This window comes from Dasypus novemcinctus, chromosome 14, assembly GCF_030445035.2.
Source record: "Dasypus novemcinctus isolate mDasNov1 chromosome 14, mDasNov1.1.hap2, whole genome shotgun sequence".
NCBI classification, from domain to species: Eukaryota; Metazoa; Chordata; class Mammalia; order Cingulata; family Dasypodidae; genus Dasypus; species Dasypus novemcinctus.
In genome coordinates, this window is record NC_080686.1 from 6,014,762 (window position 1) to 6,086,850 (window position 72,089).

At 36.9% G+C, this 72,089-nt stretch overlaps 1 protein-coding gene, 1 long non-coding RNA gene and 1 pseudogene across 2 annotated transcripts; 2 read left to right on the top strand and 1 right to left on the bottom strand.

The window, feature by feature from the left end:
• Positions 1 to 4,034: 4,034 nt before the first annotated feature.
• Positions 4,035 to 57,277, bottom strand: LOC101440840 (zinc finger protein 781-like). The gene is made up of 6 exons (XM_058275477.2): positions 56,637 to 57,277; positions 12,040 to 12,113; positions 10,276 to 10,402; positions 9,380 to 9,475; positions 8,767 to 8,858; positions 4,035 to 8,311 (listed from the first exon to the last, which is right to left on the bottom strand). Exons 2-6 carry the CDS (start codon positions 12,049 to 12,051, stop codon positions 7,148 to 7,150), a joined length of 1,491 nt encoding a protein of 496 aa, XP_058131460.1. The 5' UTR covers positions 12,052 to 12,113; positions 56,637 to 57,277; the 3' UTR covers positions 4,035 to 7,147.
• On the top strand, positions 32,192 to 32,731 carry LOC101430629 (ubiquitin-like protein FUBI pseudogene; annotated as a pseudogene).
• On the top strand, positions 56,937 to 58,898 carry LOC131273233 (uncharacterized). The gene is made up of 2 exons (XR_009180372.1): positions 56,937 to 57,047; positions 58,443 to 58,898. It is a non-coding gene; the product is annotated as an uncharacterized lncRNA (long non-coding RNA).
• The last annotated feature ends 13,191 nt before the right edge of the window (positions 58,899 to 72,089 follow it).

Sequence of the window (72,089 nt, forward strand, 5' to 3'; positions counted from 1 at the left end):
TTGTAAATATATGAATACTTAAAAATTACAGCAATTATAAATATATGAATACTTAATGCCTTGTACTCAAAATACCTAGTACCTCAAAACACCTGAAGCAAAACTCCAGCACTTACTCAGAGATAGCGTTGTAAAGAAGGAGGGGCCAAGTTTACTGTCTCTTGATCTCCACCAACTCATCTCCCACTTTATGCTGAGAAGTTCACAGCATTTAGCCTCATTGTTTTAATCACATATTTACTAATTTGGCTTACATAGAACATGTTCTTCCTCCGAATGTCCAACATACACTAGATTTTAGTATATGTAATTGATGTACACTGAGTTTTTAAAGGAACCCCAGGTAGAGATGGAGAAGCAAGGGAGCATAGCATATTCTAGGAACTATTATAAATTGCTCCAAATACCACAACAGCATTTTTTTTTCAAACTGAATTCCTAAAGATGTTAATGGGTCTTCAGTGAAAAACAGGAATTTAGTTCTCAAACTTTACATTCTCTGTTCCTTTCTTGGATATTCTCAATATCTTTTACTGTTTTTTAATCCATTTCCCCACTCTCACAAAATTAAACTTATTTGACAGGAATTTTATTATCTTATTTTTTTTCCCCTCAGGACACTTCTTAGAAGAGTGTAAGATAGCTCTAAGGGGTTGGTGGGAGATAAGCCTGCAGAGGTGTATCATGACCTGGTCACAATATTTCTAGTGTAAAATGCTGAGGAATTTGAACTTTATTGTACAGGCTACATAAACAATCGACAGATTTTAGATAAGGGAGTGATATTGTCCAATTTGTATTTTATAAATATTCTTGCAGAAGTATAAAGAATGAATTGGAGGGAGGCTAAAAAAGAGGTAGAGGAACTAGTGAGAAATTTGTGACAATGATACAGGCTATAAGTGATGAAGACTCAGACTGCCTATGACATGGAGAATGGGCATGAGGGGTGAAATTAAGAAAACATATTTAGGAAACAGAGTTATAACACCTTTTTTTTTTTAAGGTTTATTTTTTTTTAATTTCCCTCCCCTTCCCCGCCCCCAGTTGTTTGCTCTCTGTGTCCATTTGCTGTGTGTTCTTCTGATGTGGGCTATGAGTGGCAGGCTCTTTGTCTCTTCAGAGATAACCTAAACTATCTGTAACTTGTGGGTGTAGAATGATGAAAGGTTGCAGTCCTGCCCTTGGTAAGCAGGAAACAGTTTAACAATGCAAGGTCTATAAACTTTAAGTATTCAGGGGAAATGCAAAGCAAATATGTTAAAAGCTTATCGAATGCCTGAGGTCCATGCTAAAAGCTTACTAAAATGTGGAAATATATGCTAATTCAAGCCTATTGAAAACTGAAACAAAAGAACCATTTGGCCTTTCCTCTCTGTATAAAAGGGACTAAAAAATCTTGTTCGGAGCTCGGGATTCAAACAGAAAGTTCCCGAGTCCGGCCGTCTGTCAATAAACCATTTTTCCTTCTCAAAATCATTCCTGAATCCTAGTCTCTCTACACTCAAGTAATTAAACTTCTCTCAAATTCTACAACACTTCTGTGACCACGTCTATCCTTATCAGTGGCACCGTGAATCTGTGTTTCTTTTTGTTGCGTGATCTTATTGTGTCAGCTCTCCATGTGTGCGGCACCATTCTTGGGCTGGCTGCACTTTTTTTTCACAGGGAGTGGCTCTCCTTATAGGGTGCACTCCTTGCGTGTGGGGCTCTCCTACATGGGGGACACCCCTGCATGGCAGGACACTCCTTGCACAACCCCTCCATGTGGTACAGCAGTGCTCCAAAATGTATTCACCAAATGCAATGACTGTCCCATGATGATGTGGAAGGAGTGAGGTGAGGTGGGGGGTATATGGGAACCTCGTATTTTTTTAATGTAACATTTTAAAAAGAGAGAGAAAAAAAATTAAGGTAAAAAAGCAGCCTACCCAATAGAAAAATTTCCAAAACCACATATATGATAAAAGTTTGACTTCCATGTTATATAAAGAGATCATACAACTCAGTGATAAAAAGACAAGAAATCCAATTTTAAAATGAGCAAAAGATTTGAAGAGACATTTTTCCAAAGAGGAAATACAAATGGCCAAAAAGCACATGAAAAGACGCTGAAAATTAGCTATTATGGAAATGCAGGTCAAAACTACAATGAGATATAATTTTATGCTTTACAGAATGGCCATTGTTTAAAAAACAGAAAACTACAAGTAATGGAGAGGATGTGGAGAAATAGGAACATTCATTAATTGCTGGTGGAGATGTAGAATGGTGAGCCTCTCTAGAAGACAGTCTCGTGATTCCTCAGAAGGTAAATATAAAACTGCCTAATGATCCAGCAATCACACTATTAAAAACATCTTCAGAAAAACTGAAAGATAGCATGCCAACATACATTTGCACACTCATGTTCATAGCAGCATTATTCACAATTTTAAAAGATGGAAATAACCCAAATGCCTAATAACCAATGAATGAATAAACAAAATGTGTTGTAGAGATATGATGGAATACTATTCAGCTCTAAGAATTGAAGTTGGGATGCATATGACATCAAGGATGAACCCTGAGGACCTTATGTTGAATGAAATAAGCCAGACACAAAAGGGCAAGTATTGTATTGTCTCACAGACAATATGACTAAATATGATGAGTAAACTCTTGGAGTTAAACTACATATATTTGTTATAAGGAGACAGAATGAGGGTTGAAAAGGTAGAGCTGATGATGAATGTATGTAGAATGTTTAATAAGGTTGTAAAAGTGTGAAAATGGATGGTTAATGATTATAATGAATATAACTAACACTGCTGATTTATAAATGTAAATGAGCTGAAAGGGGTAGTCTAGGGAGATTGTCAATTGATAGACAGCTGGAGGATAACTTAGAGACTGTATAACATAGTGATTTCAGGGGTGGATGGGGATTGTGGTTAATACAAATATGTTCCTCTATTACAAGGTGTTAAGAATATTGTGATGCATGGGAAGACTATTATTTTAACATATTGACTATAGTTAACAATAATATTCTAATATTTTTGCAACCAAAGCAAAGAGGGTTCTATATCAATGCTAAAGGTTAACTAAATGGGGATATAAAGGGGTATGAGACTCTTCCTTTTGAAGTAATGACAACATTCTAGAATGGACTGAGCTAATAGCACAACTCTGTGATGGAATTGAGCACCACTGACTGTACACTTTGGAAGGATTGTGCAAAGCAAGAGACTCTATAGCACAGTGGATCCCATGTTGTATGATGGACTGTGGCTAACAGTACAGATATAAGAATACTTTCTCAAGATCTATAACAAATATACAATATTAATACATAATGTTAATAATAGGATGGTTTGTGGGAAACATACACCAAATATAAGCCATATACAATAAACTACAGTAATATTATAATGTTCTTTCATCATTTGTAATAAATGTGTCACAACAATGTCAAGTATTGGTGGTGAGGTGATGCACTGGAATCCTGTGTGGTATGCATGATTGTTTTATAAACTCAAATTTTCCTAATTAAATATTACAGCAAGGGAGCTGGCGTAGCTCAATGGTTGAGAACTGGCTTCCCACATATGAGATCCTAGGTTCAATCCCCAGCCCAGTACCTCCAAATATATATATATATATATACACACACACACACACACACACACACACACACACACGTGTGTGTGGTGTGTGTGTGTGTAAACATAAATCGCAGTGTGCAACAGTACAAACAGGAATGGCTGGTAAGAATGGATACTAAAAAATGAAAAATAAGTTTTGGATAGGAAATTGAAAAAAAGGAATATTCATTGCTAGTGGCAATGTAAAATGCTGCAGTTGTTGAAGACAGTTTGGTGGTTCCTCAGAAAGCTAAATATAGAAACACCATATGACACAGCTATCCCACAACTGAATATATACTCCAAAGAATTAAAAGGAGAGGCTCGAATTGATATTTTCACACTGTTCATAGTGGCATTATTCACAGTTGACAAAAGATGAAAGCAACCCATGACCATCAACCAATGAATGGATCAACCAATGAATTTATCAACCAATGAATAAATAAAATGTTATATACATACAGTTTTTCAGCTTTAAAAAGGAATGAAATTCTGATCCATGTGACAACATGGATGAAACCAAGATAACAAATAGAATGAAATAAGCAGGACTTAAAAGTGAAAAAGTGTGTGAACTCACTGATATGAAATTAATTATAATCAACACACTCAGAGTCAAAACCTATAAGATAAGTTAACAAGATATGGGGTGGTGATAAGAAATAGGGAACTAATGCCTAAAATGTACAGTGTTTCTATGTATATATATCCTGCACCACTACATATTCCACTAGTGACTAAAAGTGTATGCTCCCCCATCCCAGCAAATTCTGGCTATCATATTGGGGGGAATGACAGATTGTACCCAAGTAGTCCCAACTTCTTGCACTGTCCACCAGCAGCAGTATTGCCTTTCTGATGGAAAAAAGGACATCCTCATAAAAGACCTTCTATCTGTGGCTGACCTCCACTGCACCATCTCTGCCTATAAGAGCCTGGTGTGGTAAGTGGAAAAGGCATGTGGAGCATGGTGGCTAATTATAAGCCACTGGTGCTTGAATTCACAGTGCCCCCTCTGGCACATGTGGCCCCAGATTTTGTCAGTCTCCTGGAACCTATTATGGTGTCCATTAGTGTTTGATATACAGTTGTTAACCTGGTCAATTCCTTTTCTGCCATCCCACTCTGAGAAGAAGATCAGGATGAAGTTACATTCCAATGTCCAGGTCTACATTATGCCTTCACTGTACTGCCATACAAGTATTTAAAACTCCCCCTAATCTGTCCCCAATGGGTGGCAAAGTATTTGAATATGCTACCCTTGAACAAATGACTCCAAGTGTTCCATTATATTGATGACAGCATGTTGGTGGTCTAGTTTGAGGAACAAACTGTTCAGGGATTGCATGCTTTCCTAACTGGGTTTCAACACTCTTGTTAGGCCATAAATTCTAACAAGATACAAAGCCTGTCTACCAGGTCACTTTCTTAGGTAGTATATTGGCCAGAGTCCAGCACTTGACCCTTGAAAAAACATAGGACAAATCACTGTCCCTAAAGTCACCCATATCCATAAAGGAAGCCCAGCAGGTCATGAGGCCATTTTCATATTGGTGGCAGTATATTCCACACCTAGCACATCTATATTGGATCACATGGAAAACAGCCATGGGTTTTAGACCACAAAGCTCCCAGACACAGCCCAGAACTATTCTTTTGAGAGGTAACTTCTGGTGTGCTAGAAGGCCTTGGTGGAAATAGAATTACCAAGAACTCTGCCTTCCTGAGCCTGGAAAACCCCATCATAACCTAGATCCTTGGTAACAGAACAGTTACCGAGGCAGTGCCTAACTATGAGTAAATTCAAGACCATGCTTGCCAAGGCCCTCAGGAAGTGACAGACTTGAATGAGTGGGTGATGGAGATGCCCATCAACAATGATCCTGGTTCAATACCAGATGAAGGCCCTTTTACTTCCCTGCATTAGCATCCTAAGGACCTTGGATGCACAGTGCTCATCAGTGCCAGTCAGCCTTAAGCCATCTGACATTATATCCGTATGTAATGGAAGTGATGAGAGAAGATATCTACTTATTGTTCTCTATTTAGGGTAATGCATTCAGTATCCCAGTATTACAAAAAATATGGATGTTTAGTGGTAAGAACAGAAATACTTCTCTAGTGGCCCCAATTTTAGTAGGAAAGCATTCAATAGTCTTTTAAAGGTATAAAATTAGCTGTAAGGTTCTGATATATTCATGTTCTGTATCTCAATTTTCAATAGTTAATGTCAAGGACAGGATTTCCAAACCTGGACTATCATAATAGCATTGCCTATGTGACTTGGAGATTTTAGAGTCTATTATCTGTTTGACTATTAACAAGATGATTCTGCAGTGGGTTCTGATGGATGTTCCCTACTGGGCCATTAGCATGGGGCAATGAAAACTATCTGGGCCTCTGACTGGCATAGTGAACTACTGTATGCAGGACTCTTTCACCCAGTGATAAGGATTCTAGACACTGAGATGAAGTATTGATCAGAAACAAAACAAACTTACCAGTTCCTACCCTTCAGATATTTGTTCACTGACCCAAAGAAATGTCTATCACAGACCCTTTAGAGGCAACCAGAGAAATACCATTTACCCTCAAAAACTCCCAAATCACAGACTATACACATTACCCTCTCTAAACTTACATTTCCACCACTGAGATCTATAACTTGGCCCTTAGATACTCAATCATTTTCCCTTAAATAGCACCCTTCACAGAAATACAATGAATTATTCACAGAAGCTCTCCAATCTCTGAATAATTTTCCATGATATTCTATTGAATACATTCACCACCATGAATTTCCTGGACAACCCAAAGTGTTTCATCCTCCAAGTAAAGATTTTTCCCTCTTGTTTCATGTATTTGTGGTTATTCTAAAATTGAGTTTTCTGTAGCACACCAAGTCTTGGCTTTGACTGGATGATATTCACAGTGACTGAAGACTCAGTGTTTCATTCCTATAGAGTTCACTCATTTTATTTAAAGGCTAAATTATAAATTAAGGCAATCTCACATTGAGTACAGATATAGAATTCCTTACATATTTCTCTGGTTTCTTTATAATTTAGAATGATAGATGAGGATTCTTCCATTTCATTTATATTATGAGTTCTCTCATGTGGTATATTATCAAACCATTTAAGGGCTTTGCTTCATAGATGGCATTCAAATGGATTCTTTCCATTATGAATTTCCTTAGATTAACTGAAGTAGTATGGATGACTACAGTAACTTCCATTTTGATTACAGTCTTTCTTCACTATGTGAATTCTTGCATGTTTAAAGATGAAATCTATGACCGAAATGTTTTCCATATCAAAAATCTTTTAAATGTGAGTTCTCTCATTTCTTCTAATGTCAGAATATTAACTGATGGCTTTCTCACATTGATGACATTCATAGGGACTCTCCAGTTTAATACAATATCATGTTGTCTACAGTTAGGGGGGAAAAAAAGGTTTTACTACATAGATGATATTCTTATGGTTTCTGTTCAATGTGCGTTCTCTCATGTTGCCTCAGGGCAGAATTATGAGTGAAAGCTTTCCCACATACATGGCATTCATGGGGTTTCTCTCCAGTATGAGTTCTCTCATGAAGTCGAAGATGAGAACTTTGACTGAAAGCTTTCCCACATAGATGACATTCATAGGGTTTCTCTCCAGTGTGAGTTCTCTCATGTTTTCTAAGATGAGAATACTGACTGAATGTTTTTCCACATAGATGACATTCATGGGGTTTCTCTCCAGTGTGAGTTCTCTCATGACGTCTAAGATGAGAATAATGACTGAAAGTGTTCCCACATAGATGACATTCGTGGGGTTTCTCTCCAGTATGAGTTCTCTCATGTTGTTTAAGGGAAGAGCAATGAGTAAAGGCTTTTCCACATACATGACATTTATGGGGTTTCTCTCCAGTGTGAGTTCTCTCATGTCGTTTAAGGGAAAAGCAGTGAAAGAAGGCTTTCCCACAAAGGTGGCATTCATAGGATTTCTCTCCAGTATGAGTTCTCTCATGTTTTCGAAGATTAGAATTTTGAATGAACGCTTTCCCACATAGATGACATTCATAGTGTTTCTCTCCACTGTGAGTTCTTTCATGTTCTCTAAGATGAGAATATCTACTGAAGGCTTTCCCACACAAATGACATTCATGGGGTTTCTCTTCATTGTGAGTTCCCTCATGTCGTTTAAGATGAGAAAATTGACTGAAGGCTTTTCCACATACATGACATTCATGGGGTTTCTCTCCAGTGTGAGTTCTCTCATGTCGTTTAAGGGAAAAAAATGAAAGAAAGCTTTCCCGCAAAGATGACATTCATGGAGTTTCTCTCCAGTGTGAGTTCTCTCATGTCGTCTAAGATGAGAATACTGACTGAAGGCTTTCCCACATAGATGGCACTCATGAAGTTTCTCTTCAATTTGAGTTTCATTGTATTGTCTAAGGCCAAAGCATTTCACAAACCCTTTACCACTTTGGTGACATTCATATGTTTTACTTCTTTTATGAACTTGCTCATGTTTGAAAGGTGTATGGTCACTGAGGACTTTTGCAAGTGGTTTGCTGAAATATGGTTTCTTTCTCATGTGAATTAATGAAGGTTGAGTTACTGTGGATCTGTGAGTGGAATCTTCTTGCAAATAATTACATTTAAAGAAGTTTTTTTGAGTGTAGGATCTCTGCTATGGGATATTAGATGAGAGACTGTAAGACATTTGTCCATATACAAATATTTCTTCATTTCCTTACATATGTATTCTAGCCTAATCTTCCAGTGATAGTCTCTAATTAAAATCTTTCCCATGTTAGTTTCAAATACAAATTATTCTCATCCATGCAAAGAGAATTTTTTTCTATTAGAGCAAACTAATTACAGAGATATACTATCAAATTTTAACTTCATGATGTTTTAAGGATTATGTATGTGAACCAATTACGCAATCATAGTTTTATATGAGCTCAGATTATAGTTTTGTGTTCAGGTTAATTTCTCCCTAAATTCAAACTATCATTGATTTGTGCTGTATTAGCATTTAACCCCAACATTAATTACAGTTAGATGATTATACTTAATTCCTAATTTATTTCATCCTCAGGTATCTTTTTGGAGAACTAGAGTTGACACAATGAAGCTTACCCATGACATGATGTTAGAAGTGTCTTTTCTGCAGATAGGTTGGATGAATACCATTTCTATCATTTCTTGATTTTTTAAGGTACTTATGATGCCTGTAACAATTGGAAAAAACACAACAAATTGTTAGAGTATAATTAGAGGAATGAAAATCCTGGAAAGTTCCAAATATCCTAAAATATCAATAAGCTTTAAATATTCATCCTAGCTAAGAAAGAATATCAGATTAGTGAATATTTTAGGCAGAAGAAAATATTATAGAAATTAAAATTAGGATATATTTTCAGATTGAAATATGAGAAAAATAAGAGAAGTTGGGATGTCAGGGAGGAAAAAAGAGGGAAAACCTTCCAAGAGTAAGACCAGAACAAGGATCATTATGTGGAAGTTTAATTCCAATAGCAAATGGATATTTTTTCCCCAAAGTCAAAGACACTTGAATAGAAATTAAGAAGTGTATAGAATGATGATCACATACAATAAAAATTTCCTGAGTATCTTCACCTACATTCAGGAATCAAAACTCAAATAAGGAAACCTGAAATTCATATTTGCAAGCACCTACTCACAATCTGATGAGGCCCCTCTTTTACTGTTGCAAAGGTATTGAGTGCACCTGGACACTGGCATTGAGGAAATCCTATTCCTTCTCTCCACATTTCTTCTCCTTGTTCCAACTGGGAAGGTACATCTGATTTGTAGACCTGATATCCTGTTTGTAGGGAAAAAAGATACCTGGGTTTTGAGTTGTGTTAGTAACAGTGAACTATCATCAAGTCTAGGGTCCCAAAGGATAAGATAAAAATTGAAGGTCAGCAATGCAACAGTACCTTGAACACAACACTGACACTATTTCAATGGGAAAGATGTAACTCGACCTTGGGCCCATTTCAGTGGGGAACCCTGGTTGTTGCTGCCCATGCACAAGTTCAAAGAGAGGTGGCAGAATCCTCCAAATTCTAAATTCAGAAAATTCTATATTTCCACAGTGTTTGGCTTTTATGTTAAAAAAATAATCCAGTAAGCATAAACTACAGTGGAACAATCTAAATTCTATGTGGAAAAGAATATATGTGATAGTTTTACTACTATGTTCTGAAGCTACCATATAGTCCTTGGAGCAGAACACTTATTTTAAAATAGTCAATTTATCTTATTAAAAATTATTTATTGAGTTAGCAAAACTGCCTCGTGTTGTAAATTGAGATTTAATAAAGACATTAATTTGTGGTCAAGATGATTAAATTCTATTGGGTTGTAATAGATGCAAGTAGAAAGCAAGGAAACAAATTTCATTTAGGCAGTTGCATGTGTAATAAAATAATATAAAATAATATAAATATATTAAATGCAAATTATAAAAATATAAAAGAATATAGATTATACAACCATATGGAAAAGTTAATCTAGATACTTGAATTAATAAATAGAAGATGATTTAGATATATAGAGAGTAGATAATAGGTTAGATAGATGGTAGAGATAGACATAGATAAATTTTGAGAGACTCACCCACTGAGAGCAGAAGATTTACATTTTCCATCATCACTTCTCTGAAAATCTTTCTCTGGGATGTGTCTAGCAAAGCCCACTCTTCCTGGTTGAAGTCTATAGCCACATCTTTGAAGGTTACTAACTCCTAAAACATCACAGAAATTTGGGTTCACACAGGGCCATCCTTACCAATGTCTGTAAGGCTCAAAGTAACAGCACTGAGGAAGCAGAAATGTGTTTATTAAGCTCAAACTGTGTTTGGAAATCAAGTTAGATCACTCTCAATGCAGAACTGTCATCTGCATTTCAGATACATTCAGACACATACTGCATACATAAAATTGCACTATAAAGGAATATCTCATGACATGTGGTATGACACACAACTGGAAATTTCCCAATACATTTGTAATCATGACTTTCTGATGCTAATTATACAACTTATACTAGAGCACTCATAACTAAAACATTTTTTTCCATCACTTTCAGTAAATCTACAGACACATCATAAGGCAAACAATATCCCTATATGTAACTTTAAACAATGAGTATGGTTAGATTATTCCCTTATATAAATTATTTCATTTTCCTCTCATTTCTAAAATTATTTAACAATGTTATGCATTTTGACAAATCAAATCAGCCAATGTATGAAATGCTTTTTATCTAAATTCATTTCACAGGTCTATTATTCATTTAAATCGCAGGGGACCTTAAAGAAATATCCAGAACTCTAAAGAACTGAAGAGGTTTCATACATAACTCAGGATTAGTAAGTACTGCCTTCCTCATGTATAGGTACAGATGGTTCAGGAATCACAAGTCAGAACTCTGTGAGATTGTTGTGCTGAAAGATGGTCCTAGCCTGATCATTTCTGTGGCAGGAGACCTCTCATTCTCAACTTTATCTGGGCCAACAAACACCAGTTTTCATTGTCTCTGGTATCTTCATCTAATATGTCCGTTCAAGATTAAAAGAAGCCACTTTATTGCTGCTGCTCTTTACAAATCTTCAAAATTTTTCACAGCAACATAAATTTTATTCTATGTATTATACAACTCCTGAATGCACAGCCACAATTAAGAGAAAAAAATATTTCCTATGCATTGCATCCATTCATAAAATTTGAATAAAATTTATTTACATTGAGGTTAGGTAATTTGGAACAAGAGTTGTAAGGATAATTTTAGTTTTCTTTTTGTGAATATTTCAAAATACGCAAATCTAGTCATCAAAACTTTAAGAAATTTAAAATTGGGGAAAATAAATAAATGATTCATTTTCTTTTATTTCCTAACCTTCCCTTGTGCTCCCGTCATCAACGCACAGCTCTACACCTCAGTCCCTGTAACAGTGGATTGACTGAATGCACCTCCTGAAACCTGAGCCTACCTAATGGCTGTTAACTTCTGCTCCTACTAATCACTTTCACCTTTGTTCACTGCATGTCTTAGCCAATTTCAGGCAATAATATGATCTATAAGTGTGTTACTTCTCCAATGAGACCATGGTTTACATGAGGAAAAAAAACAACATCTCTCATGTTTTCAAGGAATACACAGCCTTTATGGAAGCTGGAACAAACTACTGTAATGGTTAGAAGGAGATAACATTGATGAGTCCCTAAATTATCAAACTATTCTATAGTCCTGTATAAACTTAACTGAAGTTCAGATCCTTGAATAGCTCCTGAATGCACTTGGAATATCTATGCAAACAAGAGAAACCTTACCATCTGCTGGCAACAGAGATGCAATTTCAGTTAAAAATTCTCTACTTACTTGTGGTTGCATTGTTGATAGCTCAGATAAAATTTGCTTCTTCTGGATTTTCACGTACAAGCAGCTGAGCAAAGCTAAGAATGGAGAAAGATGGCTTCAGATTCAAGGCTTCACCATAATTTCCAGATCCACCTGTCATGAATCCCAGACACTTCACTTGGGAGTAATCCCAGCCTAATCAATAGGAACATAGAGTGTGCTCCAAGAGAAAAAGAGGGAGGACTCTCCAATCTCAGGGTCAAGAGATCAGAAGACTTGACTTCCTGTGCTATTAAGGATGATATGAATAACTTCATTGTACAGATAAGAATATGAAAATGACTGAATTGTATTTATTAACTAGCTCATGGTGTTTAGAGACTTTCAATTCCATTCCTGATTTCAAAATATCAGAATCCCTGACCCATGTCAAATCTGGAATTAGGTCTCTACCACAAGAGAAGCAGTCTGGAATTTCTTAGATATAATTATTCCTGATTTTTACACTAGCATTGCTTCCCAACATCAATCCCTGTCTTCTGAACTCTGACTCCCTTCCTGCTCCACCTTGAAACTGACCTTCTTGTTGCAGTGTGGGCTCGCCCGGAGGGCCGCTGCAGGGGCGGTGTGGGCTCGGGCGGAGGGCTGCAACACACGGAGGGGCCTTCCGAGAAGGTGCTCCGGGGCCGGCAAGGTGCGGAGGACGCGCAGTAGGAAGAAGACTACCGAGGAGACTAGGATCTGTGCGCAAGTCTGATTTATTCAGGAAGTACAGCGGTTAATACAGGGCGAAGATGGGGGAGGGGCAGGGGGCGTGGCCGGGGGGGCGGCAGGCGGCTGATAGGTTCGTGCAGGGGTGCATCACTGGTTGTGGGCAGGAGACAGGGTAGCCAGGGTTCTCGGCGGCAGCCAGGCAGGGCTGTCATGGCGCGGTGGTGGCCCTCGGGGGAGAGGCGGGGTTAGGCCACCGAGGGGGAAGCGGGTGCAGCTGGGCAGAGGGGCGGGCAGTACACCCGAACCCCAAGCGGAGGGCCTTAACGCCCGTTCCCGCCACCCGGGTCCGACTCGCACCGGCGCCTGGAGACGAGCCGACCCTTGCTGTCACCGCGCTCCCACACGGTGCCACCCTACACTTCTGAATACACTTGTCCTAAATCATCTTGGTTTTCCCACACGTAATATCAAACAATGTAATGCATTGAACACTAAGTTCTAGCTCTCAACCCAATGAATGTGGATATCAATAAATAAACTTAAGAATATATTTTATTATGGAATTCAAGGTCTTGATAAATTGGGAGGGATCAATGGAAACCATCATGCCACAAAAATCTCCTGCATAAAAAAATATCAGAAGTGTATAGGAAATTTTTTTTTAAAATGTGTGTATAGGTCATAAGTCATTGCCATGCCCCACAATCCTCATAGGATTAGGAGGCTAAGAAGATATAGAATGAAGGGATTTTGGAGAAAACCTATTTGAACAGTCTTATATTTTAGTGATGCAGTAGCTGAAATCTTGTCGTGTATTAATCATCATCAGCTCTCACATCCCTACTTTTCACTATTTATGTATATGAAAGGATGTATACTCTAAAATCTCCTCTAAAATATTATTAATAATTTCATGAATTTCATAGGCAAATAATAAGGTGTTAAAAACAGCTAGGGCTAACAGTTATTTGTTCTTGAAGTCTAGGATAAAATGTTTCTAGTCAATGTGCTTGGAGAATTACATTTTTAAAAAATTTAATCCTCATACTAACCATGCTGATAAAGGCTAATTTACCCATTTAACAATTGACATAGAGAAATTCAGAAAACTTTAGTAATATGAGAAAATTGCATGTCTAGAAAGACACAATTTGAGTTTGAATTTTTTCTGTCTCCCAATCTTAAATTCCTTAAGGATTGCATGTCATACCTAAGTTTCACCTGGAACGTCACCTCTCATTTTAATAATCTGAGTCCTCAACCTGTTGTCAAAACTTTCTCTTCATTTTGTTTGTTCACTCAATTACAACCCATGCCCAGATTCTCCTGTCACAAGGTAAGTTTCACTGCACTGAACCAACTTCCCAAACATCAGCTTCCACCTCACCTAATGTTTACTGACTGCTGCAATCCATGCATATTAATTGCAGCATGTACTTCCTGAGAACATTTCTGATGTTGCCTTGAATATTTACTCCATCTGTCAATTAATATCTATTTACTTTATCTGTCCTCATAGGAAGTGGCTTTAATTACCTGGCTTGATTACTAGACCTAACACAGCACATTACTAAACTGTTACTTAAGTCTTAATGCAGTTAAAAACCCCTAGTTTTTATAGGGCAAACAATATGATATACTTTAAACACTTCTATTCATTTCCAAACATTTACAAGCAACTTTTTTTTTTTTTTTTACCAATTCTGCACATATTAAATTAACCCTTAGCTTTTCATTATCTACTCTCCTATTTTCTGGTGACCTATATTCTAATTACTAAGTCCATGAGTTTACACAATACATTTAGTTCATAATAGTGCATTCAGTATTTGCCCTTTTCTGTCTCACTTTACTGAATATAACGTCATCCAGGATCATCATGTTGTCACAAGATTCATACCTAAATTTCTTACTGCTCCATAATATTCCATCTTATGTATATACCACAATTTGTTTATCCACTCATTAGTTGATGGACACCTGGGTTGTTCCAAATTTCAGCAATCATGAATGCCACTATGAACACCAATGTGCAGATGTCTGCTTATGTCTCTGCTCAGTTCTTCTGGGTATATACCTAGTAAAGGTATTGCTGGGTCACATGGCAAGTCTATATTCAATTTCCTGAGGAACTGCCAAAGTCCTCCACAGTAGATATACATTCTACATTTCCACCAATAGTGAATAAGAATCCCTATCTCTCCACATCCTCTCCAACACTGACAGTTTTGGGACTTTTAAATACAGTCAGACTAATATGTGTGAAGTGATATTTCACTGTAGTTTTGACTTGCATTTCCCTAATCATTAATGGTGAACATTTTTTTCATGTATTTATTCACGATTTGTATTTCTTTTTTGAACAATTGTCTTTTCAAGTATTTTGCCAATTATTTAATCAGGTAGTTGGTCTTTTCACTGTTGAGTTGTATGATCTCTTTGTATATCAAGAATATTAAACTCTTATTGGGTATGTGATTGCCAAATATTTTCTCCCATTGAATCAGCGATCTTTTCACCCTTTAGACAAAGTCCTGTGAGAATCAAAAGTGTTTAATTTTGAGGAGGTCCAATTTATCTATTTTTTTCCTTAGTTGCTGATGCTTTGGGTGTTAGGTTTAAGAAACTACCACCTACCACAAGATCTTGATGTTTTCCAACATTTCCTTCTAGGATTTTTATGGTTTATATTTAAGTCCTTGATTCATTTTGAGTTAATTTTTGAATAAGGTGTGAGATACAGATTGTCTTTCTTTCTTTTGGATATGGATATCCAATTCTCCCAGCATCATATGTTGAATAGACTGTTCTGGGCCAGCTGGGAGGGTTTGACAGCCTTGTCAAAAATCACTTGGCTGTAGACGTGCGGGTCTATTTCTAAGTTCTCAATTCAGTTCCATTAGTCAACATGTTTGTTGTTATGCCAGTATCATGCTGTTTTTACCATGGTAGCTAAGTAATATTCTTTGAAGTCTAGAAGTGAGAGTCCTCCAACTTCATTCTTTTTAAGATCTTTTTGGCTCTTTGGGGGCCCTTAGCCCTCCAAATAAAATTGAAAATTGTTTTTTCCACTTCTTAAAAAAAGGCAGCTGGATTTTTATTGGGATTGTATTGAATCTCTAAATCAGTTTGGGTAGAATTGAATCTAAACAATGTTTTCTCTTCCAATGCATGAGCACTCATGCACTTCTATTTATTTGTCTTCTTGAATTTCTTTAAGCAATGTTTTGTAGTTTTCTGAATACAGGTCCTTTGTGTACTTGGATAAGTTTATTTCTAAATAATTATTTTAATTACTATTATAAATGGAATTATATTTTCTGATTTCTCCCTCAGATTGCTCATTATTGGTGTACAGATATGCTGCTGATTTTTGCATATCAATCTTGTATCTCACCACATTGTTGAACTTGTCTATTATTAAAAATTCCAGTATCTTTGTTGTGGGTTTTTCAGGAGATTCTAGATATAGCATCATATCATTAGTAAAGAAAGTTTTACTTCTTCCTTTCTTATTTGGGTGCCTTTTATTTCTTTATCAAGCCTAAATGCTCTAGCTAGAACCTCTAGCACATATTGAATAACAATGGGGACAGTGGACACCCTTATCATGTTTCTGATCTCAGTGGAAAAGTTTTTAGTCTTCCACCATTGAGTACAATGCAAGCTGTAAGTTTTTCATATATACAACACTTTACCATATTGAGAAAGCTTCCTTCTATTCCTATCTTTTGGAGTGTTTTTATCAAGAAAGGGTGCTGTATTTTGTTAAATATCTTTTCCGAATCAATTGAGATGATTATGTGATTTTTCATCTTCAATTTTTCAAAATATGGTTTATTACACTAATTGATTTTGTGTTGAATCGCCCTTGCATACCTGGGATAAAACCTAATTGATCGTGGTGTATAATTCTTTTAATGTGATTTTAGATTCTATTTGCAAGTATTTTGTTCAGGGTTTTTGCATCTATATTCATGAGAGATATTAATCTGCAATTTTTTTGAAGTATCTTTATCTGGCTTTGGTATAGGGGGATGTTAGCTTCATAGAATGAGTTTAATAGCAGTTTTTCCTGTTCAATTTTTTGGAAGAATTTGAAAAAGATTGTTATTAGATGGTATTTGAATGATGGGTAGAATTCACCTGTGAAGCCATCTGGGCTTTACATCTTTGGGAGGTTTTTGATGATTGTTTTGATCTCTTCATTCCTGATTGGTTTGTGGAGGTCTTCTTTTTCTTCTAGGGTCAGTGTAAATGATTATGTATTTCTAGGAATTTGTCCATCTTCTCTACATTGTCTAGTTTTTTGGCAAACAGGTGTTTATAGTATCTTATCTCTCTCATTTCTGCAGGGTCAGTAGTAATGATCCCCTCATTTCTGATTTTATTTATTTGCATCCACTCTTTATCTTTGACAGTCTAGTTAAGGGTTTATCGATTTTGTTGATCTTTGCAAAGAACCAACTTTAGGTTTTGTTGATTCTATTTTTTTGTTGTTATTCTCAATTTCATTTATTTCTGCTCTGATATTTATAATTTCTTTCCTTTGGCTTGGTGTAGGATTAGTTTGCTGTACTTTTTCTAGTTCCTCCAGGTATGCAGTTAGATCTTCAATTTTAGCTCTTTCTTCTTTTTTAATGTAAGCAGTGTGAGCTATAAATTTCCCTCAGCACTGTCTTTACAGCGTTCCATAGGTTTTGATATATTCTGTTCTCATTTTCATTCATCTCAAAATATTTGTGGAATTGTCTTCCAATTTTTTCTTTGACACAATAATTGTTTGCACACCCTGCCCACCATCACTCCCACTCCCACCACCATTTTGGAGTTACCATATCAAGGGGATAGCTACCATGCCAGGTTCTTGGTTTGGGAGGGAAAAGATGAATCAGACATGTTTACCCCCTAAGAATCCATGAACTCAGAAATGCACTTCCAAAAAGTTAAGAGAATTCTGTCATTTCCTGGCTTGCTATTCGGTTTAAACACTTTCTAAGGTTAAGTCCTATATTGACATGAACAGGGGCCGCCATCAGAATGGAAATAACCAAAACTACATGCTAAAACACTTGCCTTTCCTGTTAGGATTTGGATGATCCAGAAAAATCTAATCTTGCTGCCTGAGGTGGTCTCTCCACCCAGAAGATAGGGGTGGTTGGTAGGCTTCCCACATTGCAATCCTGGAAAATCCTCAGAGATAGTGGGGGTATTGGAAAATACAAAAGCCTTGGCATTGCCAGTTTGAATAATGACACAGCAACTTAACAGGCATCCCACCATGGGCAAGCTATTTGGCCTTTCTGAGTCTGTTTCCTCACCTGCAGAAAGGAGATAATGATATTCTGAAGGGTTGTATGAATTTGAATATCATAAAGCTCCAAGAAGATGCCTGGCAAAAATTAGATTTTTAAAAAAAAGAATGATGTTATCATTGTCACCTAAATATTCCTTGTAGTCTCTTGCAGATGCCCTCTTTTCCATTTTCACTCCCACCTTTCCTGTGATTTTAGTGAGGCAAAGCATCTGAGCTTTAGTGTCTGCACTTTTATTAAATACTCCCCCTCAGTGTCTGTGGCCACCAGTTATGATATTCACCACTTGCTATCTTTGTTGTTTGCCACTGCCCTCTCTTGTTTTCTTCTCCATTCCATCTTGTTTCCTCTTATGGGTTGACTTGTGACCCTTGAAAAGGCATGTTCAAGTCCTAATCCCCGTCCTGTTAATGTGACCTTATTTGGAAAAAGAATCATTTCTGATGGAATTAAAGGTCGAACTGGAGTATGGTGGGCCCTACTCCAATATTACTGGTGGCCTTATAAAAAGCAGAGAATTGGACACATAGAGAAGGTCAGTGATGACTGAGGCAGAGATGGAAGCCCAAAGAATGCCAGCAAACCATGAGCAGCCAAGAGAGAGGCACAGAACAGATTCTTCCCAGAGAACTCAAGAGAGCATGGCCTGCCAAAGCCTTGATTTCAGACTTCTGGTATCCCGAACAGTGAGACAATAAATGTGTTATTTTAAGCCATGCAGTTCATTGTACTTTGTTTTGGCAGCCCTAGGAAATGGAGCTACTTCCTCTATGCTTCTTGCCTTGCCTGCTAAAGTTGTTTGCCTTTTATGACTATTGTAAGACATTGACATGGCTCTGTTCCTTCTGGATATAAAACCAAGAGACCACTAAGTGCAAAGTGTCATCTTGGGCAGATCCACATCAGTGTTTTGGTTTCATAACTTTCATACTGGATGCTTTAGATCTGTTTCTCCTCTGTTAGATACACTTTCAAGTTTTTTTTACCCCATTTTAAGCTTCTGGGTTCTGTGTCATTCCAGGTGCATTACGTTACTGGAATTTTAGCCTTTGGGGTAACAGAGGTGTTGCTTCAAAACTTAAAGATCAGGAAACGGACTTGGCCCAGTGGTTAGGGCATCCGTCTACCACATGGGAGGTCCGTGGTTCAAACCCCGGGCCTCCTTGATCTGTGTGGAGCTGGCCCATGCGCAGTGCTGATGCACGCAAGGAGTGCCGCCCCACGCAGGGGTGTCCCCCACGTAGGGGAGCCCCACGTGCAAGCAATGTGCCCCGTAAGGAGAGCCACCCAGCACGAAAGAAAGTGCAGCCTGCCCAGGAATGGTGCCGCCCACACTTCCCGTGCCGCTGATGACAACAGAAGCGGACAAAGAAACAAGATGCAGCAAATGGACACAGAGAACAGACAACCAGGAGAGGGGGGGAATTAAATAAATCTTTTAAAAACAAAAACAAAAAAACTTAAAGATCTACTCTTTAGCAGAAAGAAATGCACTGAAATAACAATAGAATTCCCTTTACTTGTAAATAAAGAAAAATATTTTTAAAAAGTGTTGTTTAATCTCTCTATATTTAGGAATTTTCACCTTTTCCATCCATTGTTTTCCAGTTTCATTCTGTTATGATCAGAGAAAGTGTTTTGTATAATTTGTCTTTTTAAATTTACTGAGACTTGTGTTGTGATGCAACATATATCATCTATCTTTGAGAAGGATCCAGAGGCACTTGAAAAGAAAATATATTCTCCTGTTTTGGGGTGCAATGCTCCACAGATACCTGTTAGATCTAGTTCATATATCATATTATTCATGTTCTATTTATCCTCTGTCCAGATGTTCTATCCAATATTGAGAGTGGTGTATTGAAGTTTCCAAATATTATTGCAGTGACAGTTTTGCCAGTGTGTGCCTCATGTATCTTGGGGCACTCAGGTTACGTACATAAATATTTAGCATAATTATTTCTTCTTGGTGAACTGCCCTTTTTATCACTATTTAATCACCTTCCTCATCCCTTATAACAGTTTTGCTTTTGAAATCTATATTGTCCAATATTAGTATTTCTATTCCAGCTCTTTTTTGGTTACTATTTGCATGGAATACCTTTTTATAACATTTCACTCTTAACCTGGTTGTGTCTTTATGTCTGAGATTGTTCTCTTGTAGATAACATATAGACAGCTCATACTTTTTTATCCATTCAGTCTGTGTCCTTTGAATGGGGAGCTCAATCTATTAACATTCAATGTTATTACTGTGAAGGCACTACTTACATCATCATTTTGTTCTTTGGCTCTCTCTTGTCATATCATCTGTCTGTCTGCTTTCCTTTTAGTTTACCCCTGCTAATATTCATTTCTGAACTCTTCTCCAAGTCTCTTGACCTTGTTTTTTCCTTTCAGGCTGCAGCACTCCTTTTAGTATCTAATTCTGGTCATTCTATCAGTTTTTATTAGCCTGTGAAGACTCTAAATGCACCCTCATTTTTGAAGGACAGTTTTGCCAGATACAGAATTCTTGGCTCACAATTTATCTCTTTCAGTACCTTAAATACACCACACCACACTGTCTTTTTGCCTCCATGGTAAGTACTTAATTTTATTGATTTTACCTTGTATGTGATGATTTCCTTTTCTCTTGCTGCTTTCAGAATCCTCTCTTTATCTCTGATACTTGCCATTCTGAATAATAGGTGATATGGGGTAGATCTATTTGGATTTGTTCTGTTTGGGGTGTGTTGTCCTTCTTGGATATTGATATTTATGTCTTTCATAATGGTTGGGAAGGTTTCATTATTTCCTCAAACATTATTTCTGCCACTTTTCCATTTTCTTCTCCTTCTGGGGCACCAATAACACAAAAGTGTGCCTTTTGCATTGTCATTCAATTCCCTCAGACTCTGTTCCATTTTACCATTCTCTTCTTTCTGTTCTCCTGTCTTTTCCAATTCAGACATTGTCTTTGAAAACACTAATTCTGTCTTCCAACAATTCAAATCTGCTCCTTCGTGCCTCTAATGTATATTTTTAACCTCGTCTATCACATCCTTCATTCCCATAATGTGTTGCTTTTCTTCACAGGCTTTCAAACTGTTCTTTATGCTCACCCAGCGTCTTCTTAATATCCTTTATTTCTTAGGCACATTCTCTTTAAATTCTTTGAAGTGATTTCAGAGAGTTGCAGGATTATCACTGATAGTCTTAATACCCATATCTCTTCAGGATATTTGGTTAATTCCTTTGGCTGGGCCATCTCTTCCTGTTTCCTAGTATGGAATGAAACTTTTTGATGTCTAAGAATCTGAATTGGTTGAATTTACTCTGAAGGCCAATTTCTCTCTTTACTATTTTTTTTTTTTCATAGCTCTTCTTTGATATGTGGTCCAATTTATTTTAAGTCTTTAAAATTGTCCAGCTTAAGTTATCAAAATTGGGTCAGGAACTCATTAATGCGGTGCAGGTTTTTCTACCAGCACTAGGATACAGGGAGTACCAACAATTTTTTCCCATGCAATTTTCAGACCAGTGAGCAGATGGAGCCCATCAGCAGACCTTTCCAGGGCAATTTGGGATTTCCTGTGTTCCTGTGTTGAATTCCCAGAACAGAGATTTAAGGCAGGCTCTGCTGGCCAAATTCACTTAAGAAAAGCCCCTTGACTCCTCCTCTTTTCTCTTAAAAACAGCTGACAGGAAGTTGTCTCTTCCTCTATCAGTCAGCTGCAGTGAGCCAGGGGTTTTATCAAAGCTTAATCTTGGGGTGGGGTACAGGAGTCCTTCCCAGACTCCACGGGGACTTGGTAACTCATATTTGGCCTTTTGCCTTCTTTGTCTCTCTGTCTCTTACCCTCCTGTGAGTTGTGTAGCCCTGCCCTGGTCCGCTGACACCCAATGCATTTCCCTCAGGCAGCTTTTGGCTCTTTCTCCATTGTTTTTGCAAAAGTATTGAGCTTGGCCTGTTATTCTGTCACCATCTCCCCACAACCCTATGGTTTTAGTTTTTTTTTTTTTTATTCTAGCAACATACATAAAACCTATGATTTCTCCTTTTAACTACAAAGATATAAACCAGCACTGTTAACTACTTTCACAATGTTGTAATACCATCACCACCATCCATTACCAAAGTTTTTCAATTAACCCAAATTCAAATCTGTACAATTTGGGCCTCAATTCCCCATTCCTTACCCAGACACTATCCCATGATACATTATATTCTAGATTGATTTTATGCATTTCAAAATTTTATTTCACATCAGTGAAATCATGCAATATTTTCCTTTTGTGTCTGACATTTCATTCAGCTTGATGTCTTCTATGTTCATTCATGTTGTTACATGTATAACTTCATTCCTTTTAATGGCTAAATATTCCACTGCATGCAGTTACCACATTTTATTTATCCATTCATCAGTTGATGGACACTTGGATTGCTTCCATCTTTTGACACTTGAGAATAATCCTGCTTAGGTAATTGATGTGCAAATATTTGAGTTATGACTTTCAATTTTCGTTTTGTATATATTAAAACCAGTCATGAGATTTCTGGGTCATATGGTGTATTAGCCAATCAAAGGGGTACTGATGCAAAATATCAGAAATTGGTTGGTTTTCATAAATGGTATTTATTTGGGATAGGAGCTTACAGATACCAGGTTAAAGCATAAGTTACTTCCCTCACCAGTCTATTTTCACACATTGGAGCAAGATGGCTGCCTACATCTGCCAGGGTTCAGGCTTCCTGGGTTCTTCTCTTCCCAGAGCTTTGCTTCTCTCTGGGTTCATGGTTCCTGTCTTCCCAGGGTTTGCTTCTTCCTGGGCTTAGGGTTCCTCTCTTCTTGGAGCTTGCTTCTCTTTCCTCTGTGAGCTTACTTTCCAGAGCTCCAGCTTAAGGCTTCAGCATCAAATTCCAACATCAAAACTCCAACATCAAAAAAACCCTCAACTCTGTCCTTTGCCATGCTTTTTATATGTGAGTCCCCACCCACCAGGGGGTGGGAACTCAATGCCCAGTACAGACCAGATTACAAACATAATCCAATATCTATTCTTGGAATTCATAACCATATCAAACTGCTACATATGGTAATTCTGTATTTAATATTTTGAGGAACTGCCAATCTCTTTTCCACAGCAGCAGCACCATTTCACATTCCCAAAAATGAATTAATGTTCTATTTCCATATCCTTTCTAACACTTGTAGTTATCAAATTTTTAATAGTAGCCATTATAGTGTGAAATGGTATCTGTGTGATTTAAAAAAAATTTTTTTTGAAGATTTTATTTCTCTCCCCTTCTCCCACCCCTTCCCCCGTTGTCTGCTCTCTGTGTCCATTTGCTGTGTGTTCTGTGTCTACTTGCATTATCCAGTGGCTCTAGTAATCTGTGTCTCTGTTGAGTCATCTTGCAGCATCAACTCTCCATGTGTGCGGTGCCACTCCTGGGTGGACTGTGCTTTTTTCACATGGGGCAGCTCTCCTTGTGGGGTGCATTCACTGCATTCACTGCATGGCATGGCACTCCTTGAGCATAGCAGCACTGTGTGTGGGCCTGCTTACCACATGGGTCAGGAGGCCCTGGGGATTGAACCCTCGACCTCCTCTATGGTAGGTGGACACTCTATCGGATGAGCCACATCTACTTCCCTCACTGTGATTCTGATTTGCATTACCCTAATTGTTAATAATGATAAGCATCTCCATGTTCTTTTTTAGCTACTGTACATCTTCTTTGAAGAAATGTTCAAATCTTTTATCCATATATAAATGGGTTGTGTTTTTATAAAGTTGAAGGACTTTAAAATATATTCTGGATATTAAACCTTTGTTGGATATTTTTTTCCCATTGGGTTGGCTGTCTTTCTACTTTAATGAAAAAGTCCTTTGATGCATGATAGTTTTTAATTTTGATGAAGTCCCTTCTATTTTTCTTTGGTTGGTTTTGAATTGGGTGTAAAATCTAAGAAACCATTACCTAATACAATACCCATAGCAGTGTGATATAGTTATGAATTCCAAAAATAGATATTGGATTATGTTTGCAAACTAGTCTGTACCTGGGTGTGATTAAATTATGATTAGGGCTTGGATTGGACTATGTCAGTAGGGTGTTGAGCCCCCACCCCTGGGTGGTTCGGAATTCACAGATAAAAGGCATGGCAAAGGACAGGGTTGGAGTTTTTGTTTTTTAATGCTGGAGTCATGAGTTGGAGCCCCAGGAAGCACAGAGAAGCTTGGTTGTGAGGAAAGAGAAGCAAACTCCAGGAAGAGAGGAACTCAGGAAGCCTGAGCCCTAGCAGATGTCAGCAGCTATCTTGCACCAACACAATGTAAAAGACTTTGGTGAGGGAAGTAACTTATGCTTCATGGCCTGGTAACTGTAAGCTTCTACTACAAATAAATACCCTTTATAAAAACCAACCAATTTCTGGTATTTTGCACCAGCACCCCTTTGGGTGACTAATACAATGCCTTAAAGATGCTTCCTCACATTTTATTTCAATAGTTTCATAGTTCTCTTTTATTTAAGACTTTGTTCCATTTTTAGTTAGTTTTTATATAAGGTATGAGGCAGTCATCTTCATTCTTTTAAAAATGGAGATCCAGTTTCCCCAGCACCATTTTTGGTAAAGACTATTCTTGCCCCAAGACTGGACTTGGCCTTCTTATCAAAAATAAATTGAGAGAATAATAACTGGAAGATGGGCAAAAACAGCCTGGAAGAATATCTTGTAAGGTTTGGGACCCCAGGATAAGGCTGGACACCAACCAGAAGATAGAAGAACAAAGAAAAAGAATTGGTTGGCAAAACTGAATTAAAAGTCACAGCTCCAACTGCTGGCAATCTCCCCCACCCTACAGACATTTTTGAATTGTCAGGCTTCAGGGCCAGCAGCTACAGACAAAGAGGCCCCAAGGACCCGCTTCCCAAGGAAAGGGGAGAGAGAAAAAAGTCTAAAGCTAACTTATCTTTTGACCCATAAATTTGATCTGCTCTGTCCCATGAGCTCTTCCAGGTTGGGTTGGGCCATGCCATTGTTTGCGTTGGGAGCCAGCAAGGGACTAAAGAGATCTGGTCCTCTCATTCTTCCCCTCTACTGACACTGGCTGTTGAGGAAGCAGAGATAGTAGAATTATTTCCTACCTTGGAAAAGAGTGGGCTTCCAGCAAAGGTTGGAGAATTGCCTTTGATAAAGTTTGAGTTACCAGGCTCTTAGCCTCCAGATGGAATCTTCTATCGCACTGATCTGATCACTGTTGCAGCACACATTCTGACCAGGCATTGAACTGAGAGGTCTACCAAAGAGCACCATCTACTGGTAGATGAAGGAAGTGCACATAAGGAAACTAAAAGTAAATGAGAGGCTTTTTCTGGCCTTTAAAGCCTCACTCTAAAAGGCCCTTGGAAGCAGTCCTGCAACTGATTACTGGGTCCAGGGCCCAGATGTGAGCAACTAACAGGGACAATCCTAAAGACCGAGAACAGGGTGAACCAAGAATCAACGAACAGCAATATCACACAGCCTCCCACCACTAAACTCTATGAAACAGAGAGAAATTGAACATTTGAACAAATTCACCGTCTTAATCAGATTTTTAGACATCAGCAAAAAAATTACAAGCCACACTAAGAAAATGGAAGGAATGGCTCCCAAAAAAATAATATATCAAACTCCCAGAAGAGACACAGGATTTGAGACAAACAAAAAGATGGACACAAATTTCCTAAGTCAAATTAATGAGTTGAAAGGCAATATTGCTACAAAGGACATCAAGAAGTCAATGAGCAAGCATCAGAATGGAAACATAACAGAGCTCATGGGAATGAAAGACATGATAGGTGAGATCAAAATCATCTTAGAGGAGGCGGGGCAAGATGGCATCTGAGTGAGTGCACCTTATAATCTCTCCTGCAAAGAAGCCACTGCGTAGGGTTGGAATTTTGCTGGACCAGGCTGTTTCAGGTGTTTGGAGGGCAGGAGGTGTCTGGACATTGATTTAGTGGGACAGTGACAGAGGAGATTCATGTAAAAGGTAGAATTTTGGGTCTCTTTCACGGAGATCAGGTCTGCCGTGGGACGCTTTCCACTGGGGAGGGCGGCATGGCGGCGGTGATTCCTGGAGGCTTTGCTGCGCTGGGGAATTCCCAAGCCCTGAGCAGGCTATTCGGGGGCTTGCAGGTTGGGAGGTGTTTGGAAGTTGATTTGGTGAGACAGAGACAGAGGCATTCTTGTGAGACGTGGAAATTTTGGGTTTCTGACATGGAGATCAGAGCTTCCAGCTAGAACCCCTCCCCCTAGGGCAGACGGCCCATCTGTGGCATCCCCAAACTGCTTGTAGTACAGTGGTGCCCCCAGCAGGCTGTTTCAGGGGCTTGCAGGGCGGGAGGTGTCTGGAAGTCGAATAGGTGAGACAGAGACAGAAGCATTCTTGCCAGACATGGAATTTTAGGTTTCTGACACGGAGATAAGAGCTTCCGGCTAGAGCCCCTCCCCCTAGGGCTGGTGGCTGATCTGCAGCAGTTTTTGAATTATTTGTAGTACAGAGACACCCCCAGCAGGCTGTTTCGGGGGCTTGCAGGATGGGAGGTGTCTGGAAGCCGATTTGGTGAAATACACACGGAGGAGATTTTTGCGAGATGTGGAATTTTGGGTTTCTGACACGGAGATCAGAACTTCCAGCTAGAGTCACTCCCTGTAGGGCTGGTGGCACATCTGCGGCAGTCCCTGAATTGTCTGTAGTACAGCAGTGCCCCCAGCAGGCTGTTTCAGGGGCTTGCAGGGCAGGAGGTGTCCTGAAGTCGACTTGGTGAGACAGTGACAGAAGACTCTTGTGAGGGGGGTAATTTTGGGTTTCTGACACAGAGGTCAGAGTTTGTGGGCATGACTACTCCCCATAGGGCTGGCACTCAGCTGCAGGGATCCCTGAAGGCTGTGTTGTGCTGCAGTGCTCCCAGGGTCCCTGTTAACAGGATTAGTGGTTCCCAGGTCTGTGTCTCCAAAACCCTGGTGGCCCAGACCCCAGGGACTCACACATCTTGAGTCTGCAATATCACAGACTTCCCATCCCTGAATCCACCACACCCTAAGGGCCATCTGAGGTCCTTGATTGTCCTAGCCCTTGTTTGTCTTTTTCTTTTCCTTTTTTCTTTTTTTTTTTTTTTTTTTGGTCTTGGTTGCTAATATTGCATTATCTCCTGGTCTTTTCTCCCATTGTATCCCCCAAGGTGCTTTTTCATTTATTTAGGGTTTTTTCTCTTCTTTCCTTTTTCTTCCTTGTTTCCCTCCCTCACATTTGCTGTGTTTCTTCATCCTCCATTTCCTCATTTCTGTGTGAATTGATTTTGGCCAACTACACACATCCCCTTTCCCCCACATCATGCTATCCTCCATCATCTACTGTCTCTCTTACATTCCATCTCCCTTTCTTTGGTCCCCAAATTGTCTAACTTTTAATTTCTAATACCTTTGTTGTGTTTTCGGTCTTTTATCCACTCTTGATACTATTGTCTTTCTTTTCTCTTTCCCTCTCTCATGAAAACACTGGCTTTTTAATTCATACTATATTCCTCCCCATATTCAGTTGACTATCTCATTATAGGTACTCTACTTACTGCTATAACTCTACACAACTTACATGAATCTAATATCCATCCTCCCAGATCTCATATTGCTGCTCTGTTAACATTTATTACCAATATTACTTTACACATTTTCTTTTCTTAAACAATTCCAATTCCCTGGCCCTAATAATTTCCTTCAAAGTGAACTCAGACAGCAACAAGAAATTAGAATAAGAAGAACAAAGTGACAAAGAGAAGATATAACACTTACACAAGAACAACAACTAATTAATCCCCAAGACTAGACAAAGAAGCTAAGGAAATGATTAAACCCAACAAGGTAAAATGATGACCAGACAGCAACAAAAATCTAGAAACCAAATCAGTAATCAGGAAAATATGGCTAAATCCAATGAACAAACTAAGAACCAGGAAGGGGAGCAGAACATCGGACAAGTAATTAAAGATCTCAGAACATATATCAGAGACCAAATTAATGAAGAAAAGGAAGAGTTTAACAATATAAAGAAAACACTTGGAGAGGAAATTGCAGACATACACAAAAAGATAACAGATATGATGGGAAAGAACACCACAGTTCAAGAAATCAAAAATAAACTCACAGCAAATAGCTGCTGATTATAAGAGGCAGAGGAGAGAATTAGCGATGTGGAAGACAGTACATCGGAAATCAAACAGATAGTAGAACTGATGGATAAAAAGATAGAAAAAATCCAGCTAGGACTTAGGAACCCGAATGACAATGCAAAATGCAAAAACATGTATTATAGGCATCCCAGAAGGAGAATAAAAGGGAAAGGGGACAGAAGGGGTGTTGCAGGAAATAATGGCTGAAAACTTCCCAAATCTACCGAGAGAGATGCATGTACATATCCAGGAAGCACAACGCACCCCAAACATCATAAACCCCAACAGGCCCACCCCAAGAAATAGACTTGTCAAATTATCCAAGGCTCAAAACAAAAGAGAAAATTCTAAAAGCAGCAAGAGAAAAGAAAACCATCACATACAAGGGAGACTCCAGAAGATTAAGTGCTGATTTGTCATCTGAAACCATGGAGGCAAGAAGGCACTGGTATGATATAGTCAAGGTACTAAAACAAAAAAATTTCCAACCAAGAAAACTCTACCAGCTAAACTGGCATTCAAAAATAATGGAGAGTTCGAAACATTCACTGATTAACAGAAATTGAAAGAGTATGCCAACAAGAAACCTCCCCTTAAAGAAATACTAAAGGGAGTTCTACAGGAAGAAAAGAAAAAACAGGAGAAGCAGAGTTGGAGGAGAGTGTAAGAGCAACAAAAAAGACAAAAAGAGAAGGAAAAAAACAAACAAAATATGACAAACACAAGTCCAATCAAAATATGGTTAACATAAATAATTCCTTGAAAGTAATAACACTGTCAGTGGATTAAACTCACCTATCGAAAGATTCAGACTGGGACATTGGATAAGGAAATATGACCCATCTATATGCTGTCTACAAGAAAAACATCTTAGACCCAGGGATTCATGGAAGCTGAAAGTAAATGGGTGGAAAACAATCTTACAAGCAAACAGTAACCAAAAAAGGAAGGAGTAGCTATGTTAATATCAGACAAAATAGACTTTAAATGCAAAACAATTGTGAGACAAAGGATACTACATTTTAGTGAAAAGGACAATCTCTCAAGAAGAACAATTATAAATATTTATGCTCCTAGAGGGCACCTCCAAATACGTGAGGCAAACACTGGAAAAACTAAGTGAAAGAATAGATGCCTCTACAATTATAGTGGGAAATTTTAATACACCACTATCAACTTTGGACAGAAAATCTCAAAAGAGAATCACTAGGGGAAACAAAATATTCAAACAGTATATTAAGGAGCTGGATCTAATATACAGATCATTACATTCGAATACAGCAGGATATACATTTTTCTCAAGTACACATGGATCATTCTCTAAGATAGACCATATGCTAGGCCACAAAGAAAGGCTTAATGAATTCAGAAAGATCAAAATCATACAAAATAATATCTCTGACCACAGTGGAGTGAAGCTGGAAATCTGCAAGGGCCAGAGGCCCAGATTTCACACCATGATTTGGAAATTAAACAGCACACTCTTAGAAAAAAAACAGTGGGTCAAAGAGGAAATCTCAAAAGAAATTAATAACTACCTTGAAACTAATGATAATGATAACACAACATCCCAAAACTTATGGGATGCAGCAAAAGCAGTACTGACAGGGAAATTTATAGCCATAAATTCATACATCAAAAAACAAGAAAGAGCAAAAATTGAAGAACTGCACATTTGGAGGAATTAGTAAAAAAACAACAAAGTAACCCCAGAGGAAGAAGAAAGAAATAACAAAGATAAGAGCAGAACTAAATGAAATAGAAAATAAGAAAGCACTTGAAAAGATAAACAAGACCAAGAGCTGGTTCTTTGAGAAGATCAATTAAATTGACAAACCCTTAGCGAGACTAACAAAGAAAAAAAGAGAGAAGATGCAAATACACAAAATAAGAAAAGAGAAAGGAGATATCACCACTGACCCTACAGAAATAAAGACTATCATAAGAGGATACTTTGAAAAACTATATTCCAACAAAAATGACAATTCAGAGGAAATGGACAAATTCCTAGAAACACATAAGTAGCCCATATTGACGAAAGAAGAAATTGATGATCTCAACAAACCAATCACAAGTAAAGAGATAGAATCAGTCATTAAAAACCACCCAACTAAGAAGAGCCCAGGGCCAGACAGATTCACAGGTGAATTCTACAAAACATTCCAGAAAGAACTAACACGAATCCTGCTAAAACTCTTCCAAAAAATCAAAACAGAAGGAACATTTCTGAACTCATTCTCTGATGCCAACATTACCCTAGTACCAAAGTCAAACAAAGACACAAGAGAGGAAAATTACATACCAATTTCTCTAAGGAACCTAGATGCAAAAATACTCAACAAAATACTTGCTATCCGTATTCAACAACACATTAAACGAATTATACACAATGACCAAGTGGGATTCATTTCAGGTATGCAAGGATGGTTCAACATAAGAAAATCAATCAATGTAATACACCATATAAACAGACTGAAGGAAAAAAATCACATGATTATATCTATAGATGCATAAAAAGCATTTGACAAAATACAGCACACTTTCTTAATAAAAACACTCCAAAAGATTGGGATACAAGGAAATTTTTTGAACATGATAAAGAGTATATGAAAAACTCACAGGCAACATCGTTTACAATGGTAAAATCCTAAAATCCTTCCCTCTAAGATCAAGAACAAGACAAGGATGCCCACTCTCTCCCTTTCTACTTAACATTGTCTTAAAAGTACTTGCTTGAGCACTGAGGCAAGAACCAGATATAAAAGGCATTCAAACTGGAAAGGAAGAAGTCAAAATTTCATTATTTGCAGATGACATGATCCTATACATAGATAACCCTGAGAGGTCTACAACAAAGCCCCTAGAACTCATGAGTTCAGTAAAGTTGCAGGTTATAAGATCAATGTGCAAAAAATCAGTAGCATTTCTGTACACCAATAATGAGCAAGATCAGGAGGAAATCAAGAAACAAATACCTTTTACAATAGTAAATAAAAAAATCAAATACCTAGGAATAAATTTAAAGAGTTAAAGAACTTATTATACACAGAGAACTACACAAGACTGTTCAAGGAAATCAAAGAAGACCTAAATAAATGGAAGAATATTCCCTGTTCATGGATAGGAAGACTAAATATTATTAAGATGTCTATCCTACCAAAACTGATCTACACATTCAATGCAATCCCAATAAAAATCAACACAGCCTTCTTTAAGGAACTAGAAAAACTATAAAATTTATTTGGAATGGAAAGAGGCCCCGAATAGCCAAAGATATATTGAAAAAGCAAAATGAAAATTGGAGGAATCACACTACCTGACTTCAAAACATACTACAAAGCTACAGTAGTGAAAATAGCATGGTATTGGCATAAGGAGAGACAAACAGATCAATGGAATCGAATTGAAAGTGCTGATATAGAACCTCATATATATAGCCATATAATATTCGATAAAGCCACCAAACCCTCTCAACTGGGAGAGAATGGCCTATTCAACAAATGGTGCCTGGAGAACTAGATAGCCATATGTAAAAGAATGAAAGAGGATTACCATCTCACCTCACACCTTATAGAAAAATGAACTCAAGATGGATCAAAGACCTAAATATAAGAGCCAAGACAACAAAGACTTTGGAAAGCAGTGTAGGGAAGCATATACAAGAGCTTGTAATAGGAAATGGCTTCATGAACTTCACACCAAAAGCATGAGCAGCAAAAGAATAAATAGATAAATGGGACTTCCTCAAAATTAAAGCCTCTGCACCTTAAAGGAGTTTGTCAAGAAAGTGAAAAGAGAGCCTGCACAATGGGAGAAAATATTTGGTAACCATATATCTGATAAGAGACTTATAACTTGCATATATAAAGAACTCCTTTATCTGGAAAATAAAAAGATAAACAACCCATTTTAAAAATGGGAAAACACGTAGTAACGTTAGACTCCTCAGGCGGCAAGGAAGTACGAACTCTTGTTACTTCCTCTTTCTCGACTCCATCTTCGGCGTAGCGGCAGCAGCGGCCTTAGCTCAGTCGCCAACATGCAGCTTTTTGTCTGCGCCCAGGAACTACACACCCTCGAGGTGACGGGCCAGGAAACGGTCGCCCAGATCAAGGCCTATGTAGCGTCCCGGGAGGGCATTGCCCCAGAAGATCAAGTCATGCTCCTGGCAGGCACGCCCCTGAAGGATGAGGCTACCCTGGGCCAGTGTGGGGTGGAGGCCCTCACTACTCTGGAAGTAGCCAGCCGCATGCTTGGAGGTAAAGTTCATGGTTCCCTGGCTCATGCTGGCAAAGTGAGATGTCAAACTCCCAAGGTGGCCAAACAGGAGAAGAAGAAGAAGACGGGCCGGGCCAAGTGGCAGATGCAGTACAACCGACGTTTTGTCAATGTTGTGCCCACCTTTGGCAAGAAGAAGGGTCCTAATGCCAACTCTTAAGTTCTTTGTAACCCTGGCTTTCTCTAATAAAGCCATTTAGCCACCCCCCCCCCAAAAAAAAGGGAAACGATTGAAACAGACACTTCTCCAAAGAAATACAAATTGCTAAAAAGCACATGAAAAAATGCTCCAAATCTCTAGTTATCAGGGAAATGCAAATCAAAACTACAATGAGATACCATCTTACACCCATAAGATTGGCAGCTATGAAAAAAAACAGAATACAAATGCTGGAGAGGATGTTGAGGAGTGGGAACACTCATCCACTGCTGGTGGGAATGCTGAAGGATCCAACCATTCTGGAGGACAGTTTGGTGGTTTCTCAAAAAACTAACCATAGATTTGCCATATGACCCAGCAATGGAATTGCTGGGTATATACCCAGCAGAACTGAAAACAAGGACACAAACCGATATATGCACACCAAAGTTCCTAGCAGCATTGTTCACTATTGCCAAAAGCTGGAATCAACCCAAATGCCCATCAATGGATGAATGGATAAATAAAATGTGGTATATACATACAATGGGATATTACTTAGTTTTAAGAACAAATGCACTACAAACACACTTGATAACATGGATGAATCTAGAGAACCTTATGTTGAGTGAAGCAATCCAGGCATTGAAGGACAAATACTACATGACCGCAATGATATGAAATAAGTAAACCAAACTGCCTCGGAGAGCTAGAGACTGAATGATAGGCTTACAGGAAATTGGGGGGTAGTGGAAGGATGTAAGCTGACATCTACATGACTGAAATCTAAGATAAGCTGGAGGTAAGTATGTGTACAAGGAAGGGATAAAATGGGGGCATAGGGTTACCTTTGGGTGGGGCTTTGCAGGCTTGAGCGGGGCTAGTGATGGGCGGATGGGTAATATTGCCCAAGAAATTGGGGAAAGGGTGGGGCAACATACGAACATAGAAGATTGTCAAATGTTTGTTGAGAGTACAATGGTGAGAAAACCTTTTCAAAAATATAGTAAGGAAAAGTTACCTCTTTTAAGATACTTAAAGGGGATAATCTGATGTAGGACAGACTCCTAGGGAATATGTGAATGCTCACTGTGCCAGAGTGGGTTATATCCTTGGGTAGAGACCCATATAATGAGATTGAAGGTATACCCACATCCTGGGAAGGACTGATGCCATCAAATAGAGGGGAACTGTATCTCTCAACAGAAACGGTGGCTCCCAGGGCATTAGGGCAGTTGAGCATGTCAAGCCCTCAACACTGTTGCCAAGTATCTCTGAACATGGCTCTTAAAGAAATGAAGATTGACTATCACTGTGGGCCCTAAGGGGAGGGGGAAAGAGGTATTGAATAGATGGAACCAACGTAACTGTGAGGGCAATAGAAGTATTTCATATGAGTACGCAAGGATGGATATAAAACATGTAAAATTACACCAAAAACACATAAGGGCTGATAGGCTAAAATGTAAATCATAATGTAAAACACAGGATAACTAAAAATTTAGAAAATTGTATAGCCTAAAGTATAAACTACAATGTAAACACAAATGTTACCTTGTTTGAAAGCTATTGTCTCAATATCAGTACATCAGTTTCAGTAAATATGGTATGAATATGTTAAAAGATTATTGCTGTGGAAGGGAAAGGGTTTATGTTGGATATGTGGGAGTACTGTATATTGTATTATATGATTTACTGTGATCTAAAACTCTTGTGAAGATAAGCTTAATAATTAGAAATAAAAAAAGAAAAAGATAGGATGTAGAATTTTTCCAAATTATGTATTCTATATCTAACCTTTAAACTCATTGCTATATTCCATTTTACTATTAAGGGAACCTGGCAATATATTGGGCTTCACTTTTCAGGAAGTTTTGGATCACAGAGAGGTTCAACAATGGCAGGGGAGGAATACTGGTGTGGGATGTTATTGACAGGGGGTATATGGTTGCCAGGGAGTTCTACAGGGCATATATCCAGGGTACATAAAAATGTTTGGATATTTTCATAGTGGAAACAATTAAAAACAACAACTGAGGGGGTGCTGAGTTCCTAGCCAGGGGAGCTCTATCACAGTCCTTAAAGGAACAGCAACAATCCCCAAGTGCAACGGCAAAGACCAAAAATAAATGAAGGTCCAACAATGAGTCCCTAATACTAATGACTATGCTTGTGAGCCTGTGCACCTGAAATAAGAACAAGGCCTAGAGTAGCAGTGTGCCTAAGAGTTCCCTCCTGAGAGCCTCCGTGTTGCTGAAATGTGGCCAATCTCAAAGCCAAACTCTGCATGTAAATGCATTGCCTTCCCCCCAGTGTGGGACATGACTCCAGGGGATGAGCTCCCTGGTGCCGAGGGATCACTATCAAGTACCAGCTGATGACCTAACTAGAAAGTGACCTTGAATAAAATGTTCAACTCGGACCAGCAGACTATCCCTGTCTATATATAATAACAGGAGTTAAAAATGCTTTTTGACCTAAATCAAGGGGGAAATGGAAAGGACAAATGAGTTTATATGGCTATGAGTCTCTAAAAAGAGCCAGGAGGTTATCAGAGGGGTTGCCCTTATGCACACCTCAGCAGAGTCTCAGAAACAGATAAAGTAGATACAACCCCAGATATTGGTTCTTCTGAGGGCTACAGAGACCCACAGGTTTTATGGTCTTGGCAGATGGAGTTCACTGCCATGTCAGTTGGCCCTTCTTTGGAGTTTGTGTTTCTGTGTGATGGAGCTGGACTCAGATGTGATCTCTTTTCACAAGGCTCTCCTGTTTATTTACCAGAATTGTAGTTGGTGCTGGGGTTTAAGATATATCTAGGGGATCGGAATCTCTGGACTGACCATGATGGCCAGGCCCTGAGCTTCAACAGACTTCAGCTCCTACACTCTGGTTTATTGGACTTATCCCACTCAGCTAACATGGAGTTGAAGAAGGTTAACCACCACACCATGGAGCCAAGAGTGCCACAACTGAAAGCAGGAGGATTGCATCCAGCATCCATGTGGAATCTAAGCCCCCTCTTGACATAGATGTGGAATGGACACAACCAATCCAAGGTCCACAGGATGGAGGAATAGAATATGGATTAGAGTGGACTTACTGATATTCTGTTCATGAACTATTGTGGTTAGTAATCAAAGAAAATATGGCATTGGTGTGGAAAAAGTGGCCATGGTGGCTGCTGGGTGTGGGGAATGGGAGGAAGAGATGAGATGTGGAGGTATTTTCGGGACTTGGAGTTGTCCTGGGTGGTGCTGCAGGGACAATTACCAGACATTGTAGATCCTCCCATGGCCCACTGGATGGAACATGGGAGAGTGTGGGCTATGATGTGGACCACTGACCATGAGGTGCAGCGATACTCAGAGATGTATTCACCAAATGCAATGAATGTGTCATGATGATGGAGGAGAATGTTGCTATGGGGGGAGTAGTGGGGTGAGGGGGCTGGGGGGTACATGGGGACCTCACATTTTTTAAATGTAATATTAAAAAATGAATTAAAATAAATTTTTTTAAAAAGCATATTAGAGGCATGACTGGAAATGATGGAAGAAAGAATAATACAGAAGACAGAATAGATGTGATTGAAGAGAGAAAAGAACAGAGAGAAAGGAATGGAGAAAATTGAGCAGGTGCTTAGGCAGATGAATGATAACATAAAACAGAACAACAAATGTATGATGGGAGTTCGAGAAGGAGAAGAGAAGGGAAAAGGTACAGAAAGAGTGTCTGAGGAAATGATAGCTGAAAATTTCTAAACTCTCATGAATAAGATGAACTTGTATTTCCAAGAAGCACAGTGTATCCCAATCAGAACAAATGTGAATAAAACTATTCCAAGAAACATACTGCGCAGAATGTCAAAGGTCAAAGATAAAGAGAAGTTTCTGAGAGCAGCAAGGTAGAAGCAAACCATCATATACAAGGGAAACCCAGTAAGACTTACTATTTCTCCTAAGAAACTGTGGGGGTGAGGATACAATGATATGATACAATTAAGGAAACTGAAAAAGAAAAACTGCTAGCCAAGAATTCTTTATTCAGCAAAATTGTCCTTCACATATGAAGGTGAGTATAAAATATTCACAACAAACAGAAACTAAGCGTTCATAAAGAAGAATTCAACTTTGTAGGAAATGTTAATGGAAACCTTAAGCCTGAAATAAAAAGACAGGAGAAAGAGAGACTGTGGAGGAGAATATGGAGAAAAGAATAGCAGACAGGATAGCCAAAAGAGTAAAAAGCCAGATGAAAATTAATGATATACATGAAAACCAAAGAATAAAATGATAGAAATAAATAATGCATTTACAGTAATATCGTTGAATGTCAATGGGTTAAACTCCCCAATCAAAAGATATAGGATGGAAGAATGGATAAAAAACTATTCATATGCTGGCTACATAGACTCACCTTAGACCCAAAGATACAAACTGGCTGAAAGTGAAAGACTGGAAAAAGGTACTCCACGTAAACAGCAACCAAAAAGAAGCAAGGGATAGCTATAATAATATCAGACAAAATAGACTATAAATGCAAAGAAGTTATGAGATACAGAAGGCCATTACATATTAATAAAAGGGACAATCCACCAGGAAGAAATAGCAGTCATAAATATCTATGTACCTAACAAGGGTGACTCAAAATAAATGATGCAAACTCTGTCAAAACTGAAGGGAGAAATAGATATCTCTACAATAATAGTTGGATACTTCAACACACCACTCACATTAGATAGAACTAGACAGAAGATTAACAAGGAAATAGAGAACATGAATAATATGAGAAAAGAGCTAGATCTAACAGAAATACATGGAACACTGCACCCAAACTCTAAGGGCTACACATTCTTCTCAAGTGCTCATGGATCATTCTCCAGCACAGAACACATTAGGTTATGATGCAGGTCCTAGTAAATATGAAAAGATTGAAATTATACAAAACGCTTTCTAAAATCTTAATGGGATTAAACTGGGAATCAATAATAGACTGTAAGGAGGTAAATTTGTAAATGTGTGGAGGCTGAACAACACACTCCTAAATAATCAGAGGGTCAAACAAGAAATTGCAAGTGAAATAAGTAAATATATTGAGAAGAATGAAAATGAGAACACAACTTACCAAAACTTATAGGATACAGCAAAGATAGTCCTGAGAGTGAAATTTATAGCCCTAAACATCTATATTAAAAAAGAAAAGGTAAAATCAAAGATCAATTGAACTAGAAAAAGAACAACAAACCATTCCCAAAGCAGGCAGAAGGAAAGAAATAATAAAGATTACAGCAGAAATAACTGAAATTGAGAACTAAAAACCAACAGAGAAAATCAACAAAACTAGTTGAGCTGTTTCTTAGAGAAGATCAAAAAAAACTGATAAAACCCTAGCTAGTCTTACTAAGAAAAAGAGAAGATGCAAATAAATAAAATCAGGAAAAAGGGGGCTGTTGAAACTGACCCCACAGAAATAAAAAGGCTCATAAGAGAAACAAATTAGACAACCTAGATAGAATGGACAAATTCATAGAAATTCACAACCTACATTGTCTCTACAAGAAATACAGGAACTCAACAAACCAATCATAAGTAAAGAGTCTGAATCATCATCAGAAAACTCTCAACAAAAAAAAAATCCAGGACAAGATGGCTGCATGGGTGAATTTCTACCAAGCATTTTGAGAAGAATTAACACCAATACTGTTTAAACTCTTCCAAAAATTGAAGAGGGAAACTTACCCAACACATTCTATAAAGCCAACATCACCCTAATACCAAAGCCAGATAAAGACACTACAAGAAAAGAAAATTACAACAATGTCTCTAATGAACATAGGTGCAAAAATTCTCAATGAAATACTGCAAATAGAATCCACCATATCAAAAGACTTACACATCACAACCAAGTGGGATCTATTCCTGATATGAAAGGGTGGTTCCACATAAGAATTTATCAATTAACAAATTAACAAATTGAAGAAGAAATCCCACATGGTCATTTCGACTGATGCAGAAAAGGCATTCAACAAATTCCAGCATCCTTCCTTGATAAAAACACTAAAAATATAGGAATAGAAGGAAAATTCCTCAATATGATAAAAGGCATAAATGAAAAACCTACAGCCAACTTTTCTCAGTGGGGAAGGTTGAAAGCTTTCCCTATAAGATCAGGAACAAGAAATGGATGCCAACTATCACCACTGTTATTCAACATTGTGCAAGAAGTTCTAGCTAGAGCAACTAGACAAGAAAAAAAAAAATCATCCAAATAGGAAAAGAGAAAGTAAAACTCTATTTGCATATGGCATAGTCCTATATTTAGAAAACCCTGGAATGTCTAGACAAAGCAACTTGTAATAAGTTTTGCAAAGTGATAGGATAGAAGATCAACATGCAAAAATCAGTAATGTTTCTCTACACTAGTACTGAACAATTTGAGGAGGAAATCGGGGAAAATTCCACTTACAATAGCAACAAAAGACTCAAATACCTAGAAATCAATTTAACCAAAGAACTACAGGACATATATGTACAAATTTTTTTTTTAAATGCTAAAAGAAATAAATAAAAACCTAAACAAATGGAAAGATATTCCATGTTTATGGATTGAATAATTACATAACATGAAGCTGTCAATCCTATCCAAACTGATTTATACATTCAATACAATACCTATCAAAATTCCAACAGCTTACTTTACAGAAATAGAAAAATTACCAAATTCATTTGGAAGGGTAAGTGCCCCAAATAGTCAAAAGCATTCTAAAAAAGAAGAGTGATATGGGAAGACTTTTACTGTAATATAAGAAATATTACAAAGCACAGTAATCAAAAAAGCATGGTATTGGCATAAAGATAGGCATATCGATCAGTGAAATAGAATTAAGGTTCTAGAAATAAATCCTCAACTCTGCAGCCAACTGGTTAACAAATCTACCAAAGCCATGTTAAAGGGACAAAACAGTCTCTTCAACAAATGGTGCTGGAAGAACTGGAAATCCATATGAAAGAGGACCCCTATCTCACCCCCTATACAAGAATAAACTCAAAATGGATCAAAGACTAAATATAAAAGGCAAGACTACAAAAGTACTAGAAGAAAATGGAGGGAACCATCTAAAAGACCTTGTGGTAGGTAGTGGTTTCTTGGACTTTATACTCAAAGCATGAGTAACATAATAAAAAATAGACAAATGGGACCTTCTCAAAATTAAACACTTTTGCACCTCACAGGACTTTGTCAAAAGGGTGAAAAGGCAGCTAACTCAATTGGAGAAAATATTTGGAAGTCACATATCTGATAAGGGTTTAATATCTATTATATAGAGAGATGCTACAACTCAACCATAAAAAGACAAATCATCTCATTTAAAAATGGGCAAAAGACTTGAAGAGACATTCGTCCAAAGATGAAATACAAATGGCAAAAAAAAAAAAAAAAACACATGAAATGTTCAGTATCACTAGTGATTAGGGAAATGCAAATCAATGCTACAAGATATTATTTCACACCTATTAGATTGGCCACTTTTTGTGGGAAACAAAGACATGTTGTTTCCATAATAGCAAGTTACCTCCTTAACCATTGAGTCATGCTGTCCTTGGAGATATAGTTGCAGGTCATAAATCTATCAGGGAAATATAACATTCTGGTGGAACAAGGACTTGCTAGAACAGAACAACCTGAGCAACAAGATTAATGAGTATATTTGTTTCAATAATATAAAAGACCATTATGAGCTTTGGTAACTATCTAATTCACTGTGTTAGTAAGAATGAGGTAATGGTAATAGTTATCTAGAATGGTTCCTGCTTCTCACGGCCTGTTGGGGTATATAAGCAAGCCCCTGAGATTAATAAATTTGTCTGATGAGCTTAAGGCTTCAGTGCTTGCATATCCCCTGATCCCAATCTCTCTTTGTCTTTCATTCCCAACACCCTTCGGGTCCGTGACTCCGACAACTTTTAAAAAGAGAACTACAACTGTTCAGGAGGATGTATAGAGATAGAAACACTTATTCAATGTTGGTGGGAATGCAGAATGGTATAGTCACTATGGAGGACAGTTTGGCATGTCCTAAAGAAATTGAATATGGATTTGCCACATAATCCAGTAATACCTCTACTGGGTATATACCCAGCAGTACTGGGTGGAATGAAACGAATAGACATCTGAACACTGATATTCACAGTGCTGTTACAGTTGCCAAAAGTCAGAAACAACCCAGGTGCCCATTAACCGATGAATGGTTATACAGACTGTGATGTATTCACATGATGGAATATTATGCAACTGTAAGAAGAAATGAAGTTGTAAAGCGTATGACAATATGGATGAACGTGGAGGACTTTGTTAAGTGAAGCAAGTTAGAAAGGAAAGGACAAATACCGTATGATTGCACTACTATTAGCTAAATATATTGTGTGATCTCGTGGAGTTAACTTGAAAGTAGAATGAGGTTAGAGAATGGGAAGCTAAATGTTAGCTTGTGCAGAATCGGTAAAAAGGATGTGTGTTAATCTTTGGAAAGAAATAGAAAAGGTGAAAGCCCAAAATAATGTTTGTAACTAGCAATACTATTATGTGAGTATGAAAGTGGTTTAAAGGGAAAGTCTAAAGTCATGTCGATTACTAAAAGGAAAGTGAAAAAATGTAACATGGCATTGTACAGCTTAGTAAAACTGCATGTGAACTATGAACATGGGTAAAATTGCATAAAACTGTGGTTCTTTTAAACTGAACAAACATTAATACTACAAGCTGTTAGTATTAGACAAAAAAACCCAAATACATATTGTATGATTCCATTTATATAAAATGTAAATATAAATCAATTTATAAAGTCAAAATTATGTTAGCGGAGGAGTAGATGTAGTTTAAGTGGTTGAATGCTTGCTTCCCATGTACAAGGTCCCAAGTGTGATCCCCTGGCACCTCCTAAAAACAACGAACCAACCAAAAATAACCAACTCTCATTGGGGAGCAGATGCAGCTCAGTGTCTGAGCACCTACTTCCCATGTATATGTTCCTGGGTTCAATCCCCAGTACTTCCTAAAAAAATAGATTAGTGGCTACGTAGGTCTGAAGAAGGACTGCTAAGAAGTGTGGAGTTTTTATGTTTCGAATAATGAATTTGTTCTAGAATTTGTTGTGGTGATGAATGCACAACATTGGGATTACACTAAAAGTCATTGATTACACACTTTGGATAGACTGTATGGTATTTCAATGTATCGCAATAAAACTGCTCAATTAATAAATAATTGTGCAAGAATATCCAGAAATAGACATTGTACCTTAACAATAAGCAGTCTTCCATTCCATATAAATGGAATGTCTTTTCATTTATTTAGGTTTTCTTTGATTTCTTGTACCAATGTTTTGTAGATTTCTATATACATGTCCTTTATATCCTTGGTTAGATTTATCCCTAGATATTTGATTCATTTAGCTGCTATTGCAAATGGAATTTTTTTCTTGATTTCTACTTCTGATTGTTCATTGCTTGTGTATAGATAACAGTACTAATTGTGGGGTGTTGATCTTGTACCCTGCCCCATTGCTGAATTCATTTATTAGCTCTAGGATCTTTGTGATGGACTTTTCAGAATTTTCTATATATAGGATCATGTTTTCTGAAAATAAGGAAGGTTTTACTTCTTCCTTTCCAATATAGATACTTTATTTCCTCTTCATTTTCTAGCCTAATTCCTTTAGTAAGAACTTCCAGTAGAATGTTGAATAGTAGGGGTGACAATGAGTACCCTTTTCTTGCTCTTTTTTGTAGAGGAAAAACTTTCAAGTTTTCACCATCAAGTAGATATTAGTTGTGGGTTTCTCATATACATCCCTTGTTGTGTTGAGGTTTCCTTGTAATCCTAGTTTTCTAAGCATTTTTATCAAAAAGGGGTGCTGGGTTTTGTCAAATGCCTTTTCTGCATTGAGATGATCATGTAGTTTTTATTTCCTTTGCTCTGTTAATATGGTGAATTACATTAATTGATTTTCTTACATTGAACCACTTTGCATACTTGGGATAAATCCTAATTGGTCATGTTGTATAATCATCTTAATCTACTATTGGATTTGGCTTGCTAATATTTTTGTTGAGAATTCTTACAACTATCTTGAGAAGAGATATTGGTATATAATTTTCTTTTAATGTGTTGTCTGCCTTTGGTATGAGGGTGATGTTGGCCTCACTCTTATGTATTGGAGAGTTTTGTCTCCTCTTCATGCTTCTGAAAGTGTTTGAGCAGGGTTCGCAATAATTCTTCTTTGAATGTATGTTAAAATTTTCCTGTGAGGTCAAGTGTTCCTGGGCTTTTAATTTGTTGGGAGGTTTATGATAATTGATTCAATCATCCTACTTTTATTGGTTTGAGATCTCCTGTTTCATTTTGATTCAGTATAGGAAATGTGTATTTCTATGAATAATTTGTTCATTTCATCTAGGTTCTCTGATATTTTGGCATACACTTCTTCATAGTATCCTCTTATAGTCCTTATTTTAGTGGCATCAGCAATATTCAAGTCTTTAATTCCCTATTGATCTTCTAACCTGATGTTCTACCCATTACTAAAGTGGTTTGTGGAAGTCTCCTACTATTAATATAGAACTATCAATTTTTCCTTCCAAATTGTATTTATTTCATATATTTTGGGGATCTGCTTTTAAGTCCATATATATTTATAATTGCTATATCTTTTTGTTGGCTTGAGTCCTTTATTAGCGTATTCTAACCCACTTTGTCCCTTTAACACTTTATGACTTAATATCCCTCTTATCTGAAATTAATCTAGCTACCTCAGTTTTCTTTTGCTTAGTACATTCATGGCATATGCTTTTTCCCATCCTTTACTTTCAACGTATTTATGTGGTTGAATGAAAGGTGTTTTGTAGAGAGCATATAGTCAGTTCATGGTTTCTGTTCATTCTGCCAGTTTATACATCTGATTTGAGTTTAATTCATTTACATTTAAAGTCACTACTGATATTATATGACTATTTCTGCCATTTTGTTATTTAGTCTTTATGTTATATCTTTTTTGATCCACAATTCTTTCATTAATGTCAACTTTCATATTTACCTGATTTTTAAAATATTGTATTATTTTGAGTCACTTCTCATTTTTATCTGGATAAATTTTTTATGTATTTTCCTTGTGGTTACCATGGGATAAAATTTCACATCCTAATATATATAACAATTATATTTAATTTGATGTTTTTCAGGCCCAGAAACTCTTTCTGAACCCATTCATGTCCTCCCTATAGTAACTATGCAGTTTGAGCCCTAAGGTATTTATTTTAAAAATTTAGAAAAGTTTGCATGCGAGTTGAACAGAATTATACAAAAATATTTGAGTAGTGATTATAATATAGCAACCATAGACAACAGACCTATACTTTTAAAGGGAAGGGGAATAGTTCGCAATTCTCCAAATTTTTTAAATAGTATCAAGCATCTTTACATCATTTATTCTGGGATAAAACAAAAACTCACACAATGAATTAAGAACACTGCCATGGATAAATTTCCATCTTCAATATCAGAAAATCCAAATTATTATTAAAATAGCTAAAAATGTATGCCATAATTTAAAACTAAGTAATCCAACAATATTCATCATAAATTAGATATGCAGCATGAAAATGATTTTGATAAAATGGACAAGGGAAACCTCTGAAATAATCTAATGGGCTCCAAAAGAACATGGGACAATAGTATAGCTTTTATATTTACATATAAAAAATGACTTCCTGATGAAATTATATATTAAATGATTTTACCCTGAAAACAAGGAGTCTAAATATTCATAAATTAATAGAGTTTGGATTACATTTTCCCCCTTTTATTCTCAATTGACAGCCAACTCAGTTCAGGTTTCTCTGACAGGGTTTGGGTCAGTGAACACTGTTGGCTTTTACTCATCCTTGAAACTGACTCAAGCAGCCCCCATATATATCCAAAATTAATCTCCAGCATTCCTTGGTTGGTCACTTACTTCTTCAACAGTTCTTCAGTTACTACACTCATGAGTAGCTTCCTTCAACATTAATCCCAGAACTTGGGTTTTAATAAATAACAAATACCCAAATCAGTGTCTATTGTTCTGTCAATAAACTTCTGAACATCTTCATATGCCAAAATCTGATGTCAAAGATAAGACAGACCTGACAAAGTTAAGATAGACCTTTTGGAGTTCATTTTCTGGGGGAGGAGGCATTCTAAAAAATTATTAGAGACTAATAATACACAGATTTCAGTAAGCTTTGGATAGGAATGAACATTGTACTTGAATACTTAAGAAAGGCTTCCAAATTGTCGAAACTTAGGCTAGTATCTGAAAGAAGATGGTCCTAGATGATGCTTCAAGGTGTTTCAGCAATAAAGGAATGCATAGGAAAATCACTAATGCATTTTTAGAGGTAGAACTTTCCCATGTTGCCTCAAACATCCTAAAGCAATGGAATTGAACACCATAAACCACATAGACCTAACAGACATATACAGGACACTACATCCAAAATCAGAAGGAAGTACATTCTTCTCAAGTGTACTCAGATATTCACCAGGGTAGATCATAGATATGGTCACAAAAAATGTATATTTTTTTTTAAAAAAAGATTAAAGTATCTTCTCCAACCAAAATGGAATGAAAGTATAATAGGGGGATATGGGATTTTTTTCTTTTGGACTAAGGAAAATGTTCAAAAGTTTACTGGGACAATGACTGCACAACTCTGTGATGAAAGAGAGAGCTACTGGGTGTTCACTTTTGTTAGAAAATACTGTATAATATAGTGAACCATGTGGAAGAAGATGGACTGTGGTTAGAAAAATGAGTGTTCTCTCATGAACTATAAAAAATGTATACTACTAATGCATAGTTCACCCCCATTAGGGAGTAATTGGAAAAATCATACCAAGTGTATGCTATGAACCATAGTCTGATCATGTTCGTCCACAATCTGTAACATTCCACAACAATGTAAGATGTTGGTGGAGGGGTAATATATGGGAATTCTGCATATTATGCATGACTGTATTGTAAGCTAACAACTTCTCTAAGAAAAATTTAAAACAGGGAAAAATAGAACGAAAGTAAAAATAAATGCTAGAAAGAAACCTGGAAAACTCACAAATGTGTGGAAATTAACAACACATTCTTAAGCAACCAGTGGGTAAAAAAAATAAATCAGAAGAAAATTAAAAAATACTTTGAGATGAACAAAAACAGCAATACCACATACTAAAACATATGGAATGAAATGAAAGGAGTACTCAAAGGAAAATTTATAGGTGTAAACACCTACTTTAATAAAGAAGAAAAACCTTTAATGAGTAACCAAAAATCTATTTCTAAATCTTAAGGAACTGTAAAAAGAAGAGTAAACTAAACACAAATTTATAAGAAGGAAATAAAAGGGATTAAAGAAGACATAGATGGAATAGGGAAGACAGAACCCAATAGGGAAAATCAACAAAACAAAAGTTAGTTATTTGAAATGATCAATAAAATAGCCAAACCTTTAGCTTGACTGACAAGGGGAAAAAAAGAGAAAACATGAAAAACTGAAATCAGAAATGAAATTGTGGACATTACTACAGACTATAGAAATTAAAAGATTGTAAGATGATACTAAGAACAACTGAAGACCAACAAATTAGATAACTTAGATGAAAAGGAAACATTCCTAGAAACACACAAAACAAAAAAATTAACTCAAGAAGAAATAGAATATTTTAACAGAGCTATAACAAAAAAGTAAATCAGAAATCAAAATTCTCGAAACAATAAGTTCAGAAAAAGATGACATCACTGTTGAAATCTATGAAACATTAAAAGAATAGCACTAATCTTTATCAACCTCTTCCAAAAAATAGAACTAATTCTATTTCTATTAACTAATTCTGTAAGTTCAGTACTGTATGAAAGCCAGACAAAGGTATCAATACTACAATTATCCCTGATGAATATAGATGCCAAAGTCCTCAAAAAAATACTAGTCAATCAAATCTAGCAAAATGTTAATAAGATTATACAACATGACCAAGTGGGATTTAATTAAAAAATGCAAGGGATGTTTCAACATTTAGAAATCAACCACTGTAATACTCCACATTATTAGATTGAAGAAAAAAAAAGAAATCATATAATTTGATGTAGAAAAAGCATTTGAAAAAACACATCATTTCATGAGAAAAACAAACAAGGAATGAAAGGGAACTTTTTCAACCTGATAAAGAGGATTTACATAAAATCCAGTCAGTATCATAAACAATGGAGAAATCCTGAAACTTTATTCCTAAAATTAGGAAGAAAAGGACACTTGCTTTCACTTTCTGCTATCAAACATTGCACTGAATATTGCTGTTGAAGCAATTTGCCTATAAAAAGAAAGAAAAGGCATGCAAATTGGAAAAGAAGTAAAACTATCTCTATGCTGAAGTGACTATTTTATATAGAGAAAAGCCTGTGGAATCCACACACATATAACCACTTACACTCAGGCATAGGCATAGACACATACACACACCATATTACAAATAAATGAATGCAATAAAGTTTCAAGGTAAAAGATTAACATGCATAAAGCAGTTGTATTTATGTAAATTGTGAGGAATCCAAAAAAGAAAATTTTTAAGAACTTAATTTACAGTGGCATCAAAAAGAATAAAATTCTTAGGAATAAATTTAACTAAGCTATGCATGATATATACATGTATATCTATAAAATATTGCTGAAAGAAATTAAAGAGGACCTAAATAAAAGGAAAGACTTCTGATTTAACAGAATGGGAGATTTAATATACTTAAGGGTAGCAATACTCCCCCAAATAATTTAGAGATACAATATCCATCAAAATCCCAAAGGCCATTTTTTAAAAAAGAAATGTCAAAGATGATCCTTAAAATCATGTAATTATGAGACCCTTCAGGGTCATAATTTTATAGTTAAAATTATTTTGAAAAAGAACAAAATTGAAAGATACCCAATTCTCTTTTTCAAAGTGTTAAAAATACAAATCTATAGTAATTAAAGTAGTGCATCACTGCCATAAAGGTAAACATGTAAAAAATGGAATACAATTGATACTCCAGAAAATATACCCATATATCTATGGTCAATTAATTTTCAACATACACGGTACCAAGGTCTTTGCACTCAGGAAGGACTAGTGTCTTCACAAAATGGTGGTGGAACAACTGGCTATGCATATGCAAAGCATGAATTTTGATTCTTAAAATATTTACAAAACCTAAGTCATTTAGAAAGTTAAATGTAAGAGCAAAACTACAAAATTCTTACTAGAAAATATAGGGGAAATCTTCATGACTTTGGATGTAGTAATTGATGCTTACATATGACATTAAAAGTATTAGAAATAAAAGAGAAAATAGATAAATTGTATTTCACAATAACTAATAACCTTTTTTTCATCAAACAACTCTCTCAAGAAAGTAAAAACATAACCTATAGGAGAAAATACTTGCAAATCACATATCTGAGCGAGGTCTAATATCCAGAATACAAAAAAAAGTCCCTTACCACTGAAAAAGATAATTTAATTTGAAACAAGCAAAATATTTAAATAGACAATCTTCAAGGAATATATACAATTGGCTAACACAAGAAATGAGGCTCAAGATCTTTAATCATTAGGAATATGCAAATTGATACCACAATAACACATTATTTCACACCCACTAGGATAGTTATGTAAGTTTTTGAAAATCTAAAATAAATATTGGTGAGGATGTGGAGAAGTTTGAATCCTTGTACATTGCTGATGGGTATGTAAAACAGTACAGCCACTATAAAAACTATTTGTGCAATTCCTCAATAAGTTATACATAGATTCAGCAGATGATCCATCAATTCTCTTTCTTGTTATATATCCTCTAAACTGAAGAGTGATTAAGCAATTGTTTACAAGCATAAATAACAGCATTCTTCACAATAACAAATGGGTGGAAATAAGCCAAATATCTAGCATCTAATGAATGGGTAACCAAAATGTGTTGTATCCATATATTGGAATTTTACCCAACCATAAAAAGGAAATCTTGAAAACATGTTAAGTGAATAAAGTCAGATTTAAACTTCACACTTTTCAAAGATTCAATTTTTGTGCAATATCCAGAAAGGGTAAATCCATTGGGATAGAAACAAGATTAATGTTTGACAGGGGTTGAGGAGAGTGGGAAAGAGGGAGTAATTCCTTTTTTGGGTATGAAGTTTCCTTTGGAGGTAATAAAAATGTTCTGAAACTAGATAAAGCTGATGCAAAACATTGTGAGTATACTAAATTTCACTGACTGTACTTTCTATATTGTTAATTTTATGTTATGGGAATTTCATTGCAATAAAAATGTGTAGATAATATCAAGCACAGAAATTGCATGAAACTTTATTCAAGGAAATAGAATTTTCTCTAGAATATAAACATAGGCATTTCAACTGTAAATGTAAATATAAACTTTAATAGTTCTAAATTTTAATTAACATTTATTTTCTCATATTTCTTTTTCATGAAAAATGAGAAATATTAATAAAATACAAATGGCAAGTTAAAACAAAATCTTTGAATTCCTCTCAAATACTTGTAAAATCCAAGTGTGAATGAAATAGCAATAAAATTATGGCCCGCACTGTTATATGTACTAATATTTTACATCGTTTCCCTTTATCTAAAACAAGTATAAAATTGGCTTCCAATTTTTCTCTAAATAATATTTTTATCCTGATCTAGAATACAATGTAGCTTCTACCCTAACACTCCCATTCTGCATTCTTCATCCCAGTAACCTTTGCATTTTTGTCACATCATTAGGCATTTTGAAAATGTTATTTGTTCATCTCTCATTTGTTTTTATTTCCAGATTTATTTCAGAGAATTCCAGGCTTTTATCTATAGAGAACCAGTGTGTTACTACCGCTGATGAATCTCCAGGACCTGGAATATTTCCTATCATCCATAATGCAATCAAAACAATTTATGAATAAAGGAATGAATGATTCCTTGTAATTGTTCTTCACATTAGGCTTACATTCTCAACATCATCTAAAGGTTATAATTTTGAAATTATCTGGTAAACCCAATCAAGATGAATAGTATGTACCCCCAGAATGAAGCACTGACTGGCTTTATTATGTGTGTAATCAGAGTGTGATCACTGGAATATAGTCCTTATGTGTTTATGGACTGTTTCAACAGGGCATGCAAAAATAGAGGCTATATTCACCTTGAGAAAAAGAAACTGGACAGGGCAGTACTTTGGGAAAAGAGCAAATTGCTGCTTTCTTTTGGAACCTGTCTAGAATTTATCTGACTTCACCAGGACTTCCAATTTTGATGTTTTATTGAGTTCTTCAAACAACAGATGTGAGCAGCCCTCATTTACTTGCACTTTTAATAAAATAAAAATTTCAGTGCTTCAGTAGCACTAGCCAAATTTCAAGTGCCCACTAGCTACATGTTGCTAGCGGCTTCTGTAATGGACTGTGCAGATATAGAACATTATCTTCATTGTAGCAAGTACTATTAGGTACGTTGAGCTGGATCTTAGATATTTATTCTATTTTTTTTTTCATTTAAAAATGATTTATTGATTTTCTCTATTAATTCCCTTCTATATATTTCCTCAGATATTTTATTGTATTTCTTTTAACTTAAGGTTGGTGCTTATAGCAGTTTGATATAGTTATGAATTCCAAAAATAGATACTGGATTATGTTTGTAAACTGGTCTATACCCAGGCATGATTAAATTTTGATTAGGGCTTTGATTGGGCCACGTCAGTAGGGTGCTGAGTCCCCACCCCTTGTGAGTGGGAGTCACAGATAAAAGGCATGGCAAAGGACAGAGTTGGAGGGGTTTTAATGATGGAGTTTTGGAATTGGGGTTTGATGCCGAAGTCTTAAGCTGGATCCCCATTGTAGTAGTATGATTTTATTGATAAATTCCAAAAAGAAATATTGGATTATGTTGGTAAACTGATCTTCTCCTTTGGGCATATAAGATTATAATGGATTCATAGGTTTACTTGATTAAGTAATTATGTAAACCTCTTGTGCCAGTAAAGCATTGAGTCCTCACACTTTGGTGTGTGGGGAATCACAGATAAAAGGCATGGCAAAGGGTTAAGGGTTTTTGATGTTGGAGTCTTGATGTTGGAGTTTGATGCTGAAGCCTTAAGCGGGAGCCCCAGGAAAAGAGGAACCCTAAGCCTGGAAAGAAGCAAGCCCTGGGAAGGGAGGAATCCAGGAAGCCTAAACCCTCACAGACATTGGCAGCCATCTTGGTCCAACATGTGAAAATAGACTTTGGTGAGGGAAAAAATTTATGCTTTATGGTCTGGTATCTGTAAGCTCTGACCCCAAATAAATACCCTTTATAAAAACCAACCAATTTCTGGTATTTTGCATCAGTATCCTTTGGCTGACTAATATACCCAGGAAGTAAGCACAAAGAGGAAAGAGAAACAAACCCGGGGAAGAAGAGAGGAACCCTGAGCCCAGAAAGAAGCAAGCCCTGGGAAGACAGGAACCCAGGAAGCCTGAATCCTGGCAGACTTTGGCAGCAATCTTGCTCCAACATGTGGAAATAGACTTTGGTAAGGGAAGTAACCTATGCTTTACGGCCTGGTATCTGTAAACTTCTATCCCAAATAATACACTTTATAAAAGCCAACAGGCTTCTGGTGTTTTACATCAGCACCCCTTTGGTTGACTAATACAGTGCTGACATCATTTAATTATTTAATTTAATTTATATCAGTATTTTATACAATATAAGGTCAAGAATTTTCTTGGGAATATTGGTTTAGATTTGTGACTCTGGTAATTTTATACTATGTATTGGGAAATATTATTGTTATTTCTTAATGTACATTTTTTATTTGTGCCAGGGTTATTTAAAATAATTTTCTTCCTTAATTTTCAGTTTGTAGATTATGTTTTCCAGGTTTGTCATTAGTTCCTGGTTTTATTTCCTTTTGAATAAGGAATACTGATTATACCTTTAAAATTTTTGAGGTTTTCCTTCATCCTATCTTATGAACTATTTGTATGGTGCATCCATGAGCTCTTGAAAGACAGATTTGCTTTTTCAGGGTGTGGAACTTTAGTATATACTTTGTTGAATAATTGTGGAGTTTATTCTACTTTTTTTGAGAAAGCAGTATGGCTTTTTATTGTCAAAACAAGAAGAGATACAAGCCTAACAGGTGTTAAATAATTTACATAGGGCTGAGAAAAGAAGTCCTTCATGCTAAACCCCATGTCAGCAAACCAAAGTTTACCTAAGCTCCTGTCTCTCTAAGTGCTCCTAACCTAGAAATTGAAACCTGAAAACAGCCAATCATAACTCACCAGCTCCCAGTTTCTTCTGTAGCATAGTTCCTCTAAGTCAAGGCTATGCCAAGGAAGGAAAACAATCCTGTGTCGACCAACAGGATTATTTTCTTTAAGACTACTTTACTCGGCATATATAAGACTTCTTGCTCTCACTCTTCAGAGCTCTCCTCCACTGTATGGATTAGATGTGGCTTGATACATGAATCTGGTAAAGACAAGAAAGACAGACAAAAGTGCCTGCTGAACTCTTCGAGTTCTCTTTCCTCCTCACCGTCTCCAAGGTTTGCAGATAAAGGCTCATATCTGAGTTCCACTATTTCTGTGTTTGACCTCTCTGATCTCATTAGCTCTCAGTCCAAACGTTAGTCGATCAACCTTATTGATGAGAAAGTTCACATTCTGAGCTTGAATCCCTAGCCTTTTGGTACAGCCCACAGTTTCATTTTTGTTATGGCTGATTTCTTTGTCCTGTGCACAGGGTAAGAAGTGAAATGGTAAAGATGGAATCCTCATCTTTATTTAAAAACTATGATTCTCTATGATCTGGCAGTCTGGCATATTACACACTCAAAATTTATGGGTCTGGAAGCTGTGCCAATTTAGCAAAATAGTAATATATCTCCAAAGACTATCTAGAATTTCTATGTCCATTCTAGGGAACATCCTATTAGGCAAAATTACTCATCACTCAGAAAAGGAGCTTCCAAATTAAACAGATGAATGGTATGCCTACATTAATGGATATTCTGAGTTTACTAAGAAATTGTACAACTTGAAAATAGTTTCATTAAAGGATTCTTTGCAAAAGGCAAATGAGAAATTTTAAGCTCATGATATTTCTTTTATTTCTATGATTCTACGTCTGAAAAGTGGCTAAATTATTATTTTTCAGGAGATACCAAGGATTGAACCCGGGACCTCGCACATGTGAAGTAGGCACTCAACCACTGAGCTACCCCCACTCCTATATTATTTTTAATTGTAGCTATGAGCTTTCTATTTGTGTTTGTCTGTATGTTTGATGTATGATAGTTTCCTACCTCTGAATGGTATTACCAAGTTAATTTATAAAGCTCCACTAAAGAGCTCTATTCAAATTGGCTTAAAGATAAATAAATATTTATCCATAATCAGTACACCCATAGTTCCAGAGATTAAGGAAACCAAACTCCTAATATTTACAGGGAAAAAAGAGTATTCATAGAACTAAATACAAATTTTTGAAGAAAATTAAATTTTACATAATTCAGGTAAACCCTAGACAAGTAGGACTAATTTAATATTGGTTAAATAAAAATAGCTGTTTGTGGAATTATCACCATTAAATAAAATATAAGCATAAAATTTTATTCTACTTGGGTGGGTTCTATCTAAATTTGTGCAGGTTTTCTAATCAAATAATACAGCATTATATCTACTAGATCCTTAAGATGATAAAAAAAATGCATATTGTTTTGAGGAGGTTAGGTTGAAAGCAATTTCCAAGATGTTTTTGATAACATAAATATTTAAGGTATTCAGAATACATTTTGTTAAGGGAAAAGAAAGTCGCCTTATCTTAAAGTAAAATAGTTTTTGTAAAATGAGAAACAGGAATATGTAGGACAATGCTGAAAAGATATAGGAAGTTGTAGAAGGTTTGCAGTAAAAGGATTTTATTTCTCATTGTCAAGGTTGGTTAAGATTAGATAGTCTTATAAGATTTTTTTAGAGTTCTCTTATCAGACAGCATCTTTATGCAAAAGTAGTATTTGGTTTTCTTTTTGTTAAAATGTCAAAGTATTCTTGGATTGTTGGTCTGCTCTTAATAAGAATTTTTTTTTCATAACCATCTGATTAAACAACCCAAAAGGCAAAAATTCTGTATCTTTTAATAATAATCTCCTGTACTTCTTTATATTGACTTAATCATCTTTTATTGTTTTAGAGAATAAGTCTTTTCCCTTTTTTTTAGGAGGTACTGGGGATTGAATCTGGGACCTCATACATGGGAAGAATATGCTCAAACCACTGAGCTACATCTACTCCCCTGATTTTTGAAGTAATAAATTTTTTTACCATCATGCTACAATGTCTTCTCCTTACTTTTAAAATCTTTTGTTGTCACTTTCATTAAGTAGGGAACTAAATATTGTTTCATAGCTACCCATTAGCATATTTAACAAAATGCGAAAATCTGACAATTCTGACACTTTTCTTCTAAAGTTAATGAACAATAAGTGATGTATTCTTGATCTCATACTCTTGCAAGGATTTTCCATAGAGCCTATGGAAAAACACAGGATGTTTTCTTTCACTTTGAAAACAGAGAGGTGCTTAAATGAATTAGTTTTTTTGATATGCTATCAATGGCATAGGAAGTCTTATCATATTAAAAAGGATTTTGTCATTTTTGGTTGGCTAAATTTCTAAGATAAAATGTTAATATAAATATTTCAGAAATTATATAAAGTTCTTAGAGAGTTGTCAATATCCTCACTGTTCATGAGTTGTCCAAGTACTGATATGTTTGATACTGGATAACAAAAATATCGGTCATAAATTCAGTTCTTCAAATATCGTTTCATGAATTCTCATCTGATTGTTCACTTTTGTAAAACAGTAGTTAAAGATGGATTTTTTTTTTTTTTTTGGTCACCTAAATATTTCTTCTGATACATCCCTGAATTGCCATCAGCTATGGCCCAGCATGCTTCATCTTCAATTAAAAAAATACTGTCTCAGGACCTTTGGAAAAGACTATGCCAAGTTCTCTTGGGCACCAGCTTCCAAAGACATTCCTTAAATAACTTTGAGAGCGTACCATTGGACTGAGTGAAGATCTCCAGAACTCTAGTGAAGCAGCTGATAGATTCATGAGATTGCTAACAGAAGAACTAATGAAACAAAGATTAACTAGGACTAAATGAACTGATAAAGAACGATTGGATTATTGCTAATGTTTTATTGTTCTATTTTCTAATTAGAAGGGATCCCTTTCTAACTTAAGCTATCTAAAACTCATAAAACATTCATCTTTATCTCCCTGCCTGACCCCTCCAGAATTGGAACACTCTTAGTGAATATTTTTACTATGTTAATATAATTATTTGCATATGTTCAATCAGGATCTGTCCTCCTTGTTAACAGGGAATAAATGGCTTCAGTAGTTACATAACCAAGTCTTAGAAGTTAACTCAAGAACACAGAGGAAATTCCAAATCTATTTTCCATTAGAGTCTACAACTTGATGCAGGTATCTGTGCTTACCCAAATTGTTAAAGCTACAGCAGAAGTTGCCAAATTAAAGCCTCATCAAACTTAACTCTGAACAGACCCAATATTTTTGCTCCTGAAAACTGATTTCTTATGTGATCCTTCTACTTCAACTCCTGATCCTCACCTAAAGTGACACAGTATTTTTAACCATGTTAACCTGCTACCTTTATCTGATGAGGGGGAACCCTATGAATGTAAACAGGTAACTTCAAAATTAAGGATTCTATACATACTTTTATAATGAGCTCAGATGTATTTCTGCTTGTTAATACTTCTTATATTTTAGAAGTACTAGATATTTCAATGATTCCTTCCAAGCAGGCTATGTGGTTGAATAAAGTAGCCTTCCACACTTCTGCCAAAAAGGATGAACTGTATGCTCTTACCCTAGCCGGCTTTCCATCTAATGGAAATTCTGTTAACATCTATAACAATAGATAAGCTTTTGTGCAATTTATATTTTTACAATACTGTGGAAACACAGTATGCCAACGGAAGATGGTGGACAACATTTCACTTCTGCCATTTTACTCCTATCTATGGTTGCCATCATTTAGGGGTTCACACAAAAAAAGAACTAAGTCTGAATATTTTTAAAAATGTTCTTGTATATTTTCATGTGAAAACAGCTACTACTAAAACAGCTGACTTTTTAAAGCCGTCTAAATTAACGTTCCCTGGCCCCAAATTCTACCGTTGGCCCGGATGCTCATTTACAGCATTCCCTCTGGGAAACACAAACTCTCCACAAAAGAAACTGTTATTGGCAGACCTGTTTCTGGGAATAAAATCGAGAACTGATTACTTATTGTCCCATGATGCCATGACTCAATCTGGAAATCTTCAATGCGTTCTGCCAAAGATTATTTTCAACAGGTAGAGGACACCTTTCCTCTCCCATATGACAGACACCCCAGTAATCATAATCTGGCATCAGGATAATGGGTCTACCGGAAATGACACAAAAAAACAGCCCTAGATCCTCATTAAAAGGAAGCCTGCCAAATACTCCTAACTTCTGTAACTTCAACTTAATTACACGGTGTTCCGCCACGGATACACCTCATTCAACTAAACACGGCTCGATCAGACTCCAGCACTAGTTCTAACCCTGAAGGCTTAAATACCGACCTAGCGTTCCCTTCGGGGAATTTGCCCCCCACCCCCCACCCCCTCCCCAGAGGGACTCCCAACGGCTTCCACGCTCGAATCGCACCCCGCGGGCGCACAGAGACAGCCTGTAGCCCTCGCCAGCGCTTCATCTTCCCTTTCACTCGGCACATCCCCCACTACCGGGCCCGGGCCCTACGCGGGCCCGGAGCCGCTCGCTCGCCTACCGCTTCCGGCTGGCCGGGGGTACTTCCGCCCCCTCCCTTAGACGCTACCGGCGCAAACATCCCACGAGGCTCCCGCGCGTGCGGAGTTCCGAGAGCGCGGAGACGGTGCGCAGGCGCGGGGTGTCTCGGCGTGGGGGCCGGGCTACCCAGCCTGCTTTCGTTGCAGCGGGGCGCTGGGACGCTCCCAGAGGAGGCCCTAGCGTCGGCCTGCGCCTCGCCCGCCCGGGGACGGGTTCACTGGGAGTTGTCGACCGGGCTGAGGTCGGGTGAGGGCGCGCGCGGCGGCCCCTCCTGCCTCGGGCTCACCGCGTCGGCTGCCGCCGGAGCTGGCGCCTGCCCGCCCACCGGAGGGCGGAGACTCCACGCTGCGGGGGCGAACCCCAGGGCGGCCGCCGGGATGCGTGCTGGAAGGTGTGGCTCCCTCGGGGGTCTCTTTCGCGCCCTCTCCTGCGCCGGGAATTTGGCTGCTTGCGCAGGGTCGCTCCAGCCGGCTGACTGCCCGGCAAGGCGAGGGAGGGCCTTATGCGGGCGCACGAACCCACGAAAGGCGCCTGGACTCGCTGCATTCCATCGCAGGGGCCGGGGCTCTGGGGCTGAGGCTCAGGACTAGGCTGATTGTCTTGATGATAATCCGTGCACTTGATTGCTCTTGGCAACTTGGAGTATATTTAAAGGCAAATATCTTGTAAACTGATTCGTCTCGAAATCTATTTCATGAAACGAGAAATGTATTATCCAGGGAAATTAAATTGTGATGTGTGAGGGTCTTTTGTTGGCATTTTCTTTTTCTTCTTTTTCTTGTGGAAATTACTTAGAGTAGGAGCCGAATTGAAAAGTAAGGAAAACAGAACTCTAGGGAAGGGCAGCAGGATCAAAGGGGCTTGAGGTAAAGCTGTGATAATTTCTAGAGATGGGAAATGTTCTGTGTTTCAACCCTTAAGACAGAAGTTAGGCGAAAGGTTATGACTCCGTATATTTAATATATAGAACATTAAAAACCAGTGATTTAAATTAGACATATAGGGACAGTACTCTGTAATGTGTAGTCAATGGAAAAAAAGTCCAAATTCCCTGACTTAAAGATATTTTATAATAATACATGCAGATAACTTGCCTACAGTTCCGTGCAAGGGTGAGTGGAAGGGAGCATCTTAGAACTTCTACTGGTTTTATTTAACTCATTTTATTACTGCATAAAATATAGTAACAATTTTATGTTGGAATGTGTATTCAAAAAACTTTTTTCCCGAATGGGTGCTAGTACAAAAAAGTTTGGAGACCAGCAGTATTTGGTTAAAAACATGTTTTTGTGTTAGAACAAGTATTGTATGACTCTGATCAAGTTTGGTACCATCTTTTTAAATTTCACTTCTGTAAATTTGGGGAAATAACATAGTACTTAGCCCTCAGACTCTCAGGATTCCTGTGACAATATAAAAGATTTAGTGTTGAGCGGCTCAGAAAGTAAGCACATGTGCATGTTAAAGTTGTTAAAGTGAAAATGGGCTTTATTCCTCAGAGATTTATTTTATTGAGTTTATCTTACTGAGCCCTTAGTCTGTATAATATTATATAAAACCTGCCTAAAATTTGACTATCATTTTCAGATCTAAGTTAGGAAAATTAAAGCTGCACTTGGCTTACTTTCAGGAATTAATAAATATGGTTAACTCAGAAATTTAAAAATTTAAGACAAATGTCACAGTTCTGTGTACATAAACCTGTAAGTCCTGATGATTGAGGGTCAAGTATAATTGATGGATGTAGGATGATGGAATACCTGAAAGTAACTTGTTTCTCTCCCAGTTGCTAGGATACAAAGAAAAGAATTGTATGTAATTCAGAAGGTAATGAAATGCAACCCTCTCTTTGGGCCAAATTCTGCTTTTGGTGGTCAAGAATATCCTATTGAAGCAATGAAGTATGAAAACCAGCTTCAGCCAGTTGGCTGGACCTGCGCAGAAGCAGCCCCTTGCTGTCCTCACTTCAACTTGCTTAATTAACATAGTAAAATTCCCACCCAGGGGTGGAGTTATGTGCCCCTTTTTTGATCATGCAATGTATGTGCAAGTGTGATTTCCTGAACATGCTAATTATACAATTATATAACCAGCTATGTGTGTTCATCCATATGTATAAAAACTAATGTATAATCAAAGCAAATGCTAAGTAGTAACTTGGCTATTTAAGCAAGAGTGAAACTGCAGCACGGGGAGTTTGGCTCCTTACCTCTGCAGATGTAATAAATGTGAGTTTGCCTAACTCTCGTGTTGAAGTTTTCTTCATGCCATTTCTGGTTATCCATAAAGGCCTTGCTTTGAGGCCTAACATAATGACATATTAGCATTAACATCTTTGATTCAGTAGGTAAATGAGTTATAGCTCTTCTTAGTGAACATACTTTTTCCCAGGTAGTTCAATTGAAGCTACTTTCTGTAGCATGGGTTCTTAACCAGGGTTCCATGGACCCCAAGGGGTCTGTGAGCTTGAATTAATTTCGAATAATCCCAAAATTTAATTTAAATACATGCCGATGTTGAATGTCATTAAAACTGTCTGCCGCTACATTCCAAGAAGGGGTTCGTTGTTTTCACCTGACTGGCAAAGGGGTCTGTGGAACAAAAAAAGTTAAGGACCCCTGTTTTATTGCTTTCTTACTTCCACTCCCAAATCCACCTCTAATGCAGAGTATATTTTACTACCTACTGGTCTCTCCAGCTCAGCACCTTAGGAGCACTTCAAACTCAGTGTTTTCAAGCAAAATAAATGTATCCTCCCTCCTTTCCTCATATGCTTAGCATTAAGTATGAAGATTATTTCTGAAAATTAAATACCTAATGAAGTTTTATAAAGCAAGCCCAAAGTTTTCATTGACTTTCAGTAATAGCATTAGAGGAACACATAATAGTAGAAAACTTTTTGCAATTTTATACATTAATGAAAAAGAGAGGTGATAAAAGAACAAATTTATAGCCAATTTCACTGCCTGCAAACTGTCAATGAAACTTATTCGTTCATGCCAATAAGAACCTCGGTATTAAAGAGGTTGAGTTTGTGTGAACCAAACCTGGGTTTGGTTCTGGGCTCTGCTAATTACAGCTATGTAAGCCAGAGGTGCAAGCTTCAATTTCCCCTTTTGTAAAATAAGGACATTATTTCTTTCATAAAGATGCTGAGAATGACAAAGCATTTACTTCAGTAGTTAACCACATAGGAAGTAGTTACTCAACATATTAATTCATCTCATCCATTTTATCCAGTCTTTAATCTCTTGGTTTAATCTCTCCCTTCATCCCTGATTGCCACTGCTTAGACCCTCATTATTTGCTGTCTCTTTTGCCACTATTTTTTATTCTGTTTAACCTGTCTTTAATATTGAGGCTATAGGGATGTTTTAAAAAACAAATTTCTTGAGTTTTATTATCTGAAATTCTGTGCTTTGCACTTCCCATTTTTGCTGATCTTGAATTTTGATGAATGGCCTTAGGACTTTTTTTAACTTAAATATTTAAATTATTTTTATTGCATCTCAGATGATTTCATAACAGAGTCCATGCTTTTTGCTTAATTAGTTCAGTGCATTATAAAGAGATTGTTTAATGTAAAATGAATATGTCTAGTGAGAGGAGTGGAATTGGGGCTGAGGTAAACAGTGCAGGGCAGATTCAGAAGTAGAAGAACTTCACCTTTTTTAAAAAAACGACTCTTGATAATTCTTATTCTGTTATGCCACTTTTCATTGTCATTAGTCCCTACTTTGGTATTAATGGAAAGTATGGATTGTTAGGTAGTTGCAATAAAATTTATAATTTAGAAATTTGTAATCCTTTTAAAACACATTGAATCTGTCAGATTTCCTGTGCACAGCCACCTTATATTGAAGCCTTGGTTATTGATTTTTCTTCTTAAACCGTGTTTCTTGGTATCTACATATCTGTTACTGTATATGCTTTGATGGAGCTTGCTTCCTATAAGGAAGAAATTGTTCTTAATTCCTATTTTTTATTGCGAATTAATAAATATTTAAAACAACAACCTAGCCAGCAGGTGAAGTAGACAGTGTCATGAGGTAGACTTACTTAATCCCAAGGTGACAGATCAAGTCCTCACATAGATTTCACCTTATTTATATTTAAAATGCTTAAAATCCTTTATATTTCCCTATGATTTGTCCTTGCAAGACAATGTCATTGCCTGCTTCTTCCAGGACATTTCAAAGGGAAGTAAACTCACAGACCGTTGGATTTGTCACCATAAATCCTGATCTATTCTCATTTCAAGGAACCCATTAGTCTACCTGTAACTTATTTTTCTTGTCCCAAATGCTGCAGTGTTTTTGCATTAAACTCTACCATTTGTGTCATCAAATACAAATACTAGACCCAAGGTCCTCTTTACTCTGCTTTAAGTTTTCTTGGACCTGTAACCTCTACAACTGGTCTAAAGAATTACACATACTATAGAAGAGCTTTGAGACCTTACTGCAGTAGTACACATACCTCCGTGAACTACAGGTTACCTTAATGCATGTCCACTTTCAGGATTAAGACCCTGGCTCTGCAAAAGATGCACAACAAGTAAATTTCTGTCAGCTCCTCACTTGTACTCTCAATAGCACAGACTCTTGGCTACTAAAGACAAATGGTTGTATACCTAGTAACGAATCTATAAACAGTATAACCGTGGCTGGGGTCACATTGCTCTCCCAGGCCGTATTTTTATTGTGGGCGCTAAATTGCCTTAGTAGCTGCTAAATGTCTGGGCAATGTGCACTTGTCTCTTCTCACCGCGCCTTAGGAGATTTAGAATCAATCTGAAACTTCTAACTGGACTTCTCCCCTCACTCTACATTCTCAGGCAGAATAGGATTGACCCAGGCAATGATTCTGGATTTGCCTCTTTTGGCAAATTGTTGCTACCTTGGCTTGGGGTTAACACAAATGAAAACGTGATTAGAAATCTGTCAATCACAATAGGAGAAATTACTGAATCCATGCTAGAGCTATAGCCAAACAGTCTTAGATTGATTAGCTAAACTTAAACTTGTTTTAGAGAATAGCGTTGCTGTACATGGATTGCTTATTAGCGAACAAGGAGACATTTTTGCCATTGCCAGCACCATCTTTTGTACTTGGGTAAATACTTCTGGGGAAGTTGAGAAACAATTGCATGGAATAATTAAGTCTTATGCCTTAAGCAGGGCCTTTCTCAGGGCCCTGATTTGATCACTTTTATTTCACCTGGTTCAAATCATGGGGCCTGGGCTTAGGATACTTTGAGGTAGGCACATGTGCTTTTTATCACTTTATAGTACTCATAGTCTCCTTGGCACACTGTTTTCTCTCAAGAGTTTTAAAATAATAAATAGAAAAAAAATTTTTAGATTACTTATTGTGTCTTGTCACTGTAAGATCTGTTGTCTTTTATGTACAGTGACAATTTCTTCTGTATGTTCCCCCAGTGTCTTTTTTTGTTTTCATTTTGTCTTCAGAGAAGTTCTAGGTTACAGAAAAGTCACATAGAAAATGTAGGGTATTCCCATATACCCAATCCCCTCCCACTTGCCCCTATTAATAGCATTTTACATATATATAGTATATTTCTCACAATTGGTGTAAAAATATTGAAGCATGGCCAAGGTTTTACATTATGGTTTAGATTTTTCACCATACACTTTTAAAGGTTTTAACAAAATTTTAAATGGCCTATATCTGTTATTAGAAGATCGTGCTGAGGGAAGGAGAAGTGACTCAACTGACAGAGCATCTGCCTACCATATGGAGGGTCCAGGGTTCGATCCCCAGGGCCTCCTGACCTGTGTGGTAAGCTGACCCATGCACAGTGCTGCCACGCACAAGGAGTGCTGTGCCACACAGGGACGCCCCCATGTAGGGGAATCCCATGGGCAAGGAGTGCACCCTACAAGGAGAGCCACCCTGCATGAAAAAAAGCGCAGCCCAACCAAGAGTGGCACTGCACACACTGAGAACTGACACAACAAGATGGCGCAACAACAACAAAAAAGAAACGCAGTTTCCTGGTACTGCCTAACAATGCAAGTGGACACAGAAGAACACAGTGAATGGACACAGAGAGCAGACAACAGGGGAAGGGGAGAAAAATAAATAAAAATAAATCTTTAAAAAAAAGATCAAGAAGAAAATTCCAAAACCCTCAAAATGCTGTATGTTCCATCTATTCAATTCTCCGCCCCCCCCTCCCCCCCCCCCGGAACCTATGGTAACCACTGAGTTTCAGTTTTTGAAGACTAAGGTTCATAGTTGCATGTAATAATCTTGAGGGGTTTATATATTGGTCTGTTTTCTTTTATTAAAAGGTACTGCCTATGTTCTCGAGAGATTCTTACCCCTCTAATTAAGAACACAGCAGGACTCCCCAGGGTGGGAGTTTAATATTTTCTTGTTTATTGTGTGGGTCTCCATCCACTGAGATAACACACTATGACAACATGAACACTTTCAAATTCCATAGAGGCATGCCCCAAATTCACTCTATCCCACATATCCCCAACCCCTACACCAGTAACCCTTCCCTGCCGTTTTTGCCAAAATAACCTTCCTGCCATTGTTTTAATTACAGACCTGCAAAACCCCAGAGTTCACCAGCTCCTTCCCTGACCCTCCCCCAGTTCCATGGATAGTCCAACCCAAATCTCCCGCCCTACTCCCCCTCACATTCCTGTACCACAGTACCCAATCACATCAGTGCACCACTGTCACCTCCATCCACTGCCCCAACCACACCTTTCCACCTTATCATAGATTTTGTAAATATTGAGCATTGGCTCACCACCCTCTACTAGCCTTCTGTCTCCTGTTAACCTATTTTCCATATTCTAGCTCTGCGAGTGTACTCAGTTAAGTCTTAACAGTGATGTCATTTAATTCTTGTCCTTCTGTGACTGACTTAACTTAAGGTCTTCAAGATTCATCCATGTTATCCTATGTGTTACTACTGTATTCTTTCTTATGGCTAAGTAATAATATTCCATTATATGTATTTACCACAATTTGCTTATCCATTCATTTGCTGATGGACACTTGGTTTCATTCTAACTTTTGACAGTAGTGAATAATGCCACTATGAACATTGGTGTGTATTTATCTGTTAGTGTCCTTGCTTTCAATCCCACCCAGTAGTGGGATTTCTGGATCACATGGCAGTTCTACAGTTAGCTTCCTGAGAAATGGCTACACTGTCCTTCACAAGGGCTACAACATTCTACATTCTCACTAGCAGTGGATGTGTTCCCTTTCCTGCACATCCTCTCTAACATTTGTAGTACTCTGGTTTTTTTAATAGCCTCCAGTCTAATAGGGTTAAGATGTCATCTTGTAGTTTTCATTTGCATTTCCCATTAGCTAGTTAAGTTCAGCTTCTTTTCATGTGCTTTTTAGATACTTGTATTCTTTGGAGAAGTGTCTCTTCAAGTCTCTTACCCATTTTTAAAATAAGTTGTTTGTCTTTTTATTAATATTTTGAGATGTATGATTTCTGTATATATGCTGGGTATTAGGCATTTATCGGATAGATGGTTACCAAATATTTTCTCCCATTGGATAACTTGCCCTTTTACTTTGTTGTCAAATTCCTTTTAAGTGCAAATGTTTTTAATTTCGAGGAGGACCCATTTTTCTATTTTTTTCCTTGGTCGCTGGCACTTTGAATGTTAAGTTTATGAAACCATTTCCTACTACAAGATCTTGTAAACACTTCCCTACATTATCTTCTAGGAGTTTATGATCTTGGCTCTTATATTAGATCTTTGATCAATCTGGAGTTTTGAGTTAATGTTTGTATAGAGTGTGAGGTGGTGATCCTCTCATTCTTTTGGATGTGGATATCTAGTTCTCCAAGCACCATCTGTTGAAGAGGTCATTCTGTCCCAGTTGAGTGGGCTTGGTGGTCTTGTCAAATATCATTTGAACAAATATCCAAGCATCTATATCAGAACTTATTTCTGTTCCATTGGTCAGTTTGTCTGTCTTTGTACCAACACCATGTAGTTTTGACCACTGCAGCTCTACAGTATGCTTTAATGTCAGGTAGTGTGATTCCTCCAATTTTCTTATTCTTTTTCACTATTTTTGGCTATTTGGACCCCCTTGTCCTTCCAAGTAAATTTTGTAATTAGCTTTTCCAATTCGGTAAAAAATGGCTATTGTAATTTTTATTGGGATTGCATTAAATCTGCAGAGCAGTTTGGGTAAGCAGACATTTTAATGATGTTTAGTATTCCAATCCATGAACGTGGAATATTCTTCCATTTTTTTTAGGTCTTCTTTGATTTCATTTAACAATATTGTTTAGTTTTCTGTGTACAAGTCTTTTACATCTTTAGTGAGGTTTATTCCTAGGTATTTGATTCTCCTAGTTGTTATTGTAAATGGAATTTTTCTCTTGATTTCCTCCTCAGATTGCTTATTGATTTACAGATATGCTACTGGTTTTTGCATGCTGATCTTATATCATGACACTTTACTGAACATGTTTATCAGCTCTAGAAGCTTTGTTGCAGTTTCTCAGGGCTTTCTATGTATAGGATCATGTCATCTGCAAATAGTGAAATTCTTTCCAATTTGTGTGATTTTTATATAAATTTTTCTTCTTGCCTAAGTTCTCAAGCTAGTACTTCTAACACAATGTTAAATAAGAGCATTGAGTGTGCATCCTTTTCTTGTTCCAGGTCTTAGAGGGAGAGCCTTTAGTATTTTACCATGGAATATGATGTTCACTATGGGTTTTCCATATATCCCCTTTATCATGCTGAGAATTTCCTTCTATTCCTATCTTTTAAAGTGTATTTATCAAGAAAGCAAGCTGTATCTTCTCAAATGTTTTTTATGCAACAATAGAGATGATCATGTAATTTTTTTCTTTCAATCTATTAATGTGGTGTATTACATTGATTTTCTTATATTGAACTATGCTTGCATACCAGTGATGAAAACCACTTGGTCATGGTGAATAATTTGTTTAATGTGTGGTTGAATACAATTAGTAAGTATTTTGTTGAGGATTTTAGCATCCAGGTTCATTAGAGAGATTGGTCTGTAGTTGTCCTTTCTTTTTGCATACTTATGTGGCTTTGTATTATTAGGGTGCTGTTGGCATCATAGGATGAGTTAGGCAGTGTTCCCTCCACTTCTATTTTTTGGAAGAGTTTAAGCAGAACTGATATTAGTTCTTTCCAGAATAATTGGTAGAATTCACCTGTGAAGACATCTGGTCCTGGGCTCTTCTTAGTTGGGAGGTTTTTGATGACTAATTCAATCTCATTACATGTGATTGGTCTGTTAAGTTCATCAGTTTTTTCTTTCATCAGTGTAGGCTGCTTGTGTGTTTCTAGAAATTGTGCATTTCATCTAAGGTATCTATCTTGTTTGGCATACAGTTTTTTGAAGTATCCTCTTATGATACTCTTTATTTCTGTGGGAACAGTGGTGATATTCCTTCCTTGTTTTTTTATTTTATGTATATGCATCTTCTTTCTTTTTTTCCATGTTAGTGTAGCTAAATAAATTTGTCAATTTTATTAATCTCCAAGAACCAGCTTTTTACTTTGTTAATTTTTTTCTGGTATTTTATTAGTCTCAATTTCACTTAGTTCTGCTCTAATCTTTGTTATTTCCTTATTTCTCCTTGCTTTGGGATTACTTTGTTGTTCTTTTTCAAATTCCTCCAGGTGTGTGCACTTAGATTTTAGCCCTTTTTAAATATAGACATTTTATGGCTATAAGTTTCCCTCTCAGCACTGCTTTTGCTGCATCCATAGGTTTTGATACATTTTGTTCTTATATTCATTTGTTTCAAGGTAGTTACTGATTTCTTTTGCAATTTCCTCCTTGACCCACTGTTTCTCTAGGAGTAGGTTATTTAACTTTCGTATTTTTGTGTCTGTTCTGGTTCTCTGCCCCTTGCTGATTTCCAGCTTCATTCCATTATGGTCAGAGAAATTACTTTGTATAATTTCAGTCTTTCTGAAATTTTTGAGAGTTGTTTTGTGACCTAGCATGTGGCCTATCCTGGAGAATGATCTATGTGCACTCAGAAAGAATATATGTCCTGCTGTATTTGGGTGTAATGTTCTGTATATCTATTAGATCTAGATCTTCTAATGTATTATTTTCAATGACTCTGTTTATTGAATATTCTGTCAAGATGTTCTAATGGTGATAATGGTGTATTAAAGTTCCCCACTGTCATTGTAGATGTATCTATTTCTCCACTTACTTTTTCCAATGATTACCTCATGTATTTTGAGGCACCCTGGTTAGATGCATAAATGTCTATGATTGTTCTTTTTTCTTGATAGATTGCTACTTTTATTAATAGTGTTCTTCTTTGTCTCTTACAATATTTTTGCATTTAATGTCTATTTTGTCTGTTATTAAATAGCCACTCCCACCCTTTTTTGATTATAGTTTGCATGTAAAATCATTTTCCAACCATTCACTTGCAACCATCTTGCATCCCTAAGTCTAAGGTGAGTTTCTTGTATATGGCAGAAAGATGGGTTATATTTCCTAATCCATTCTGCCAATCTGTCTCTTGATTGGAGAATTTAATCCATTAACATTCTGTTAGTAATGTTAAGACATTACTTACGTTAGCCATATTTTAGGTTTATATATATCATGTTTTGTTCCTATTTTTTATTTTTGTAGTTACTCTTACCAGTAATCCTCTTCTAACATTCTTATCCAACCCTGTCTCTCCTGTTTTTTCCTTTCAACCTGCAGAACTCCTTTTAGTATTTCTTGAAGGACAGGTTTCTTTTTGACAAACTTTCTTAATATCTGTTGATCTGTGAATATTTTGAGTTCTCCTTATATTTGAATGGCAGCTTGGCTGACATTTCTTTCTTTTAGCACCATAGCTATGTCATATCACTGTCTTTTTGCCTCTGTGATTTCAGATGAGAAATCAGCTCATAGTCTTATTAAGCTTCTTTATATGTGATAGATCTCTTTCTCTTGCTGCTTTCAATATTCTTTCCTTGTCTTGAGCATTGGACAATTTGATAATTGTATATCTTGTGGTAGATATATTAGAATTTCTACTGTTTGGGATGTGCTGCACTTTCTGAACATGTACATCCATGTCCCTCAAAAGAGCTGAGAAATTTTCAGCCATAAATTTCCTCCAACACTCCTTCTGTCCTGTTTCTCTTTTCTTTTCCTGCAGGGATACCTATAATGCATATGTTTTTGCATATATTTTGTGTTGTCATTTAATTCCCTGAGTCCCTGATGGTTTTTTTCTTTTTTAATCTATCTGTTCTACTATATATGTGATTTCAGATGTACTGTCTTCAGTGTCACTAATTCTTTCCTCTGCCTTTTCAATTCTGCTGTTATGTGCTTCCAGCATATTTTTGATTTCTTGCATTGTGCCATTCATCACCATTTATCCATTATCTTTTTATGTATGTTTATAATTTCTTCAGTATGTTCCCCCAATGTCTTTTTAATATCCTTTATCTCTTCCTTCACTTCATTAAGTTGACTCATGCAATTTTTGTTTGAACATCCTTGATTAGCGGTTCCATATTCTGCATCTCCGCCTGTTCTTTAATTTGTTCATTAGATTTGGCCATGTCTTCTTATTTTTTAGTATGGCTTGTAATTTTTTGTTGGTATGTAGCCATCTGTTTATCTTAATGGGCTTATTCAGATGGTTAGCTTCTCTTTCTACTCTTGGGTTTCATCTTGGGTTTTTTGTTTTTGTTTTTGTGGCAAGTTTCCTTTTTGTCACTTGGTACCTCTTATTCTGTGTCCTTGCAGTTGTCTGTGTTCCCTTGAACAAACTATTAAGGTCAAAGAAAAGGAAAGCAAGAAGCAAAAAGGAATAATAGTAGTAATAATAAAGAAGTAGACAAGGCACAGAATAAGAGAAAGAAAAATAATAAAAGTGAAAAATCATAAAATATACAAAGGAAAAAGAATAAAGAATATGAAATAAAAAGATGAAACAAAGAATATAATTAAAAAAAACAACCTAGACAGATGGGAAAAGGAGAAAATTTAAAAATGAAGCAAAAACAAAGGAAAAGGGGAAAATGAAAAACTGAAAATAAACTAAATAGAAAAAATATATAAGGGGAAAAAGGGAAACAAAGAAAAAGAAAAGGCAGCAGACAACCCAGGGAAAACAGGCTTCCCTGCACAAGTGAGGTACTCAGTCAGGCTGTGGGTGCTCATCGATCATTCACCCTATAGACTGCCCTCCGTGAGTGAGATACTGTTTTAGTGAATAAAGTAAAGAATAACCAAAAAATGAAATAGATTGAAAAACCTAAAAAAAAAAAAAAAAATTGTCTACATGTTTTCTGTCATAAGATGCCAGTTGGTTGCCTGACAACTGGTAATTCACTCTCTGGATCCCTCCTCTTAGGAAGTATCTAGAATTGAACCAGTGATCTCATATATGTGAGCCAGGCCTTCTTATACTGAGCTACACCCATTCCACAGGTTAAGTAGGCTTCTGAAAGCTTGTCTGGCTCTCCCTGCCCCCTTTCCCTAAGGCATGTTGAGCTTCTGTGAGCTGGATATCTCTCCTGGCTTCCTTCTCTCCAAGGCAATGTTCATGTGCCTGTCTTCTCATTGACCTAGTTCTCTCTCCCAGGGTGGCTGGGTGTGACTGCCTGCTTAATCAGATACCCCCTTTCTTTCCCTGGGGCCACTTGTGTGCTGCCTGGGGTCTCTTTTGAGATTCGGAGGGGGGTCCAGCTCTCAGCTCTTCCTTCCTCCCTTTTATCATCTTAATTCTACAGCCAGCTTACTATTTTTCAGAGGATAAGTTCCCCCCATCATGTCCAAAGAGGAAAACTCTTCACATGATCTGTATACTGAGTCTTAAGAGACTCTGACTGACCCATTTTGAGCCATGAGCCCATCCCTTAACTTTTCATGCAATCAAATTAATGGAGAACTCAACAAATTTGGGTCATTCACTTGTCCTGTGAATAAAACTGGGGAGAGGCAAGGGCAGAGGACTATGACAGATAGACCTGATAGAGTTAAAAGAAGTTGTAGCCCCAAAGAATAAGCAGCATACTATGTCACATGTAGTGGGGATGGTTGGTGGATTTAAATATCTTTAGTTGATATAATACACAAATCACATAAATAATTATGAAGGCTTTCCCATGAGCTCTAAGAGTGTAGGGATGGAATATTTTTTAAGGCTTTTACAATGACAATTATAACCTCCTAGGCTATTTAGCTCTCTAAAGAAAATGTTCATCAAAAGGCTGAATCATACAAAGTATTCAGTTATTTTCAACAGTTGCCCAATCAAATTTAAAATGTGAAATTACATTATCAAATTCTGCTTGTGAAATATCTCAAAAAGCAATATTTAGAAATGCTACAGTAGGGAACAGTACTGCAATACAGTACTGCAGACTCTACACTGTTACAAAAATAGTCATAAAGAGTGTATTAGTCAGCCAAAGGGGTGCTGATGCAAAATACCAGAAATTGGTTGGTTTTTATAAAGGGTATTTATTTGGGGTAGGAGCTTACAGATACCAAGTCATGAACATTAGTTACTTCCCTCACCAAAGTCTATTTTCACGTGTTGGAGCAAGATGGCTGCTGACATCTGTGAGGATTCAGGATTCCTGGGTTCCTCTCTTCCAGGGTCTTGCTTCTCTCTGGGTTCAAGTTTCCTTTCTTTGTGGGGCTTGCTTATCTTTCCCTTGTATGCTCACTTCCGAGGGTGCCAGCTTAAGACTTGAGCATCAAACTCCAACATTAAGAACACTTGCATCAAAAACTCCAACTCTGTCCTTTGCCATGCCTTTTATCTGTGAGCCCCCACCAACCAAGGGAACTCACAGAGCCCTATCAAAGCCCTAATCTTAACTCAGTCATGCCCAGTAATAGACCAGATTACAAACATATTCCAATACGTGTTTGGAATTCATAACTCTACCCAAGTGCTGTAATGATTAATATTTCATTTCTTGCAAGCCATGTATCTTTCATTTCCCAGTTGACTGCATACCAAATAGCTTTTAGATAACCAAGTCTGACATTCTTATACTGAAGGTATTAAACATGCTTCCATACATCATTTCCTAGCAATGGAATAAGACCTGTTGGTAAGGGAGGGGGAAAAAAGCAAAAAACTTTCCATTTCCACCTAAAAAGTTACGTAAGGTTGTACCTTCTCACTTTATACATTAGTTTATCCTAGGCACACAAAATTTTCCTTTGCAACATTCTCATTCATGTTTTTCAGCTTTTTATATATACAGAAACTTTGCCTAAGAATACTCCCTATCAAAAATATTTTAAAGTTTACTCTTTGGAAGAAAATGTGAAAGTAGTAAAAAAAAAAACAATAATAATAATTAAAATAGACTTTGAAAAATCAAGTAAATACAATATTCTAATAGACATTCTTAAAATACCAATAGTCATCAAAGAGCCAATTCTCCTAGAATTCCTCATAGGGATCTCAAGACCCTCAGTAAAGACATGCTATGTTTATGGGGGGAATGAGTGTGGGAAACAAAGGCATGCTGTTTCCATGGTAGCAAGTTACTTTCTGACCACTGGGTCATGCTGTCCCTGGAGATGTACGTGCAGGTGGCTAATCTCTCTGGGAAACATAACTTTCCAGCAGAACCCAGACTTGATATCTCAAGTAACCTGGGCAACAAGATTTATGAATATACTTGTTTCAATAACATAATAGAACACCTTAGGCTTTAGTTACTCTCTTATCCACTGTGCACTGTTTTCATTAATGAAGTTCATTAATTTTCATTAATGAAGTTATGGGAATAGTTAGCTAGAATAGTTGCTGGTTCTCACTGTTGCTTGGGGTATATAAAGAAGCCCCTGATATTAATAAACTTGTCTGATGAGCTTGAGAAATCAATGCTCTCAGAACCCCTGATCCCAATCTCTCTTTGTCTTTCATTCCCAATACCCTTTGCGTCCATCACTCCGACAAATGAGGACCTCCTAAGCTTCTCTTCCAAAGACCCCAAGCATGTATGGGGGATAGGGGAATATGAAAAACCTGCTCTGTTCCACAAGGCTAATTTTAGTGTCAGAGAATATAAAGTATTTATTAAAAATTAACAGAATAAGTTAACAAGGAAAAGAATTAAGAAGGAAAAAGATAGTTTTCAGAAGTTAAATAATGTAAATAAAGAACTTAATTATAACTATAAAATATTCATTTTAAGATTTCTCAAACTAAGTCATAGCTCTCCCTAGGAAAAAAATTCTAACCAGTAAGTCTTGATCAAAGGATTTGGTGAACCCCACCTAGGTCACAATATCCCAAAGCCTTAAATCCCTTTAATAACAATATTAATTACAAAGTCTCATCAAAATCAGTTATAAGTTTTGTAGCAGTTTGATAGGTTCATGAATTTAAAAAATAGATATTGTATTATGTTTGTAAACT

Excerpts from the sequence above, each read along its gene's own strand:
- LOC101440840 (XM_058275477.2), bottom strand. Across the intron at positions 9,476-10,275 it reads AAATCTTCTGCTCTCAGTGG|GATATCAGGTCTACAAATCA; the intron begins GTGAGTCTCTCA and ends CCCTACAAACAG. Across the intron at positions 8,312-8,766 it reads CTTCTAACATCATGTCATGG|CAGAGATCCTACACTCAAAA; the intron begins GTAAGCTTCATT and ends AATATCCCATAG.